The sequence below is a fragment of the Pinus tabuliformis genome, chromosome 4_2 (assembly GCF_031772625.1).
Source record: "Pinus tabuliformis cultivar Carrire ecotype Pingquan chromosome 4_2, CPIR1, whole genome shotgun sequence".
Classification (NCBI taxonomy): Eukaryota; Viridiplantae; Streptophyta; class Pinopsida; order Pinales; family Pinaceae; genus Pinus; species Pinus tabuliformis.
Genome location: NC_142304.1, coordinates 1,000,310,412 through 1,000,382,500, shown reverse-complemented (window position 1 = coordinate 1,000,382,500; position 72,089 = coordinate 1,000,310,412). Strand labels below are relative to the sequence as shown.

Genomic DNA, 72,089 nt, shown 5'->3' with positions numbered 1-72,089 from the left:
ACGTGGGAGCACAAGTCCGTACTGGCACTTATCGCCTCAAAGTGGAGGAATCACCCAACCATCAGTGAGAACAACAGTTACCAGGCTTTACGACGCCGCAATACGTCTCTAGCCTAGACTTCTAAATTTTGTGCATTAAGTTCCAAAGCGTTGTTAGATTCATTGAATTTATTTGATAGTTGATCTTGTTTATGAAGTTTTCCTTTCAGGTTCACTGCGAGATGTAGATGTAATTCCTAAGATGCAATCTAAGATGATAAACAAACTTTTTATCTTCTTTGTGCAACGAAAATCCTAGCTACTAAGGAAAGAAAGACAGAATCTTTTCACAAAGAGCAAAGAGAACACTCTAAATGCACTTTCCTAAATCAAACCAATCAGACTGTCTATATGCAAATGCACATGCATGTATTTGTTTTCGACTTTCTTAGTATATGAATGCTAAAAGAAAGTTGATGCACAAATCTGAATTTATTTTCAAGCGACAAATATCAACAAGTTTCCTTTCGAAATAAAAAATGGAGATGATCACAACACCTTACGATATTCAAATGAATACTTGTTCTTGCACTAGAAAATTACAAATTCAGACCAAAAACAATAGTAACAGGATAATCGACCATCAACAGCAATCAAACTCTTTCCTACGATTGAAATCGACACTTGCGACAGTTTCAAATCAAAGGACGACAGTACGATTATGCTACTTTTGCAAAGGAGAACTAAAAATGACTCAACAAACACACAAAAACATCTACAGTTCTTTTGTACAAAGGAGGTAGAATAACAACAAGGAAAAGGGGTTTCAAACAAACATATACTGATCACAGGCAGCAAAATTCAGGAATAGAACTAGAAAGAATGAATCACAGAAACCAAAACTGCACAGAGCCTAGTCTTATCAGTGCACCTGTAACACAGAGAATTTGAAATGCAGTGCACCTGTAACACAGAGAATTTGAAATGCAGCACACCTTGTCCACTCGGGAAGTGCGCTGAAGTTCAGATTCTCTGAATAGTACCTACACTGGGCCAGAAAGGAGATTTTGTTTGGGTTCCGGGTCACAGTTTGCAGTTCAGTTCTTTGGTTTTGGCCGAACAAAAAGCAATCAGTAATGAAACAATCAAGGGTAGATCTAAGGAGGATCTAAGAGCTATCACAAGGGCAATCAGATAGTTTGTGAATCAGTTGTTTAAATCATAAATAGATCCAGTAAATGGATTGAAGTAGCATTTATCTACTTTGCATTTTTTATGGCAAATGCAGTTCGAATGCTACCTCTAAGTTTATGAAACAGACAACAAAGAATGATAAACAAACAAACCAATTCTTCCCCAGTGGAGTCGCCATTTTGTTACAGGGAAAAGTGTCTATATAGAACTGCTCTATCCCACTAAGGTGTGACAACTGCCTTAGAAACAAACAGAGAAAAGCTACTTTCGTTTTTCCTTTATGAATTATAGATAGAGAGGAACAGAAAGACCAACCTCTGTCTTGTGCTAATCTCCTGATTTGATTCCTCTCTTCTTTGATAGTCTTTAGCTACCTGCTCCCTTGCACGCCCAACTTCACAAAGTACCTGTAAGATCATAGTAGCATAGCACTATACAAAGACATGGATCTATAATCATAAACAATCTAGGATCAGATGTAAATTGACCATACAAATGTAGCAAACATCAATGACACAAGAGCATGGAGGAAAACTTGAATAGCTTTTATTGATAAACAAGAAAGAGCCAAGAGGAGTTACAACCAGTTGTTCTAACCCAGCATCAACCTCTCAGCAAGGAAGCCCCTCTTCACCTCATACAAAGCTTAGATCACCCAACAATCTGATGTTTGTCTCAAGAAACCAACAACAATTCCTTACAATATGCAAAATTCCAGCCTCCGGATCTCTGGGATGAGGGATCCATATATAGATATCTGTAATGGAGATGAGTCAGATTATGATTTGATTAGTGTCTTCCCTCTGATAGTTCTTGCTTCCACTTGGAGATTGATGATCTCTTACTCATCCTTGGTCGAATTCAGAGAGGCAAGTGTCACAGGAGAAGATTCTGGAATCTTCCATTGCCTCTCCACCTCGCGGAATGACACTGCCATTTGTCATTTCTCGCCCATCGCGCCCCATAGAAGGGATTTTTGAAATGCAACTCACCCACACAGTGTATTTAGGTGAGATGCAACACACTTGGCCAGTGGAGCAGCTGGAATGATCCTATTTTGACCAATTCTGAGCAGTTTTTCATGGAGAACTTCTGGGAGAAGCTGTAATCTGTTGACCTTGTTCCTTTAGGGGTTAGAACAACACTTTTAGGGACTTAGGAGCCCTTGGTTTATGGACATTTCATGCTTGGGGTTGTAGTGCCCAAAAATGTCTATAACAGAAAGGGATGGTGGCAATGGGATGAACACAACCAAGGCTCAAAAGGCTGATAGAATGGAAAAAAACAAGGGTTAAAAATTGAAAATGGGTTCATTTTTATACAAGCTTGAACCATAGGGAACTATGCTTGGATTCAGTTTTATGTTTACACAAGCTTGAAACGAAAAATTATGCTTGAGATTCAGTTTCCTTTTTATACAAGCTTAAAATGAAAAACTATGCTTGAGAATGGTTTGCATACCCCAAGCATAATGAAAGGGAGAGTCTCCTGTAACCAGCTGGAAGTCACTGCGATGAAGCAGGATGGTTATCCAACACCTTTTTAGCTTCATCTATATAGAAAAATGTGAATGGGGTGATTCCCTTCACATAGCCTATAGGGAAACTTATCTTTACCTCTAGGTGCATGCCCCCCAAGCTTCATTACATTCACCTAAGTAGACTACTCATGGATATCAAGTGGATGGAATGAAGGCTCTTTTATGAGATCAAGTGAAAGACTTGACTAGGATTTTACGAGATCTAATCAAAGACTCGACTTGGAACTTTGCTCCAGGGGTCCTTGTTTCATTTTTTAATGAGCTTGAGACAAGACAAGGAACTCTGCTCATACCTCAGTGGAGTCGCTAATTTGTTTTTGGGAAAATTAGTGTCTTTTCAAACGACTAACCCTCTAGGTTTGGTAGCTAACCTAGAAACAACAGTTAAAGCAATTCACTATCTTTCCTATGAGTGATAGATAAGAAAGAGACTATGAGGGACCAACCTATAACTTTTGCTTGAATCCTCACTTGATCTCCCTCTCCTTTGGTTGATCCTGTAACTACTCCCTGTACTTAACATGCTTGGAGAGTACCTACACAACTACAAAAACAAAGACCTGCAAAGCATAATGATCCATCACAGCATAAACATCATAGAATCAGAAATATGATATACAAAAGAATGCATTTATAGTTAACACAATCAATTGGGAAAAATCTTGAAGAACTTTATTGATATCAAGGAGAATTACAGCCCATAAGAAGTTTGATCCAGCACTGTCCTCCTAGCTTCAAGCCTTCTTCACCTCATGAATCAGCAAGAACACACCAACAATATCACAATGCTCTCACCTCAATACTGAAACTAGCAGCACCTCCTTACAACTTAGAATAATTCAGTCCCTCTGATCTCTTGGATGAGAGATCATTTTATAGATGATTGCAAGAGGGTGAGTCATCAATGGGGATTATGAATTCCATTCCATTTGTTGAAATTAGTTCCACAAGAGAGGGGAATTGGAGATGGTTTCCTAGTTCCCTTGGTCATCCTTGGGCAAGTTCAGAAAGGCAAGTGGTAGAGGAGAAGTTTCTAGAAGATTCCATGAGCAACCAACTCACAAACTGTCCCAGAATTTTGTCCATCCTTGCCCATCACACTTATTAAAGGGCCAAACTATGATGCATCTCACTTAGATAGTGTAGCAGGTGAGATGCATCTCACCCTAACACAGAGCTTTCAGATATGGTTCAGTTTAGGCACTTTCTAGATGATTTTTGAGATGGAACTTTTTGGGAATGAGGCATTCAGATGAATAAGCTTCTTTAGGGTATTAAAAAACTCTTTTAGGGGTTTATGATCCCTAATATCATCGACATATGAGTTTGGGGTTGATGTGCCCAAATATGTCTATAACAAGAGGCATATTGCAACAATTCAGGAGTGATTTAGTCACTGTGTTTTTCAAAAGTCTTGTTTTTCTCGAGAATTCCAAATCAAACCCAGAGACATGAAAAAAAAACCTTGAAAACAACCAAATGACTATAAATAAATGAAATGCATGCCAAGCAAACAAAATAGTTAATGAAATGTATGTGTTTTTATCATGGAAACAGGGGCATTTTGAGCATGCCCTGATTTGCAAAGCATATAGAGGTGTGGACAAAAGAAGTATCCAAACTTTTATTAAAATATTTAATCGTAGATGTATAAATCTTATTAATAGGTAGGGAATTGAATACCTAAATTTCAGAATGATAACTCTCGAGAAACAATTATCTATCCATCTCTGCACAATGATGTTTCTCATATTGAGAAAATTGGCTAACGTGCAGATTTCCTTCAAATTGAAACTCTAGGAATGCATACGATTCATCAAACAGTTGATCATGCAAGGAAGGAAGTACTGAATTTATGAAATGAGTGGTCATAGAGTAGTTTGTAAAGGAAAAAGATCTGATGTAGTATTGATTCCAATAAACCATCAAATCAGTTTCCATTAATCTCGGAAAACTACTCTGAAAAAACATATAAACAAGGGCACTGTTATGTTCCTATACTAATAGGAGTCATAATTTTTTAATGAATGAAGTCAAATTTGTAATGTGTACATACATTTTCTTTTTGCAAATGTTTTCCATATTCAAAAAATCAAAAAATTAAAAAATGTAAAGAGGGTATGTCCTGAAAGAAAAATCAAAGGACAAAAAGAATAAAAAAGGTCAAAAAAGATGAAAAAATGAACCCCAAGAAAAAAGAAAAAGAACCATGAAAAGTGTGCAAGTCAAAATGGCACTACCATTTACTTTGATGTAGAATAAGAAGATTGTGTGCAGCTTGTTACCTTTGCCACAATCCATGGATAGTCAAAATGTTTAAACTTGGCTATTTCATGTTTTCAATTTCATGCTTATAGATAGAGAAATAAAATTTGACCAGACAATGTAATCTTGGCAGATAAGTAGATAGGTAGAGTTAATAAGAGGAGCTCAACTATTTAATCTGAGCCCTTGGATGTAATAAGGTTAGACTTAGATAGATCACTTTTGTAAAAAGAAAAGAAAAGGTTTCATAAGGGTTTGTCAGCTTAAGTTCACCCTAATAAAGATTAGAAAAAATGGTAGGATGACTAGATGGGTAAGTAGTTGAATGGTTGCAGAATTGTGATGATTGATTAGAAAAGATCATATCATTTACCTTCATCATCAAATTTCTAAAGTATGGATGATAATTGAGCATTTACCAAACTACACAAAGTCAATTGATTAACCTCCCTCATTCAGTACATTTTTCACTTAACTAATTTCCAAGGAAAGTCTTAAAGTACCTAAAACCTTAAGTTAAAGGGGTTCAGAGAATTTCTCTAGCTTCTGGAGGGACCAGACCTTCGGCCCAGTAACTTATAGGTCCTAAGCACTAAAGGCCCCTCACAAGCATTCACCCCCTCCATAATTGACTCATTTTCCCTGAAAAACCCTTTTCCTAAGGTAAAAGCAACATTTTCCTAGGGAAAGTAATCACCCCATGTAAAGCCCCATTTTCCATAAAAACCCAAAAAAACACTTAGCCTAAGTTATAGTGTTTCCATGTGAAAAGTAAATAAATTTAAAAACATGTTATACTTAGTGCAAATCCATTTTTCTGCCTTTTTTCCATATTAACTTCTACTTTTATTTATATATTATATCCCGAAAATACCCCTTTCCCATATATTTTATTAAACCCCTTTAATTTTAATATCCCATTTCTGAAGTTTGAAACATAAAATTTATTAACAAGTGATTAATGGGTTAATTAAGTCGATCAACGACTAAGTAATAACTAAGACCCATCGTTGAATAAAAGAGATTAATTAATAAATTAGTGGTTAATTAATAATCTATCCCTGCCAATGAAATCACTCCAGATGTCATCAAACCTCCATAATCCTTCATTAATTAAATCCTACCATATTAAAACTCCGTCAGGCCCCTCCATTTAAACTTCATATCAAATCATCACCCCGATCACCGTATGATCTGATCCCTTTTCATCCAATGGTTGATGTTCATATCGGGCAGCCTCCTAAGGCCGACCTCTACCCACCTGATATGGGTAGTTTCACTATTCACCCCACTTCTACGTGGTGCCCGATGAATGGCATCGAGCAGCCTCCCCCCAAAATCGCTTAAGCCCAAAAGTAGTGCGATATGATCCTGCTTATCACCTCCCGCTAAATGACAAAATGTCGCATCCTTGTCTACCCGCCAAAATAGTTGACTTTGTGAATAAAACTAAAAAACTCATCCTGTTTAGCTTTACCAAGAAAAAGACCACTCAGACCTTCATGCAACCACTAGAGCATGTACAACTATCAACCCACATCCAACTGCCAACCTGCTGAAACTCCAGACCACCTTTCAGTCACGTGTGCTTCCTGCAAATCATGTATAGTTGATCATCACTCCATTCAAAGCCGAAACTAAGTATTTACCCAAATTCGCTGAGAAGCCCTGTTTTATTCCCAAACCTTGACTCAAATTCTTCAAATTACTAAGTAATTCAGTAAGAATAGTTGAACAGTGACTCAAGAATACTCTGAATTAGACCAATTTTCCCCAATTCCACTGAAAACCCTTCGCCCCCGTCCTTGAATCCACAAAAACCAAGGATGGTTGCTCCCATTGCATTAAACATCCTACTAATTTCTACTCCCCATAGGGATTTAGACCATCTCCCATTGGTAGATAAATATTTTCAAATTAAGGATACCTCTGTCCAAGAATCCCCTTTGAAACTATACTGCAAGTACAAAGACCAGTACCTGAACTATGTAGACCACATAGGACTTTGGGAATCAGGTCTACCCAAGTATCGATTCCCCAGAGTTCATATCTTCCCAGAGATTATTCATTATTGCCATATGAACTATAATCCTAGCCAAAGAGCAGCGATGACTCCTGAACAATCTATATTATTTACCATCACTGCTGAGTCCATAAATGAAATGTTGCAGTTACAACCAAGCCAAAGCTTGAACCCTCTTTCTGTTGGACATTTTCTTAATAGATTCCCTACACTCACCTCAATAAAACTTGCTCGGTTATTCTAGACCTTCATTAGGGAAGAGCAATACATTCCAAAGGATCCTCCACCATACATATCTCAATATTCTCTAATCTTGGCTGAGACATCATAGACATGATATCCAGTGTGTTAGGCCAGACTACAAGTTAATTTTTTGATGAAATTATTATAGCCTTTATGTCCATCTACTCTCCTGGGCAGCCCCTAGCCATCATGTTTGACTATGCTAAGTTCATTTCTGATAAAATGCATGATCAATTCATGAGGATGGATAATGAAAGAGTGTTCAAATATTCATCATTTTTATATCATCTTTTCCTGTATTATCAAGCTGACAAATTCCCAATCACACTCCAAAAGCTTGATACCATAGGAAACCCTAGATCAGTGGTCTTCTGGACTTCATTAATCCACCTACATGACTCTCAATATTCTTATACTTATTTCATAGATCTCTTTGTGCACCCAATGGAAACTATGTTATTAGGAAGCCCTCCCCCCAGAATCAGTGCAGATATCAGGAGGGTCCTATAGTTGTCCAAACAATATAGAGTGGGAGATTGGTACTTGTACCAAAAACTACACTGAAATCAGAATATATGGATGTGAGTTGGCTCCCTACAAACTGCCCAGATACCTCCCCATGAGATTGTTTGCTTTGGAGTACTACAGGAAAAAATTAATTCAGATGAGGTGCATTTTGTGAAGGCCAAGAAGAAAGCTCAACGTAGAATAAAAGATCAGCTTGGCCCCTTCTTATGTAACAGTAGGGAAGCGGGAAAGGAAGCATAAGAAATCCTCCAAAGGCTAAAACTGAAACAAAGTTTTATCTGGAATTATGACCCTTTAGAGTTCATTTGCAATAGGAGACAAAAGAACAAATTATCTCCTTATATCCACCATACAATTCCTGAAATTGAACAGTATGAAAATCAACTAGAATGGGTGGAAAACACTTTGGTAGACCGAGATAGCACAGAAGTTGTTGTCAATAATGTATTGAGTGATTTAGAACAAAGACTTGATGAAGATTAATTTGTGCAGGTGCCAGGAGAATCTCAATCTAAAATGCAATCACAGGGAAACTGTTGGCAAACAGCAGAAGAAGGACCTCAAGAACAAGAGAAATCATAACAGCCAGAGATATTAGAAGAACTTGCTCAGCTAGAACATATCATGAGAAACCCACCTATTTTATAGACTCCTTTAAATGAGGAAATAAATCCTAAGAGAGATAGAGAGGAGGCCACTCCTTCTAGCTAACTTGTTGCCCAGACTTATGTCAATAGGAAAAGGTTGAATCTAGTTTCAGATCAAAATTTTACTGAAGAAACAGCTGGAACTGTAGGTGCAGAAAGAGTAGAAAGCAGGAAAACCACTCCCTCAGGAGGCACACAAGAACCTTCCACCTCACAAGCTCAAATTTTGGAGAGACAACAGAGTGTGGAAGTATCCTCCTTCAGGGCTCCTACTAGCCAGAGCCAAGACATCAAAGATAAATATAAAGAAATAAAGGCCAGGAACGAAAGATTGAAGGCCCAAAGCTATGCCCATTCCCTAAAAATGGCTCCTACTAATCAGACAAGGCTAATGTCAATGTTTGATGTGAAAGAGGGTAAAATGCAGATGAATTTCATGAAGCCAGCTACATAGCAGCCCAGGTAAATTGCAGATTACTTCAAAACAGAATTTGAAGTATTGGCAAAGGATATCCATCCTATTGACCAAATAGAATTACACAAGCAGACTGGGGAAAAGGTCTAATCCACCTTGACCAACAAGGAAATTGCATCTCACCAACTCCAAAATTCACTGAATAACATATCAGCACAATTCGAGTTAGAGAAGGCCTCTTCACAGGCCAAGGATACCAGAATAAAGTCCTTAGAGGACTTAGTCATAGAACTAGGGCATGATCCCAAGGATGTGCAAGCTATATAAAAGCTTATTGAAAAGAAAAATGATGACACAGCTGCACTAAACAAGAAACTCAAAATTCCCCTTCTGCATCATCCTCAGACAACTGAAGTATTGGAAACTCAGAAGGAGGAAGAGCTTATGGACTTAGTCCTTAAGCTGAATGAATAACTAAAAGAAACAAAAAGAGAGGTGGATAACATGATATAGTCTAGAAAGAGTGAGTTGGCCACCACTCCTCAGATTGTAATTCCTACTTTCTCTGCAGCAGTACCCTCCACGTTTGCTACTTCACTAGCACCCACAGTTCCACCAGCTACAGCTTTGCCAGTTACAGGTACATCAACAAGCACAGGGACATCCACAGAAAAGATAGCTGAATTAGTAAAATCAATGGAGGAAATGAGCATCCAAGCTACTGAGCTTAAGAAGCTTAGAGAAAAAGTTTCAAGTTTAGAGACTGATTGCAAACTTGCACAAATATAGTAGAAGGAAGAAGTTTAGAAGAATCAAAGAATGGGAGAAAGGATAAAAGTCCTTGAAAAGGACTTGACATTGCAACAACCACTTGGAGACATGAAGGAAATTCTTTGGGCCAACATCATTGACTCCATCAATAATGTTTGGCCACCTATTAAAGTAATTTTTGAACAAACTGAACTAATAAAAGTGGCAACAGAAGCAAATTCATAAAATAAGAGAAGAGCTGGGAGACAAACCAGAAGAAGCCAACTAGTTGATAGAACTTTTGAATAGTAAAAATAGGCATCAACTTGATGAACTAGAAATAGATGATAGAACAGGGACCTATTATCACCCCAAGAAACTCTCCTAGGTTGTATATCAGAGATGCTCGAGAACATTACAAACTCAACAAATATGTTGGAATGGTGGATAAATGGAAGGAATGATGCATATTCAAGCCAGATAACCACTTCTACTATGCTTAACCCCAGACATGGGTGAACACCCCCAGACTACAAGGATTTAGACCACAAATCACTCACAGTTTAAAGAGTAGGTGAAGATGGAGAATATTGACCACACCAATAGATGCACAAGACCATGTGATGGTCAGTTGCAACTAGTTAAAAAGGTATGCAAATCTGTTTTTTAATGCACAGACAGGATGATAGCTCTCTGTCACTAAGAAAACAGAAACCTGAACAATACATTTATTGAAATAAACAATACTTTGACACAAAGGTGGGATGACAACCCCTCTAATGCCAAACATCAAGAATTCAAGAAAAATGCATAACAGACACAACCTAGAACAAAGAATAAGTGGAAAGTGAGAAATTAACAGAAAAAGAAGCTTGTATTAGCTGAAAATGAAGACTAGACGCTGCAGGTATCACAGTAGTTACAGTCTCCAGAAGTTGAATCTTACATCAGAATAACATTCATCAACCCTCATTAAATCTCTTTTTTGGGTATATATAGAGTTTCTTTACAAAAATGTTCTGTTGTTCCATGCATGGAGGGGTCATAATGGACCACCAACCGCTTTAACTATCTAATATGGGTCTCTGCTACGATCTGACTATGTCTGTGAATGAATTTGACCTTCTCGGCTGTTCTGTTGTCCTTCTTGAGCCGGTAGAGTGTAATATGAAACAAGCTCCATAACGGATAAATGATGTGACCAGCTCGAGGCATGTCCTTTTCCTTCTCGGCCATCTTGCTTGTTAAATGCGGTGGTTGAAGATTAACTGCACAGAGTGCTGAATACTGGCCACCTTCGTCCTTTCGGAAGCATGAAATGGTTGAGTGGTGCTTTCAATGCCCATGATTGGTTCTCGGCCTCTATCTCCCAAAAGTTATTTCCCGTCCTTTTTTTATGTGATAGAAAGGGTTTTTGGGCCTCTGTTATCTTCTAAATACAAATGGGTACTGCTTTCTGCTATAACAGAGAAATGATGCAACTGTGAGAAATCCCACCAAATCTGCTTCTTTTGGACTCCAAAAGTCCTCAAGTATGGTTTAATTTTCTATCAGGTCTTCCCTTGGGTCACTGTTGCCTATCACAGACAGCATGTTCCCTTCATTCCCTTGTTCCTGGAAATACTTGAAAAACACGAGAAAAAACATGAAAGAGGCCTCCCTCTGGACTTCAAATATTTAAACAATTTCATTCCAGAAACCCATCAGGTTTGGGACTTATCATATCGTAAGGCTCCAAGGCTCCCTTTGGTTTCCGCCAATAGTAATCCGGCAATGTGATATAGCGATGCGATCTGGTCGCAATCGCTGATCACTCAATGCCTTAGCCCCCTTATATAAATAACATAGCTCCTCGCTGATGTGACCCGTCGATGCAATGTGGGCTATTGATCTATGCACGCGATCGATGGTTCACATTTAATCACTGATCGCGATCACAATGCCTCTCCTATCCACAACAATTGACATTGCCTATGTTGATTGCAATCCACTGATTAGATTTGGACCGTTGACTGGCCAGATCTAATGGATACTATGCCACCATCATTTAAGCCTGCGCCTGTGGGTTTTTTCATGGTTTTTTAGTGTTTCTGCCTCCCAATAGTGCATTGCCAACCCTCCAAGGGCTCTCCTCTTGCAACTATTTCAATTGGTGGATGACCTTTGACCAAAATTGGAGATTTCAACAGCATGCATGGATCCCTTGGCATGATTTTAAGCAGATTTGCAGACTTTGGGAGTGTTTTTGGATCCATTTTTATCCTTTTGTATAGCATTGCTAACACTGGCTACTTCTGGGGATGAGATCCTCCCTGTGAGGTCTCAAGAACTTGCAGATCAATGCCTTCCTGACGGAAAACAAATTAGCAAAATTCCTATTGTTACATTGGGCATGGAGTTTGACTGATCCTACACTACAATTGATAAAACAAAATATTTACAATTTTTAAGGCCAAAAGACCTTAAACTAGATAAATTTTGAGAAAACGCCCATTAACTAGGACATTAAAAACTGCTTCTCTCCCCATACTTTTTAGTATGAAGGTGTTGTTCCCTTGAATCTGTGAAATAATAAAAGGGTTTGTCTAGAAAGCATCAAACTTTCCATGGTTTCCTTTCTTTTCCTTCATTGCATCCCATTTCAGGACCAAGTCTCCAACCTAAAAATTATTTGCTTTTGTCTTCCTGTCAAAAACATCCTTGATCTTTTTCTGATGTGTTGTAGCCTTTTCAACCAACTGTTCTCTAATCTTATGTAAGTCTGCCAAATCAGTGATCCTTCTTGCCATGTCTTCTTCCTCATCCTGCTCTTCTTGAAGGAATTTGCCATAAGGAGGGTAACTTGAATCAGAAATACTGCCTCTGTGCCATACACCAGCTTGAATGGAGAATTCCCTGTGGATGTTTTGATGGTCACTCTGTCGGCCCAAAGTGCATATTTGAGCTTGGAATCCCAATTCTTCTTGTTATCCTCCAACAGCTTCTTAATTATCCTTATTAGACTCTTGTTGGAAGATTCTGCTAGACCATTTCCTTGAGGGTAATATGAGGTGGAATGAACCAGTTTAATGCCCATTGAATTACACATTTCCACCAATTCTTTTGCTCTGAAGGCTGTTGCATTATCTATGACTAGTTTGTGTGGACAACCAAATCTGTTGAAGATATTTTCTGCCAAAAAATTCATGACCACATTTTGATCAGTTTTCCTGGTAGGAATTGCTTCAATCCACTTAGTGAAATAATCAGTGGCTACTAATATCCATCTATGCTAGCCACTGGAATGTGGATTGATATCTCCAATAAAATCCAAGCCCCACTGCTGAAAATGTCCTTTTTCCTGTATGGGTTTTAGAGGCAGGGGGTTCAACTGCTGCTTTCCTTCAAATCTTTGGCACCTGTCACAAGATTTAACAAATGAAAATACATCAGAAAATAAAGTGGGCCAATAGTAACCATCTCTGAGGATTTAATGGGATGTAGTCTTCCAATAATGGTGCCCTCCACACATGCTGGAATTAAATTACTACATGACTTCTTTTGACTATTCTTCGTCTAGACACCTTAACAGCACTCCAGATGGATCCCTCCAGTAGAGCAGATTTTGATTGATGCAATATTTAGCTGCTCTAAGTTTTAAAGTTCTAGCTTGAATTTGACTAAATCCTGAAGGGATTTCTAGCCTCAGCAAGAAATTAATTATTACAGCATACCAATTACAAGAAGCTAGATTCTTGGCCACTAACTGCTTCCTCTGTGGTTCAGCTGTTTTATCCCTTTTTCTTGACCATTTTCTACAATTGTGCATAGGAAATCAAAATCCAAAGATCTGCAATTTTCTTCAGCCAATAATTTAGCAAGACCCTGACCTAACTAGTTTAGTGGGCTTCAATTCTATATTAAATTCTATCATCTTTGCAATCCACTTTGCCATTCTTCCATCAGCATCAGGTTCTGTTAAGACATCTTTTACTGCAACAGAGGGTACATATGCAATTATCTTGGAATGCAGAATATAAACTCTAAAATATTTCAAGGATTTGATAAGAGAATATGCATGTTTTTCAATAATATCATACCTCAATTCAACATCCCTCAAGTTCTTGCAGAAAAATGCTATTGGATGCTCTGAACCTTCTTCATTTGCCTGCAATAAAACAACTGCAATGGTGTCTTCAGAGGCAAATGAAAATATATGGAACTCCTTGCTGTAATCTGGGCTGCTTAGTGTGGGACCTTCCATAATGGATTTCTTGATGGAATTAAATGATTTTCTTACTGCATCAGTCCATCTTACCTCTGACCCTTTCTTCAACATGGAGGTCACGTGCTTAACCAATTCTGCAAAATTTGCAATAAACCTCCCGACAAAATTAATTTTACCTAGAAAGGATTGGATATCCTTCTTTGATCTTGGACAGACAAAGTCTATATTGCTTTTACTCTTTTTGGGTCAATCCGAACACCTTCAGTGGACACAACATGTCCTAACAACTTGCCTTCTTCTAAATAAAATTGAGATTTTTTGGGATTGATTGAAATTCCAAACCTCCTGCACTTCAGAAACACTTTTTCCAAATGCTGCAAATGATTTTGATGGCTACTGGAGTAAACTGTTATATCATCAAGGTAGATAAGGACAAATTTATCCTTCTCCCCACAAATTCTATATCCATGGCTCTCTGAAAGGTTGTTCCAGCATTAATCAACTCAAAAGGCATTTTGGCATACACAAAAGTGCCCCAAGGAGTGGTGAATGCAGTATTTTCTTGATCATCTGGATGCACATCAATCTGATTAAAGCCTAAAAAACCATCCAAGAAAGACATTACTTTGGCTCCTGATACCTTTTGCAGCCAATGCTCCATCTTTGGTAAGGGATAATTATCTTTCTTTGAGCATTTGTTTAGATTTCTGAAATCAACACACAGTCTGATTTCTCCACTCTTCTTCCTCACCACCACTAGATTGGCCACCCATTTTGAATATCTGAGAGGGACTATGATCTTAGCCGCCAACAATTTTTTGATTTCTTTTTCAATCAATGGAAGAAGCATAGGATTTATTGGTCTCAGCTTCTGTCTGAAAGGGATGGTGTCTTTCTCCAGAGGGATTTTGTGCTGGATTATGTTTTTATCATACGTTTTCAGATCACTATACTCCCATGCAAACACATTAGCAAACTGCCTCATTAATTTGCAGTATTCAGCACTTTGATCAGCTGACAAATGAGTGGATAAATTTACATATCTAGGCTGATCTGGACTTCCTATATCATGTTTACAGACTACAGATTTGTCTTCTTTTTGGGCTGCCTTGTAAGGCACATCATTTTGGTCAAACAGTCTCTCAAGAGGAATTAGACCCTTAGGAATATGATTGCTGGGAAGCTGAACAATATTGTCTTTACCAATTTTATTTCTAAGCTGGGACTTGGGGTTTTCTAACAAGGTCTCATTATCTTGGTCAATTTTCATTTCTAAAAACTCGTCAATGACTTGAAAAAATCTATTTATCTCATAATCATCATCAAAAACTTTCCAATGCTGGACATTATCAGGCAAGGATGGTCTATACTTCACTTGGACTTCATACACTAGTCTGGGAGGCATTGGAGGGATAAATAGACTAGCAGATACAACAAGGGAATCAGCAAGCTGATTTTGGGCTCTAGGAATGTATGAAATATAGAAATAATCAAAATAATCTTTGATTCTCCATACCTCATCTCTGTATGCTTTCAGCCTTGGGTGCTTTGCCTGAAATGTTTTATTTACTTGCTGAATAATCAAATCAGCATCTCCAAACACCTTTGTGCATTTGATTCCTCTGTCTTTTGCTGCGTTGAGGCCCAATAACAGAGCTTCATATTCTGTTATATTATTGGTGACTTGGAAGGCCAGCTTAAAAGAAAGCTCTGTCCTTTCTTGTTTCGGAGATACTAGCACCACCCCTGCTCCTGCATTCTCCCTAGAGCATGCTCCATCAAAGAACATCTCCCAAACTTGATTTCCTTGCTCTTCCTCGGCTTGAACTATTGGTTTCTTGAGCTGCATTGAGGCCTTCTGAGATTCTTATATTTGGAGGATACATGCTCCAAAATCAGTGTCCACTGCATATATGGGATGATTTGTAGGATTCTTCTCATTACTAATGATGTATGCCAACTATGCTTCTCTGTACAATCTCTTGCTTTCTCCTCCAAAAAATCGAATAGTTGCATAAGATAGATCATTTTGTAATGTCCCACCTAGTCTCTTAATCCATCCTCTGGACAGTAGCATGCCAAATTTAGGAGGGACATCTGCCACCACAATATCCATCATCATACTCTTCATGGGCACCTGGGTTAGGGTAATGGCTAAATATTTGATCAATCCTAGACACTTTACTTTCCTTGAATCAAATGAGAATAGATCATGGTATGATCTGGTGATATCAAGGCCTAACTCTTCCATGACAGCTTTTGGCATCAGATTGTGGCTGGCCCCTGTATTTAGCAAGCAGTTGTGAAGGATTTTATCATGGATGATTAAGGAGACATAAAAAGATGGAAAATGATTATCAGTGGGTTCAATCATGGGGCTCAGCACAATGGCGGGCTTATCATCTTGCAAATTAATAGAGTCAGTGGAGGTTTGTTTGTTTTCTAGCTCAAGGGCTTCAAGGATAGGCTTTCTAAACATTTCACTGTTTACCAACTCTACCATAGGCACATATATTTTTAACTTCTGGACTTCTGACTCGAAGCTAAAAGAGGAAGGTAACTTATTAGAACCTCTTACCTCTTGAACTGGGGCTTTGAGGATGACTGGGTCAGCTGCTGGTCTTCTCTGCCTGATATTCTGTGACTCTATTTGGATAGCAGCTCTTTGGGCAGGATTCTCCTTGACACTATTTGCTTGTGATCTTAGATTATACCTTTGTTGTTCACCAGTCTGTAGAACAGCCTCTGTGTCCCATTCTATACTCATTTGGTCCTACAGCAATGACTCTTCGTATGCAGCTATTGTTAAAAAGGAAGCACTGCCTTTATCTTCCATGCAATGAATATCATCCTCATCTTCGAATTGTTCCTCCTCCATGACTACATTTTGGAAAGGAGCTTTAACTTTCTATTCTTCTTTTGACTCTTCACCCCTCTAAATAATTTGTAACTGTTCATTTTCTCTTCTGAATGGATTTGTATTCCTTGGAGCAAATGTGTTTTGCTACCTTGTTTTTCCTGAATTCTTCTCAACCTCTAGCTTAGATATCTTAGCAGCTAATGACTCCATCATTTTAGTCATTTTATCAAATTTGGGGTTGGAAGATGATGCAAATGAAGTAGAAGGTTGACCTCTCTGCCTCCTTCTGTCAGTTTGATTTTTTAGCTTTTCTGCAGCCATAATATTAGATTCCACCTCTAGTGCTGCATCCTACATATCAGCTAGAGTGGCACATCTCCTTTCTCTCAATAACAAGAAGAAATCAGAGTCAAAAGCATTGGCATAAGTGAGTTTGGCAGAGGTGCGGGTAGACTTTAACTTAGCTGGTATCTTACTATACATTCGATTGAATCTTTTATTAAAATCGGGAAAAGATTCCCCATTTGTTGGCATTATGATACAAGTGTTGTCCTTGATGGCAACTCACTCACAAGCAGGTACAAGTGATGGCAACTTAATCAGAGGACAGATCTTAGTACAGCAGGACAAGAAAGAGATATACGCAGGTTCATTAAGGAAAATCCGCGTATACACGCAGGTTGGTTTCAGTAAAAGCGCGTACATGTGAAAACGTACCTTTGGTCCGTGGCGGTTAGTCCTTGGAAGTTGTGCCTATGGTTTTGGACCATGGTGTCTCGACAGACGTGTCGATCCCTAGTTTTGAAGTTGATGGTATTGTGTTACTATGGTTTTGGACCGTGGTATTGTGAAGGGCCTAAGGCTATATAAGGAGAAGATCATTAGGCAAAGTGGTGTAAGCAAGGTGTGTCTGACGAAGTGAGAAGATCTGGTATTGCTGGTTATCTGTTCGGGACGCTTGGCAAGGGTCGGATCTGACAGCGAAGGTATAAGTAATTATTTCTAGATCTGCACGCGGGTTGCCTTTGGAGAAAGCGCGTATACACGCGGTTTTGGTATAGCGAAGTAGCGTATGCATAATAAGATTTGATATTTCAGGTTGCTGTTGATTCTGGTGGTTGTTGCAGAGTTCTGGGCTCTGGTTTGTGTTCTGTGTTCTTGATGACAGGGTTTCAGTGATTCAGTATTGGGTGATCTAGAGAATTATGATGCAAGTATAAGTTGATGATTGTATTGCAACAGTGTTTGTTTTGTACTCATGGATCCAGTCTGAAAATTGATGAAACGTGGTCCCTGTAAGAAAGAGGGTTGTAGCCTTCTGTAGGTTCAGCACCTACGTACTAGTAAATGGATCAGCTAGTACAAGAGCTGAGGGGGTTGTAGCTCCCTTCCTGAAGTAGTTGGAAAACGAGAGAGGGTTGTAGCCCTCTGCAGGTTGTAGCCTGCGTACTAGTAAAGGACTGCACCAGTACATTGTAAAAGAAGTTTCTTATTAAAGAAGAAAGAGACGAATTGCAGCAGGTGGTTTTCACCCACATTGGGTTTCCACCTTATATCATGGTGTTCATGTGTGTGGCTTTTATGTGATGATATGTTCTATTATACTGCACCTGTTTACTGTCAATGTGGTTAATAATGTTCTGATGCATTTACTGAAGATAAGCTAACTGAATCATAAGATTTCTGGATATACGCTAGTTTCTTTAGACACAGTAGCGTGTACACGCGGGTTCACTTAACTGAAGTAGCGTATATGTTTCTGAGCATGAAATTTGAAAAGTTTTATTGATTTGATAATACTGATTCACCCCCCCCCTCCTCTCAGTATTATTTCCAACAATTGGTATCGGAGCAGGTTCTTCAGAGGAAGCTTGATCGCTTGAAGGAAAAGATCCATTAGAATGGCTAATCTAGAAAGAGAGGCACACATCAGGCCACTAGTCTTTGACAGGAACAATTTTACCCACTGGAAGATAAGAACCACTGCATATCTACAATCACTTGGAGCAGAAGTTTGGGGAATCGTAGAAGGAGGATACAAATTCCCATCAGCAACTCCTACAGATCCAGCAGAGAAAAAGCAATATGAGCTCAATGCCAAAGCTATTACTGTCCTATTGAGTAGTTTGACACAATCAGAATTTATGAAGATCATGCATTTCAAATCAGCTAAGGAAATATGGGACAAAATCGTTACAAGTTATGAAGGAGATGATCAGGTAAAAAGAGCAAAGCTTCAAACTCTCAGAATCCGGTATGAAACCCTTAAGATGCATAGTAATGAAAGCATAGCTAATTATTTCCTGCGTATGGATGAGATTGTAAATTGTATGAGGGATGTGGGTGAAGAATTTGAGGAAGTTGTCTTAGTTGAAAAGGTTTTGAGATCTCTGTCCGCTAAATTTGATTCTAAAGTATCTGCCATAGAAGAAAAGGAGAATGTGCAGAAAATCACCATGTCACAGCTTCACGAGATCTTAACTTCTTTTGAAATACGACAAGAGGTACCATCAGAAGTCGCATTCGAAGAATCAGAGGAAGAAGATGAGGTAAATTTTGTCAAGAATCTTGAATGGGGAACTGGACGGTTCAAAGGTAAGCTACCTTTCAAATGTTTTCTATGTGGTAGAGTTGGTCACTATGCTACTAGATGCCCTCATAACAAAGGAAAGATATCTGAAGAAGATGGTAGAAGCTATTATACCCATATTAAAAGTTCATTCAATGATAGTGAAGATATTAGAAGTCTCAAGGCACATGAAAAGAAGAATGCTTCATCCAATAATAGTGAAGATATTAGAAGTCTCATGGCACATGAACAAAAGAATGCAGAAACTGAAGAAGTTACCAAATTAAATGAACAATTGGAGACAGAAACTAGGGTAAGGGAGCAATTGCAGGATATAGTAAAGGATCAGAGCATAACTATTCAGAGACTTGAATCAAAGATCCTCTCTCTAAAAGAAGATCTTAAAAAATCAAGAGAACAGAACAGAGAAGCTCTTGAAGATCAAGAACAAGAAGTGATCAAACTAAAGCGACAAGTGGAAGAAGGAAGAAAAGCTGAAGAAGACCTAAGGAATCAGTATCTGGAAAAGGAAGAACAACATCAAGTTGAGGTAAATATCTTGAAAGGTAAATTAGAAGAAAAGGATAAGCTTTTACGATTTCAAGATAGTACTAAAGTCTTGGACGATATTCTTAATAGTCAAAGGTCTCCTGCTATCAAAACTGGTCTTGGTTTTCATGAATATGTTGAAGGAGAATCTAGTTCACAAGGTGAGGCAAGAAACTCTAATGAGAAATCTGAAATGCTGAACAAGGAACAACCAAGGAAAGAAATTCCTCAAGGAAGATCCTTTACTCCTAACTATGGAAGTGATAGACAATTATTTCCTCCTCTGAATAATGTTGAATGTTATGTATGTCATAATCTTGGACATGTTGCAGCCAGATGTAGAAGTAGAATGGTCCAAGACCATTACAAAAGATCATCGCATCCCAGGTATTTCAGAGGATATTGCTTTGCCTGCAATGAATATGGACACAAGGCAATTGATTGCAATAGAAGGAACGTGAAATATGTAAGATGTTATACATGCAACAAATATGGGCATAAAGCAAGGGAATGCAGGAGCAGATTTCAAAATTCAAAACAAGAGGACCATACATCATCATAGTTCCAGGAATTGAAGAAGACAAAATTAGAGACAGAAAGGTGTGGCATAACTCAGTCAGCTGACCCAACAGACACAGGGGAATCTGAAAGTGATGAATTTCAGTATTCCATCTTTCATACGCTGATATAATGAAGACAAGTCGCATATATACGCGAGTTACAGGCTGCAAAGTCGTGTATATGTAGAAAGGGCAGCAGAACAGACCCAGGAAATGTTTCAGTCATGGTTGGCTCAGGGGGAGCATAAAGGGAAGTAGAACAAACTCAGGAAATGGTCATGGTTGGCTCACGCTCAGGGGGAGCATATACTTCAAATAATTCATTGTTGGCATTATGGTTAGAAGTTTCTGATGAAACTAAATGATACATCTTGTTGTTTGATCAAAGGAATGGTATTGCAGGCTTATGCGTATGGTACAGATCATATATGATAAATGATAGTTATTGGTGGTCTTAGAACCTGCATCTGCTCAGGGGGAGCATGGATGGATTGATACAACTTGGCATATACAAAGGGGAGCCAAATCAGAAACTTCAGCATGTACTCAGGGGGAGTATGGACAGCAGAAGGTATACCAAAGAAGAGAATATCTTGGTCTGCCCTTTGCCCTTGATGTCAAAGGGGGAGAGTGACTTGGTGTGGTGGTTGCCATCAAGTCCAAAGGGGGAGATTGTTGGCATTATGATACAAGTGTTGTCCTTGATGGCAACTCACTCAGAAGCAAGTACAAGTGATGGCAACTTAATCATAGGACAGATCTTAGTACAGCAGGACAAGAAAGAGATATACGCAGGTTCATTAAGGAAAATCCGCGTATACACGCAGGTTGGTTTCAGTAAAAGTGCGTACATGTGAAAACGTACCTTTGGTCCGTGGCGGTTAGTCCTTGGAAGTTGTGCCTATGGTTTTGGACCATGGTGTCTCGACAGACGTGTCGATCCCTAGTTTTGAAGTTGATGGTATTGTGTTACTATGGTTTTGGACCGTGGTATTGTGAAGGGCCTAAGGCTATATAAGGAGAAGATCATTAGGCAAAGAGGTGTAAGCATGGTGTGTCTGATGAAGTGAGAAGATCTGGTATTGCTGGTTATCTGTTCGGGATGCTTGGCAAGGGTCGGATCTGACAGCGAAGGTATAAGTAATTATTTCTAGATCTGCACGCGGGTTGCCTTTGGAGAAAGCGCGTATACACGCAGTTTTGGTATAGCGAAGTAGCATATGCATAATAAGGTTTGATATTTCAGGTTGCTGTTGATTCTGGTGGTTGTTGCAGAGTTCTGGGCTCTGGTTTGTGTTTTGTGTTCTTGATGACAGGGTTTCAGTGATTCAGTATTGGGTGATCTAGAGAATTATGATGCAAGTATAAGTTTATGATTGTATTGCAACAGTGTTTGTTTTGTACTCATGGATCATGTTATCTCAAAATCAGACCCTGATATGCTGCTGGTCAAGTTGATTCTAAGTAACTATTTCAAACCTACTTTAGGCTGAGGCTTAGCCTCCTCAACCTGATAGGGCTCTCTATAGATGGGTTAATGATTTTGATTAAGATAAGATGGCTAACTCTTGTAGAACAACTATGACAAATATGAATGCTGGAAACATATTAAACAACTATCCATTGGGCCTATGGAGTCAACAACACCTCAACATAACAGTGAACTCAACCTTACATAGAAGTCAGGGCACTCAGCATTTAGATATTCAGAACATAATTCATATAGGACCACAGTTTATAAATGCATACAGGAAATCAGAGCACATTCAGTGAGTTCTGAGTGATTATACATCTATACCACTGTAAACAAAACTAAGGAAAGGACATATCACACATTCTGAATATAAGAAATCCTTCATGAATCCTGAGAAGTAAAATCAAAGTTATATTACTGAAATGAGTCTATACATAAGCCAAATACAAGCTGTGTTATAAAGTTTTCCAACCCTCATTACATTGTTGTTTCAGCTATATATAGAATTCTTATTCTAACTGATCGAGATTCCTCCTCCAGCATGAGGGGAATTCGATAACTACCTCTAATGACACCTATTAACCTTTTAACTAACTAATAAATATAACTAACTACTAATTGACAGCTCTGGAATCCTAAAACAATTAGGATTCTAATTCTACTAGATCTTCTAGACATCTAAATCAAATGGGACTCTAATTCCATAACAGCCTTGGTCTACAATCATTTTTGTTCTCTGACATCTGGTTCCCTTCTGGCGGTGGCTGTGATGGACCTTTAATGCTTCATGTTTGATCTTCAATGACACATCTTTTCCATTGCCCTGAAACATAGGAAACTGCCCCTGTTTGTCGGTCCTTGGTTTGCCTCAACATGTCCGGATCCAACGAAGTATATCCTTTATCTTTTAATTACCCTAAAATGGAGCAGACTGCCACGTCCTTGATGTGTTGTCCACCGTTTTCATGTACCTGTGTGATGACAAAACCTTTCAAAAAGATTTGCCGCTTTGTCAATCATAATTGATCAACTGAATTGTAACATGCAGCTACAGCAGTTTCGTAGCGCGCTACGAAACTACTGTGTAATTTCAAAAACACAGTCTTAGACTCTACTCTGTCTGTATACCTTATCTTCGATTTCATTGCCTGAAACAATTTTTAGTCGCTTCCCCGCCATTGAGTATATCAAATGCGAAAATGATCTTAGGGAATAAAGGGAATAATTTGGCACTCTTTTCTTGATCTTTCAAAAAACTACTCCCCGATGGTTTTTTTAAACTCTCAGACCATCTCTAACAACTTAATATTTCCAGTGGAATTTGCAGCCACCATTATTTTTGATTTCCCTCTCCAGCATACACTTGAAACAAATTGACCACTATCATCTTCCATTTCTTGACTAGATATAGGGTCTGCAAATCCAAATCTATGTGATCCCATAGGCATAGGCAGAGATTTGTAGTAGGCAAAAAAAGAATTTGTCTCTGAACCACATGCAATATATCCATCCACGACAGAAAGCTCCACAAAATTATTCTCATTGGTGTGACCAGTATAGGTCAGAGTACAAGCGTTATTGGATACCCCAGAAGGATTGGCTTTTGTAAGATCCCACAACTTGAGTGTGTTATCTGTAGATGCAGAAAAAATTGTGCTGGAATCTATGAACTTTACATAGCTAACTACCTTCCCATGACCTGCCAAAGTGCACCATGGAATTTTGTATTGCGCAAGTCATAACAATAGATCTTGTAATCAACAGAACCAAACGTTATCATATTTGCAGAATCAGGTGGAAACTGCACACAACAAACATTTGCCACCGTCTTGAAATACAGCTCATATCCAATCCAAGCCACAGAAACAATGACAGCCACTGCCAATGCATTTATAAATTTCCTGTAAATTTCCAACTTGGCTAGCCGCCTCCTTGCCTGGAGCTTCTCCAGTGTTTTAGACAGAGAAGTGAAAATCCAGAGTATCAAAAATGCATCCAAAATAGCAATTGGAAGGACAAGGAACATCCTTGTCTTCCCCGACAAATCATCAATTGTTCCAACATTCTCCACCACATCAAGCAATTCAGAAGCCAGGAAATATGTCGCACCAAGAAGAAGCACCTTTGAAGTAAGACCACCAAGAGTAGGCCTAACCACACCATAACCCATTGAAACAACCAAAGGGAGAAGACAAGCCATAGTTTTCTTCACTGCCCCAAATGTAACGGCCCAGAATGTAATTCCCATGGGCGTGACTCCAGTTGCATTAAAATTTGCATACTCGAAGTACCACAGTGTCATTTCAAACATACCAAGGGCAATAACAAGGGTAATACAATTCTGAAGCTGTAGTACATCCTTCCAAAACCTGATATACTGGGAAAACCAAATGAGTCCAAGTAATAGGTATACTAGCGACATAAAGCCATAAAAGGTCATTAGGGGTGCCATCCTGCCTGGTAAATAACCTGTGGGATTTTTCCAAATAGTCTTTCCATCCAGCAACAGCTCCTTTAGGGCTGGTTCACAAAATATAAAATACAAGTTATACATTCCAGTCTTAGGAATTGTTACTGATTGTGCTGACAAAGTGTGGGAAATTTCATCTCCACTAAATTCAATATCTAATACGTAAGGCCATTTGGGATCTCCTGCAGATTGGCGCCGAATGACTTCGCCTTGTTTGCACCCCTCTATCTTGGCAAGGTCGGGAGTACAACAGATAGCCTTTTGGCCACCAAATAGTGAACCACCAATATCATCTCGATCAGATGCCTCAAAGATGATAGCCTGGACCAGTCCAGTACTGTGTTCCATGCCTGAATGCTGAGCAGCAGCTTCCGTTGTCCTCCGCAAAGTAATATTTTCAAACTTGATGTAAGATTTTCCATTGTTGGGGCCGGATCCAGACTTCTGATCAGAGTCAATCGAGGCTCTCATGCCCTCGTTGCCTCCATAGAGCAGGTAAGCGTTTCCACTCTCCTTGAAGGAAGCGTCCTTGTATTCGTGCACTGACCCTTCAACTCCCACATTCACTGCAATTACCAGCAAAAGCACCACGAACAGCCAAGCTGAAGCCATCTTCACTGCGAAGGAACGAGTACCTTCACACATCCAAAACCTTCAACCTACCACTGAATTACATCGACTCTTGTTCTCCGTGTGTCCTGGTGCCATTAAGTTATCCTTTTTGTTTACAAGGAATAGTTTCAGACTGCCCCAAATTCAAGGAATAGAAGCAAAACCTAGAAGAACATTTCCCCGATTGCTCTGAGACTATTTTGAGAAGCCTGATTGAACAACCAAAACTGCAGAGTAAAATACAACTGCAAACATGCACTGGTACCAAGACACCTCACGACCTAATGATGAGGATAAGCGGTCGGATATGATAGACGAAGTATATAGGCTGACAACTATTGATAGATTTTGCTGGATATTACAGCTGTGAAATATTTGCTATGGATTCAAACAAATCCCCAATTTCGTAGCGCAACCAGTGCAAAATATGAATTATGCGCTACGAAATCACCTAAAACATGTTGCGCTACGAAACTGATAAAGGGATTTATGTGTTGTGAAACCACTTTAAAATGATTACAGGCGCTACGAAATCACCTAGACAATTTCAGCTTTGAAACGAGTTTGGACATATGATATTCATGTGAGATGCGAGACCAATGATAGACTAAGGCAGAGAATTGACCCCTTTGTACATACCAACAATACTCTTCACAAGACTCCTATTCAAACTATTTAGACTCTAAAACCAGATGAAAAGACTAGACCTGAAATTGACACCAACCCTTTGACAAACAATCGAACTGATGTGAACAATTTAAATTTTTTTCTTGAGTGATAACAGTGGCTCCACTTGGGATAGTGTGCTCCTGTAGTACACTAAGAACTCGTATGTCCAGTGCCTTATCCATTTATGACAAACAGAAATTTGCTTGACAAGCATCCCTTTCAAGATTCTTGGGCCTTCACCTCGGGCTTAAGCTTGATGATCACTGTGGGAAAAAGAGATCTACCACTACTGAAAAATGCTCAGTCAACCTTGAGCTTATTTGCATTTTCCTACCTACCTACCCTAACAATTCAAACTTCTTTCAGCTCAATCAATGTGAAATTTCCAATGCAGCCAATCATTTGTCTTATCTGATATTTGAGTTTTTTTACTGCATCGGAGTTCAGAGCCACTATGATATTGTGATGACCGCTGCCATTGAAATTGCCTCTGATCTTCATAGAAAAACTGAAACACTGGAGAGTAAAACTCTTCCATGTAGTCAGCTATAGGATCCCAGAATACATGATTAGCTTGATGATTCTTGTAACTTTCTGGTTGTGCAAACTGATCTTCAACAACAGTGTGCAGTTCCTCAATCGTGAAAGAGAAAGGAAGCAACACTCTCTCCTTGTGTTCTGCCATAGAAAGCTTCTGAAAATAATGATCATGATTATGAAGACTATATGCCTGAATTTGACCTTGTAAACCTTCAATGTCTTCCTCAATGTCCTTAACAACTTCATCCAAAAATTTCATCTTATCCTCTGCCTTACACTCAAATGATTTTAGATACGAGGACAAGGACAAAGAAAAATTTTCATTTGTTTCTCCATTACTATGATCATTATTCCATTGTTTGAAACCTTGAATTGAAGGAGATTTTGCCACCAACTCTTATCTATCTATCCATTCCTCCAAAAACATAAATCAAAAGTCTTCAAATGACTTAATGGATTTGGCAGGAAAGCTTTCAATCCAGTGTTTGCATTTCCCTTGAAATGAATCATAGAACAACATAATGCAAACATCTTCATTTTTAACTCTAAGAAGCTCGATAAAATCACAGAACTCAGATAGATGCTTCAAAGTTAAACTCAAATCTTCTCCGTTGAATTTTGGACCATTCCTTAGAAAATATGCATCCTTGGGAAAATGATTTGGGAAACCATGAATTCCTGAAAAATTATGCATGCATACCTTGAAATAAGAATGGTAGCATCTGGGTCCTTCATAACTCCAGTGGAATCACCATGAATGTATGAATTTTGAATTCTTCAACAATGGAGTCGCCAAGGTAGATTGCAGCCTCGAAAATTCTTCTGAGCTCCTGCTACCTTCAGAAGTTCAGTCTCTTGATTTCGGGAATGATTAATCTTCAGGCTCCCGGCAGACGCACCAAAATGTTATCTCAAAATCAGACCCTGATAGGATGCTGGTCAGGTTGATTCTAAGTAACTATTTCAAACCTACTTTAGGCTGAGGCTTAGCCTCCTCAACCTGAGAGGGCTCTCTCTAGATGGGTTAATGATTTTGATTAAGATAAGATGGCTAAATCTTGTAGAACAACTATGACAAATATGAATGCTGGAAACATATTAAACAACTATCCATTGGGCCTATGGAGTCAACAATTCCTCAACATAACAGTGAACTCAACCTTACATAGAAGTCAGGGCACTCAGCATTTAGATATTCAGAACATAATTCATATAGGACCACAGTTTATAAATGCATACAGGAAATCAGAGCACATTCAGTGAGTTCTGAGTGATTATACATCTATACCACTGTAAACAAAACTAAGGAAAGGACATATCAAATTTAAGGAAAGGACATATCACACATTCTGAATATAAGAAATCCTTCATGAATCCTGAGAAGTAAAATCAAATTTATATTAATGAAATGAGTCTATACATAAGCCAAATACAAGCTGTGTTATAAAGTTTTCCAACCCTCATTACATTGTTGTTTCAGCTATATATAGAATTCTTATTCTAACTGATCGAGATTCCTCCTCCAGCATGAGGGGAATTCGATAACTACCTCTAATGACACATATTAACCTTTTAACTAACTAATAAACATAACTGACTACTAATTGACAGCTCTGGAATCCTAAAACAATTAGGATTCTAATTCTACTAGATCTTCTAGACATCTAAATCAAATGGGACTCTAATTCCATAACAGCCTTGGTCTACAATCATTTTTGTTCTCTGGCATCTGGTTCCCTTCTGGCGGTGGTTGTGATGGACCTTTAATGCTTCATGTTTGATATTCAATGACACATCTTTTCCATTGCCCTGAAACATAGGAAACTGCCCCTGTTTGTCGGTCCTTGGTTTGCCTCAACATGTCCGGATCCAATGAAGTATATCCTTTATCTTTTAATTACCCCAAAATGGAGCAGACTGCCACGTCCTTGATGTGCTGTGCACCGTTTTCATGTACCTGTGTGATGACAAAACCTTTCAAAAAGATTTGCCGCTTTGTCAATCATAATTGATCAACTGAATTGTAACATACAACTACAACAGTTTCGTAGCGCGCTACGAAACTGCTGTGTAATTTCAAAAACACAGTCTTAGACTTTACTCTGTCTGTATACCTTATCTTCGATTTCATTGCCTGAAACAATTTTCAATCGCTTCCCTGCCATTGAGTATATCAAATGCGAAAATGATCTTAGGGAATAAAGGGAATAATTTGGCACTCTTTTCTTGATCTTTCAAAAAACTACACCCCGATGGTTTCTTTAAACTCTCAGACCATCTCTAACAACTTAATATTGCCAGTGGAATTTGCAGCCACCATTATTTTTGATTTCCCTCTCCAGCATACACTTGAAACAAATTGACCACTATCATCTTCCATTTCTTGACTAGATATAGGGTCTGCAAATCCAAATCTATGTGATCCCATAGGCATAGGCAGAGATTTGTAGTAGGCAAAAACAGAATTTGTCTCTGAACCACATGCAATATATCCATCCACGACAGAAAGCTCCAAAAAATTATTCTCATTGGTGTGACCAGTATAGGTCATAGTACAAGCGTTATTGGATACCCCAGAAGGATTGGCTTTTGTAAGATCCCACAACTTGAGTGTGTTATCTGTAGATGCAGAAACAATTGTGCTGGAATCTATGAACTTTACATAGCTAACTGCCTTCCCATGACCTGCCAAAGTGCACCATGGAATTTTTGTATTGCGCAAATCATAACAATAGATCTTGTAATCAGCAGAACCAAACGTTATCATATTTGCAGAATCAGGTGGAAACTGCACACAGCAAACATTTGCCACCGTCTTGAAATACAGCTCTTATCCAATCCAAGCCACAGAAACAATGATAGCCACTGCCAATGCATTTATAAATTTCCTGTAAATTTCCAACTTGGCTAGCCGCCTCCTTGCCTGGAGCTTCTCCAGTGTTTTAGACAGAGAAGTGAAAATCCAGAGTATCAAAAATGCATCCAAAATAGCAATTGGAAGGACAAGGAACATCCTTGTCTTCCCCGACAAATCATCAATTGTTCCAACATTCTCCACCACATCAAGCAATTCAGAAGCCAGGAAATATGTCGCACCAAGAAGAAGCACCTTTGAAGTAAGACCACCAAGAGTAGGCCTAACCACACCATAACCCATTGAAACAACCAAAAGGAGAAGACGGGCCACAGTTTTCTTCACTGCCCCAAATGTAACGGCCCAGAATGTAATTCCCATGGGCGTGACTCCAGTTGCATTAAAATTTGCATACTCGAAGTACCACAGTGTCATTTCAAACATACCAAGGGAAATAACAAGGGTAATACAATTCTGAAGCTGTAGTACATCCTTCCAAAACCTGATATACTGGGAAAACCAAATGAGTCCAAGTAATAGGTATACTAGCGACATAAAGCCATAAAAGGTCATTAGGGGTGCCATCCTGCCTGGTAAATAACCTGTGGGATTTTTCCAAATAGTCTTTCCATCCAGCAACAGCTCCTTTAGGGCTGGTTCACAAAATATAAAATACAAGTTATACATTCCAGTCTTAGGAATTGTTACTGATTGTGCTGACAAAGTGTGGGAAATTTCATCTCCACTAAATTCAATATCTAATACATAAGGCCATTTGGGATCTCCTGCAGATTGGCGCCGAATGACTTCGCCTTGTTTGCACCCCTCTATCTTGGCAAGGTCGGGAGTACAGCAGATAGCCTTTTGGCCACCAAATAGTGAACCACCAATATCATCTCGATCAGATGCCTCAAAGATGATAGCCTGGACCAGTCCATTACTGTGTTACATGCCTGAATGCTGAGCAGCAACTTCCATTGTCCTCCGCAAAGTAATATTTTCAAACTTGATGTAAGATTTTCCATTGTTGGGGCCGGATCCAGACTTCTGATCAGAGTCAATCGAGGCTCTCATGCCCTCGTTGCCTCCATAGAGAAGGTAAGCATTTCCACTCTCCTTGAAAGAAGCATCCTTGTATTCGTGCACTGACCCTTCAACTCCCACATTCACTGCAATTACCAGCAAAAGCACCACGAACACCCAAGCTGAAGCCATCTTCACTGCGAAGGAACGAGTACCTTCACACATCCAAAACCTTCAACCTACCACTAAATTACATCGACTCTTGTTCTCCGTGTGTCCTGGTGCCATTAAGTTATCCTTTTTGTTTACAAGGAATAGTTTCAGACTGCCCCAATTTCAAGGAATAGAAGCAAAACCTAGAAGAACATTTCCCCGATTGCTCTGAGACTATTTTGAGAAGCCTGATTGAACGACCAAAACCGCAGAGTAAAATACAACTGCAAACACGTACTGGTACCAAGACACCTCACGACCTAATGATGAGGATAAGCGGTCGGATATGATATACGAAGTATATAGGCTGACAACTGTTGATAGATTTTGCTGGATATGACAGCTGTGAAATATTTGCTATGGATTCAAACAAATCCCCAATTTCGTAGCGCAGCCAGTGCAAAATATGAATTATGCGCTACGAAATCACCTAAAACATGTTGTGCTACGAAACTGATAAAGGGATTTATGTGCTGTGAAACCACTTTAAAATGATTACAGGCGCTACGAAATCGCCTAGACAATTTCAGCTTTGAAACGAGTTTGGACATATGATATTCATGTGAGGTGCGAGACCAATGATAGACTAAGACAGAGAATTGACCCCTTTGTACATACCAACAATACTCTTCACAAGACTCCTATTCAAACTATTTAGACTCTAAAACCATATGAAAAGACTAGACCCGAAATTGACACCAACCCTTTGACAAACAATTGAACTGATGTGAACAATTTAAAATTTTTTCTTGAGTGATAACAGATCCAATCTGAAAATTGATGAAACGTGGTCCCTGTAAGAAAGAAGGTTGTAGCCTTCTGTAGGGTCAGCACCTACATACTAGTAAATGGATCGGCTAGTACAAGAGCAGAGGGGGTTGTAGCTCCCTTCCTGAAGTAGTTGGAAAACGAGAGAGGGTTGTAGCCCTCTGCAGGTTGTAGCCTGCGTACTGGTAAAGGACTGCACAAGTACATTGTAAAAGAAGTTTCTTATTAAAGAAGAAAGAGACGAATTGCAGCAGGTGGTTTTCACCCACATTGGGTTTCCACCTTATATCATGGTGTTCATGTGTGTGGATTTTATGTGATGATCTGTTCTGTTATACTGCACCTGTTTACTGTCAATGTGGTTAATAATGTTCTGATGCATTTACTGAAGATAAGCTAACTGAATCATAAGATTTCTGGATATACGCTAGTTGCTTTAGACACAGTAGCGTGTACACGCGGGTTCACTTAACTGAACTAGCGTATATGTTTCTGAGCATGAAATTTGAAAAGTTTTATTGATCTGATAATACTGATTCACCCCCCCCCCCTCTCAGTATTATTTCCAACACCATTTTCCCTCTTCAGGTTACCAAACTCAGTATGATAATACAACAAGTCCTTTTTATCTCCCTAGTGCTTCAAAATGCATCATCTAAAGCTTCAATATCAGCAATAGATCTAGGGGCTAGTTCTCTGAACCACTTTCTAGCCTCTCCATCAAGGCTCTAGACAAAAACTCTCATCCACACATCGTTTTCACTTATATCTAAGTTATCAACATAACTATAGAAAGCTTTAAGGTGTTCTTCTGCTGTTACTCCCTCTGTACTAGTGAATTTGGGCATATACTTTTGATATTCTCCCACAAGCATGGGATTCAACGGAACAGGCAAGACCAAAGGTCCATATCTAGCAGCAACAATTCTTTCTATCCTCCTGGGTGCTTTATGTCCTGCCATGACTGGGATATGTGGGAAAACACTGGTAGATTGACTAGTATGAAACAATGAAATGGATGACAGAGACAATGGGATGTTATGGACTGTATGGGAAACTTTCTTTGGACTAAGATTCAAAGGGGAACTAACTGAACAAGGGGCTGTATAAATCTCTAAAGAAATTTCCTTACTAACGGTGCTGGGCTCTAAATCTTCAAACTGTATATCTTTAGCTATAACTTTATCTTTCAGAGATGCATGAATTTTCTTAGGCTTACCTGATCCTGATGCCCCTTTCTGTGATGTTTTCTTCGATTTAACAATCTTCTCAGGGTCAGGCACTGGGTCAGCTGGTGATTTCTGAGGATTTCTTCGAGTATGTCTCACAAACTGAGCCAGAACTGCAATGTGGAGTCGCCACTAAGTAGGTCCTCCAGTAGAGTCGCCAGATAGATGATTACAACCAGAAATGTGCCCAGACTTTGTCTATCATCAAAATCTGGAACTGTGTCATCTCCTAGGGAAGCTAAGCTTCAATCTCCTCTCCCCAGCGCCAATTAATGTTATCACCCCAAGAAACTCTCCTAGGTTGTATATCAGAGATGCTCGAGAACATTACAAACTCAACAAAAATGTTGGAAAATGGTGGATGAATGGAAGGAATGATGCATATTCAAGCCAGATAACCACTTCTACTACGCTTAACCCGAGACATGGGTGAACACCCCCAGACTACAAGGCTTTAGACCACCAATCACTCACAGTTTAAAGAGTAGGTGAAGATGGAGAATACTAACCACACTAGCAGATGCACAAGACCATGTGATGGCCGGTTGAAACCAGTTAAAAAGGTCTGCAAATCTATTTCTTAATGCACAGGTAGGATGACAACTCTCTGTCACTAAGCAAACAAAGGCCTGAACAATACATTTACTGAAATAAACAAGACTTTAACACAAAGGTGGGATGACAACCCCTCTAATGCCAAACATCAAGAATTCAAGACAAATGCATAATAGGCACAACCTAGAACAAAGAAGAAGTGGAAAGTGAGAAATTAACAACAAAAGAAGCTTGCATTAGCTGAAAATGAAGACCAGACGCTGCAGGTATCACAATAGTTACAGTCTCCAGAAGTTGAATCTTACATCCAAATAACATTCATCAACCCTCATTACATCTCTTTTTTGGGTATATATAGAGTTTCTTTACAAAAATGTTCTGTTGTTCCATGCGTGGAGGGGTAATAATGGACCACCAACCACTTTAACTATCAAATATGGGTCTCTACTGTGATCTGACTGTGTCTGAGAATGAATTTGACCTTCTCGAATGTTTTGTTGTCCTTCTTGAGCCGGTAGAGTGTAATATGAAATAAGCTCCATAACTGATAAATGTTGTGACCAGCTCGAGGCATGTCCTTTTCCTTCTCGTCCTTCCTGCTTGTTGAATGCAGTGCTTGAATATTAACTGCGCAGAGTGCTAAATATTGGCCACCTTCATCCTTTCGAAAGCATGAAATGGTTGAGCGGTGCAGTCGATGCCCATGATTGCTTCTTGGCCTCTGTCTCCCGGAAGTTATTTCCCGTCCTTTGTTTATGTGATAGAAAGGGCCTTCAGGCCTATATTATCTTCTAAATACAAATGGGTACTACTTTATGCTATAATAGAGATATGATGCAACTATGAGAAATCCCACCAAATCGACTTCTTTTGGACTCCAAAAGTCCTCAAGTATGGTTTAATTGTCTATCGGGTCTGCCCTTGGGTCGTTGTCACCTATCACAGACGACATGTTCCCTTCGTTCCCTTGTTCCTAAAAATACTTGAAAAACACGGGAAAAAACATGAAAAAGGCCTCCCTCCGGACTTCAAATATTTAAACAATTTCATTCCGGAAACCCATCAGGTCTGGGTCTTATTGTATAGCAAGGCTCCAAGGCTCCCTTTGGTTTTCACCAATAGCAATCCAGTGATGCGATAAAGCGATGTGATCCGATCGGAATCACTAATCGCTCAATGCTTTAGCCCCCTTATATAAATAACATATCTCCTCACCGATGCGACCCGCCGATGCGATGTGGGCTGTTGATCTATGCACGTGATTGACGGTTCACATTTAATCGTTAATCGCGATCGCAATGCCTCTCCTTTCCACGCCGATTGACACTGCCTACCTATGCCGATTGTGATCCGCCGATTAGATCTAGACCATTGACTAGCCAGATCTAACGGCTGTTGTGCCACCATCATTTAAGCCTATGCATGTCAGTTTTTTCATGGTTTTGTAGTGTTTTCGCCTCTCGATAGTGCATTGCCGACCCTCCAAGGGCTCTCCTCTTGCAACTATTTCGATCGGTGGATGACCTTTGACCAAAATTGGAGATTTCAACAACATGCATGGATCCCTTGGCATGATTTTAAGCAGATTTGCAGACTTTGGGAGTGTTTTTGGATCCATTTTTATCCTTTTGTATAGTAGCGCTAACAGGACCATTATAGAAATTAAGAAGATTCTCACCAAAAGGAACTTGACGCTCATTCTGGAGAAAAGGTGCCAAAGCATCCAAGTTGATATTGACAGTTTTATGACAAAGTATGGCAATTTGAGGGAAAAAGGACTCCCCAGTCCCATGGTAATACATGACAAGCTGATGACCCAAGATGATTATATTGAAAGACTAAACAAGCTAGCCAACAACCAAGCTATTACTGCAGGGGTAAAATCTTTCCCCACTGGGAAGGTATTATATGATAGTCTGGAAAATCTGTTTTTCATAGAGCATGAGGTAAAGCACTTGTTTGTCAATATGCCAAATTTTTCCAAGTATACTAAAGATGACGAGATATATAGAAATATTATAAGGATGAAATTACCTTATAGTGAATGGTGGATGAGACTAACAGATTTACTATAAAGTTACTACAGTGAATCTATGTGGCCACTAGTTAAAATAGGTAAAATAGAGTCAAAGTCTAACAGGTAAAGAGTATCAATAGGTAGAATACATAAAGTGATTCCAGAACATAAGTATCAACTGAAAGAGCCAAATCCGAGTTACAATATCCAGAACAATCATAATAAAAGGGACAACAAGAAAACAATTCTTCGTCTGTCTCTATCTTCATGCTGAAGATATTTTTGATTTCCTAGAATAATTCTCATATTGTTAAGAGATATTTTGTAACAATTTTTGTATAAATACTTCAAAAATTGAAGTAATTAGGGTGGATTAAAATACATTTCTGTAGACATTTTATATCGAGCTAAGGAGCTATTGTATTCAAGACTGGACTAGTTTTGCTGGATCATGAAATAAAACTAAGGACATTTCACTAGATTCTTGTGCACAGTTGGAACCAAATAAGTATTATCTCTTCATGTTTAAATATTATTTTCTTGTCATGCCATAAATATTCACATGTGTCTCTTATGAAATCTAAAAAGTAAACAAGGAATGATATCTCAGAATTAGCTTAAATGCTCTTTGTTTTAACTGTTTACTTTCTATATGTTTTCTGCTAAACTATCTTGGTCTAGGAATTCTTAATTGCTCCCTTACTTCCATAGTTTTCCCCCCCTTTGGTCCATTGTAAAGGAGTCTTAGTTTCCCTTTTCTACTGATCATCCTTCTTTTCTTCATCTTAATCCCGGTTAAGGATTCTTCATTTCCCTTTGCCTTGGTTAGGACTATCTCATCCATTTGAACCTACAGATTTGCTTTTTCCTGTGCTAGCCTGCCCTCTGCACTCTTACTTTAATGATTAATCTGATCCGGTTAAGCCACTCCTTGATTGACTCCATAGCCCAATGGCTTGAATACATGTTCTTCCCATCTGTTTTCTTAATTCCACCACCCAATCCAAACAAAACATCATGATCACTAATAACTAGCTTGAAATCCTATCTAAAACAAAGTTAAATTATAAAGAGAGAGCCCTCTCTGGACTTATCTTGGCTAGAACCTGAGTCTAAAAGATTAGGTTTGTGGTTACCTCAGACTATTCCTTCTTCGATAACTTCTAGGGAAAACATCTGAGTGATAACATAGTGGCGACCATATTGGGGACTCAAACCCCCAGTCTTAATAAACCTTTGGGAATTTCAAATTTTTATTTTCAATCCTCTTAAAGGGTTTATTAGAAGTTATTTCAAAATATTCATAAAAAGGAAAATAATTAGAAAAAGATCGAAATCTGGATTCTGGGAGAACTCACTACATCAGGGCCAACCCTGATCCAAATCCTCCCACTGTATTTGACAATCCCAACCTTATTCCGAGAATAATCAGAAGACAAGAAAGTTTACTAAACCAAAGACCTTTATCTAGATCCAATTCCTGCCCTAGTGAGTGGTTATTCATAGAATAACTCCCTTTTGACGAGTATTTTGACCATTCCTTATTTAGAACCAAGTCTAATAGTGAACTTGAGGACACAGTTCTAAATCCAAAATTTACAGTATAACTTGAAGTCCAAAGGGAAAACTTGTCAATTGATCAGGACCTTCTGAATTCCTCTCAGTCATCCCTTACTACTGATATAATCCCTGAACTTTCTGAAACATCTTCAACTTCTTTTAGCTCACCATCATTTCCCCTCACTTCTGAAGTTCATTCCTCATCTTCGTTCATACCTTCACTTCCCCATCAGCCTATCACTACCCATCAAATACCCATTACCCCTATTACTCCAAATTCCCTTGTTGTCCCAAATCCTCCTATTACGCAACTCCTGTTCTCAATCCTTTCCAACTTAAAGCTATGTCACTCATATATGCCCCTCTTATGATGTCTTCTCCTCAAAGTACCTTACCAGCAGATTATCAAAGTAAAATTGTCTTATTCGATGGCACTGGATCTTACACAACACAACAACAAACAAAGAAAATGACAGATTATTTTGAACTACATGAAATTGACATAGGAGATGTTCAAATGAGAATTTTTTCCCAAACTCTAGCTGGAGAAGTGAGAGCATGGTTTAGATCTATGCCTCCTAATAGTATAGATAGTTTAGAAGTTTTTTATTAGAAATTTTTACATAGGTGGGAGAAGAAAAAGAACCCTCTGCAAATTCTTTCTGAATATGAAAACCTCAAGAGGGTACCAAACGAAACCGTTCAGGACTACCGTACTAGGTTTAACAATGTATATAATGCAATACCACTTGACCTTAGGCCTCCACTCGGCTTAGCCCTGATTAAGTTTCCATATGGATTTGACACAAATATGGCTTTTCAACTTAGAGAAAGGAATCCCCCTACACTAGAAGATATGCAAAGTGTACCTATTAGTGTAGAAGCTAATCTACTATCCAAAAGAGCTAGGGTTAGAAACGAAAGAAGAACACCCCTGAAAGATGAAACTTCACCCTTTGATCAAAAAATGGATGGTTTAGCTAAAGGAATGGAAATATTGATGGATAGGATAGAAGTCATTAAAAGGAAACCTCACTGGGATAGCCAACAGGCACCTCTAGTGAGCAATCCAAATTTTAGGAAGAACTAGAACCAAAACACTGGTAAAAATGGGCCTAATTAGAACATTAGACCTCCTTTTCAAGAGAATTAGGCTGAAACTTCCCAGCAAGAAGAACCTGAGCTAGACACCCAAATCAACTTAATGGGATTAGATGATGAAGAAACTATCTTTCTGACTCAGGATGATAAGGAATTATACATGCTTCAATAGTTACAGACCCAAACTGGAGAATCTTTTGACTACAAGCAAGGGTATGACTCTGCTATCTTTGAAGTGCATAAACAATACAATTTGAGGAGAAAAAGGAACACTGATGTTCCATACCAAAACAAGAAAGAAGTACCTAATCAAACTAAGAAAGTAAAAGCTGTAAATCAGAATCCTTCAGTTACAAAAACTCTACAAGTCCTTTCTAGATAAAATCAGAACCCTCCCAGTCCCACCATTGAAGATGTAACTAAAGACCAACCTTCTAATGAGAAACCTTCCACTTCAGTTCCCCTCAAGGAAACAGTGTAACAATCTCGAGAAATTATATTAGAATATCCAATTAAAAGGACTCCAAACCCTATTGCTAAGATTTCAAATGTTCAAATAGATAAATCCCCTTTGCCTTTCAATTTGGGAGCAGAGGTGGCCAAACTTAAAATCTCAGTCCATTTAACAGAACTGGTTAAACATGAGACTTACAGATCTCAAATAAGAAAATCTTTAAACTTCGTTGAAAATGAGGACTTTTTTAACCTATTTGGTGATCAAACTGAGTTAATTTTCGGTCCTGATGTTAATGGAAAACCAATGGAAGGAGGGATACCACCCTTCTACATTAGCCTTAACATCCACGATAAAATCCTACATAATGCCATGCTAGACTTTGGGGCTTCACACAATCTTATGCCTAAATCCGTTATGGAGAAGCTAAACTTGGATATCACCAGACCCTACAAAGACTTGTTCTCATTTGATTCAAGCCAAGTTAAGCGCATAGGACTTATAAAAGACCTATGTGTTTCCTCAGTATAGTACCCTGCAAAGTCCATTCTTATGGACATAGTTGTTGCTGATATACCACCTAAGTATGGTATGCTACTGTCTAGATCTTGGGGTGCCAAACTCTAGGGATCTTTGCAACTTGACATGTCGTATGCTACCATATCAGTCTTTGGACATCCTAAGAAATTATATAGAGAGACTTTGATGAAGTATGTAGTGAGTACCCGAGAGGCCTCAAAACATTCCTATATATTCAATGCATTCTGATATTGATTCTTTCATTCTTTACAATGTTGAATCTAACCAAGAAAATACTTTAGACAGCATCATGGCATAACCAAAAGAAATTACAGTAACAGAAGAAAATCCAAATTTTCAAATTCATGAGATTTCAGATAATAAAGATGACCTAGATACTTTAGTCAAAGAATATTTTATACCCCCAGACAGTAGGAATTATGAACATGAAATTCTATGGCATCTTGAATTCAATGTGTCAGTAAACAAAATAGGTGCAGGAGCAAGAGTATGGATTTACAACATAGAAAATGATCATTCAGAGGTTCATGCCTACAAATTGAACTTTAAATGCATAAACAACATGGCCAAATATGAAACACTTATGTTAGGTATGAAATTGGTCAAAAGGTTAGGAGCCATAAGAGTCTCTATTATGGGAGATTTAGATTTGGTAATAAAACAAATTAACGTTGTTTATATGACTAAGGATCCTAGGTTAGGATTTTATAGAGGAACAGTTCTAGAAATACTAAATACTTTTCTGGAAACCAAGCTTGTTGTTATTCCAAGAAAGCACAATATGCAAGCTCACAGTTTAGCGATGTTTTCTAGTACTTACAAGTTGCCATTTCAGCCCAACCATCAATACATTGTTGAGGTTAGGCACAAACCTACTATTCCTGACAACTTAAAGAACTGGCAAGTGTTCGATAATGATCAACAAATTAACAATTTTCTAACTTTAGATGATGAATTTGTAAATAACAAGATAGACACAGACATAACATTAGATTTTGATTACACTAATAAAGTAGAAATTAACAAAGTAAAAGATGAAAAGATAGATAATTTCCATCCCGCAAAATTTACAAAATCAGATATTCGAAACCTAAAACAAATGGAAATTGATGAAGCAGTCGATGAAGAATCTGAAGTCATCAATCTTAAAGACAATTTTTTTCCCAAAGGATTAACTCCTTTGGAAGACTTATTTGATTCAAACAATGTCCATAAAAAGCTGAAAATGGAACCTTTAAAATTAGACATTGAGGATTGTAACACAGGCTCTGAAGAAGATCCCAAAATGATAGAACTTTCAAAGTCTTTACCTCCCAATGAAAAAGTGAAATTCATAGCACTGCTAAAGGAATTCCAGGACGTTTTTTCTTGGAATTATGAGGACCTCAAGTCCTATGATACCAGCATAATACAACACACCATTCCCTTAAAATAGAACCATAAGCCTTTTAGACATAAGCTTAGAAGGATTAACCTCGTTCTATTGCCTTCCATTGAAAAAGAGATCAAAAGAATGTATGAAGCTAAAATCATTGCACCAATTAGATTTTCAGATTGGGTTTCTAATTTGGTACTTACAAGAAAGAAAACTGGAGAAATTAGACTCTGTGTTGACCTTAGGAATTTAAATAAAGTTTCACTCAAGGATAACTACCCTATTCCTAAAATGGATCACATATTACAGAGGGTAGTGTTGAGTGATAAAATGTGTTTTTTAAACTCCTAATTATCTTCACATTAATTATCAATTCAGGTACAATTTTTTATTTCAAGAGTGTACTCAGTCTGAGGTGGCTATTTACTCAAGAGTAATGTTTTTAAATTGCAGTACAGTGCTTCAAATACAAGAGTAAACGGATGCTTGAAATAAAATCTAATTTCAATGGCAAGACACTTAATATTCTGAAACTAGATCATTCACTCAAGAAACTACAACAATCATCAGTCAAGGATACAATAGTAATAACTCTTTCCTCTGTCAACTCATGCAAATGAAATAAAACAAGATCCTCAATCTGAGAACTTAGACAATGATAGTCCATGTCCTTTATAGCTATTAATATTACACTCCACACCAAAACAATTAACTGGAAATGACAATTCAATCAATAATGTTGCTAGTAGAAATGAAACAAACACACTTGCTGCAATAACATTGAAAAGGTTAAACCAAATCCTTGCATGAAAGAGATAAAAAAAATCCTATTTGAACAACAAAGCTAATTTACCAGAAATGAATAGCAAAGCTAAATTAATGGAAATGAATAGCAAAGCTAAATTAATGGAAATAAACAACAAAACTAAATGAACAACAATCTGTAATGAGCAACAGAGTTCGAAGTGAACAACGAAACTTTATAACTAGAATGAACAACATAACAATTTAAGCTATAAAGGATAATAATCTGGTTATGATGGAAGAAAATGGCAACGCGATTCAATTACAATTTTATGCCATAAAACGATTTCAGGGAAATGTAAAAAAACAGGAAATTGTAAAGCAACGCAATTCAAAGAAATGAAAAGTAAATAAAACCATCACATGACTGGAATTGTAAAGTAATGGTACAAATAGTGAGTGGATCCACTAGAGCCGAGCCCTTAGCCGCTGGTGAATACTACCGGATTACTTCAGGAGATGCAAAGAAACTGCAACTGTTTTTATATATTCATCATTGCATAAACGTTACAGCAAGTTTGTGCTCTGCTTCAACAACGAGAGTCGATGATCAAAATTACAATTTCAATAGTAATTCTTCTATTCCTCCTATCCTATCCTATCTATCTCTAATCTAATGATCCATCTAATTCTCTCTCTAATCACCCATCATGAATCCCAAATCCCCTTCTCTAATCTCTCTTCTGATTTAAATACATAGAGAGAAAAGAGATGTTACAACCGTAATGATTACAACATGATCCCCATTACAAAATTGGATTGCTCACAAAACATTGATCAACAAGATCATCTCTAAAATATTTTTCCATCAGTATTCAACAGCAACAAGTCGACTTTGGTATTGCAACTGAGATAATTTGGAAAACGGCCACAATAGCGAATCCGAGAAAAACATCTTCAGAGAACCTTCTGTTTCTCTTAGTACAAACCTAATTTGGGAAAACGGAACATTGCAAAACTAATTTGGTCCGTTCTAGACAAAACCCATGTTTCAGATTTTCCAGATTCTTCTCCATTTGCTCGAACCATTCAATACAAAGCTGTCACTTCTTATTCCAGTGAATTTCTGAGTTGGCACATTTAGTGATGAGCTGGAGATCAAATATTCAATCTGGGAAATATCTTGGAGGCTAAAATGGTGAGTGATGTTACAACCAATTTATTAATAAACCATCATTAGTAAAGTTATGCATAATGATCAATTTATTAAAAATAAAGGAGAAGAAATAATATTTATCCATAAGAGCATAAATAATTATAAGATGGAATTATATGATAAACCATGATAAATGACATGATAAATAAGAGTAGAAATGGATGAAATAGGTGTTAAAAAGTGATAATAATAATGACATATTAATGGCCCAACATACCCCCAAACTAAATATATTGCATGTCCTCATGCAACCCAAAATTGAATATATTGCATGTCCTCATGCAACCCAAAGACTCTGTGTTAACCAAGCAATAAAAAATTGTTCATCCCAACTCATGAAATGGATGGAACAATTGAATTCTTCCTCAAATAATGAATATTCAATTTTAGCAATGTTGATGAAGGCATAACGATTTTTACATTGACTTTCAGCTATATGTATATGAAGTTGCAATAAAATATGATATATGTAACAACAAACTTCATTAACTATTTTCTCAAAAGCTACAAATCAGATTTTGTTGAAATTTTGCAAGTAGATTTATAATATATGAATGCTTCTATGATAGAAAAATAAGATCGTTTTGATGCACGGATCATGAGATATAAACAACATGGATGTAGGATCGTGCATGACTTCCGAAATTTTATGAACTAATTTAACTTGAAATTATCTGTGTTTGTGTATTTTAATGATACGTCTGTGTTTTCCAGAAATCACAAGAATTGAGTTCATAGTTATAAAAATATATGGAAATCAATTTCTGCACTGTATAAAAATGAAATTATATGCCTTAAATGAGAAAGAAAGTAGAAAACATCCTTCATGTGTAGCAATTCTTCCCCCAAAATGAAGAATTAACATGCCCTCATGCAATGCTAGAAAAGAAATTAAGGTGGTCACTACCATCTGTTGAATTCTATGCTTGGTGTAAAACAATATGGAATAAGGGAGGTGTTGAGAATGGATAAGAATAACAATGGATGATAAAGAATATTAATGACATGGTCATAAGAAAGAAATGAATGAAAGCAACACTCCCCCAAACTGAAAGATGATATGCTGTTGAAAAATGGTAAAAATGTGGAATGAATGATAATAAATAATGCTCAATGGATTTTCATGAAATTCTCCTAAATTCGTAATAAATCATAAAATTATGTTATTTTACCTCAAGTTTTACCTCCAAAAAAGAAAAATGTGGAATGACATATATGGACTGGCATTTGTTGAAGCTGATGTAGGCTAAGCGGATATTGAAAGTGATGAAAAAGGTGGGAGCCATGCAGGCATATCATGTCTGAAGAATTGTTCACGTTCGTGAGTTGTTAGAGCTTCGTCTGTTAGTTGCAATCGTGTGATCATGTTGTGAATAGAGTTTCCCCCCCATACCGTTGTTCTCCTGTAAACAAATCACTATTTTGCATACAATGTTCTTGAATCCATAATGTTAGTTTTGAATAGCAACAGATAAGATGCATGCAAAAATTTCAATCAGAAAAACGTTTATATACATGTAATACTAATATTTTCTCAAATCAACAAGTTATGGCAAAATACAATAATTATATCGCATGCTATTCCATAATACATACATTCCCCCCTCCAATTGGAAAAGGGTGTTCATGACCATAAAGCATAGGAAAAGTGTTGTTCTAACAACAAGGAAAAGGAATGAACAATATGACAGTAAATGAAGTAGAGTACACATATCAATGATAGGACAGCAAGAGTTATGGTTATAATGAGAGCAGAATGTGTAAACATAGTTATAAATAAGAGATAAGATGTTTTGGATTGACCATAAGTTAAAAAAGAAAAGGACAAGAATATGCCAAAAAAATGCTTTGCTGATGGTATTCTAGCTAAAAATGATGCGATTGAACTGAAAACAATTTCTCATGCATAAAGGTTCAAAACAAGGAAATAAATTCTCTGATAAAAAGAGAAAATAAGAAAAGGGTATTATAGTAATAATTGACGATAAGATATAACTTCAATACCATAAGCAGAGCCTCTATTGCTAGAAGGCGTCCATAGCCTCGACAGGGTTGCTTTTTAACCCATATGAGCTAGGATCCTCAATTTATAAATGGAGAGTTCCATTGTTGTTCTACAGAAGAGATCAGTGCATTGGCGTGGTAACCAAATAACCACACTACCATTCACTGGGATGTAGAAAAGTGATAAGGTTAGCTCGTGATGAGATCTTCTGTTCCAAGGATAATTTAGCTATCCAATGGATCATAACCCTGGTGTGGTAGCCATAATGGGAATGTCACTTTGTTACAGCCTTATGAACATGGTAGGTTGGCTCATAATGAGACCCCCTATCCTCCATCTGTGAACAAAATTTTGTTGTTATTACACATTTCTATGATAGAAAGAGGGAGGTTCAGTGCTCCTTAAGAGAAATGATGGTGGAAGAAGTTGAACACGTTAATAGAAAAAAAATATACCCATGATCTCATTTATTATAGACAGAGAAGATTATAACCAGGAAGGGTGGAACCAGCATAGTATTAAGATGATCAATCAATATCATGTTCAACAGAAAACAATGCAATAAAGTAGTATATAAATAATTGTGTCCCTTTTGAAAAGAATCTATCATCAAACAGTTGTTCTGTTAAAGATCATAACGTAAATGATATTAACTCGCTTCAATAGAATTCATAATTCTTGTCCTCATAAAAGTAGAGTACTTCATGCCATGACGAGGAATCAATAAAATGTGGTTGAGATGAACTAGGAATAATCCCAAAAGAGGGAGGAAGGGCTGTTCTTGAAAATACTCCCAAAGTGTTGCTCCCTTGAAGGAACAGGAAAAACATTCGAAAAAGTGATGTTCCTTGTAGGAAACAGCAAATGAAATGCACACCAACAGTAAAAACACACACGAAAAAGTGTTGTTCCCTGTAGGGAACAATGGAAAAAATGCACATGAAAAAGTGTTGTTCCCTATAGGGAACAACAAAAAAAAAATACACCAAAAAAAAAAATGTTGTTCCTTAAAAGGAACAGCAAAAAAATGCATGCGAAAAAGTGTTGTTCCTTAAAAGGAACAACAAAAAATACACCCAAAAAAAGTGTTGTTCCTTAAAAGGAATAGAAAAAAAATGCATGTGGAAAAGTGTTGTTCCTTAAAAAGAATAGTAAAAAATACACCAAAAAAAAGTATTGTTCCTTAAAAGGAACAACAAAAAATACACCAAAAAAAATGTTGTTCCTTAAAAGGAACAACAAAAAAATGTATGTGAAAGAGTATTGTTCCTTAAAAGGAACAACAAAAAAACTCACCCAAAAAAGTGTTGTTCCTTAAGAGGAACAACAAAAAAAAGTGTATGTGAAACTGCTGTTCCTTAAGAGGGATGGCATTTGTTCCTTAAGAGGAACAACAACTGTTCCTTAAATGGAAAAACAACTATTCCTTAAGAGGAACAACAGCTGTTCATTAAGAGGAACAATAGTTATTCCTTAAATAGAATAGCAAAATGACAAACACGTGAAACTATTGTTCCTTAAATGGAACGGTTGTTGTTCCTTAAATGGAACAACAAAAAGAAAGAAAAGTTTATATACAAAATTCAAAAACAAATGAATTGTTCACTGGATTGATGTTAAGGATGGGTTACAATTTGAAGGAAGCAACACCTGAAACACAAAAATATAAGAGAAATTAGAAAATAAACAACACTTTATTTAAAAACAGTATGTAAATAAATAAATTAAGTTATAACAACTATGATGTTTTTTCTTAAGGCAAGGAAAAAATGATCTCTTTGAAAAATGTTTTAGCAGAAGAGACATGACATGAATCTTCAAATAGAAATCAATTCATTTCTTCTGTTATGAATCCATTGGGTAATGAATTGGATGGAATTCCCTTATTTCATTAAAATTTCTTTCAAGAATCGCTCGTTCATAAATTGACCACCTTTATTCTCTTAGGACCTGCAACAAACGAGTGTCTACCTGCAATAAAACATTAAATCATGGAGAAAGAGAGGTGGTCGGGCTCCCCTATTCCAAGAATTATGCAAAAATAACAAGTAATTACTCTATAAAGTAAATCCACGGAGAAAATAACAAAGTAAAATTTATTTGTGACCTGCGGGAGAGCAGTGGTCGTCCATACTAACCATAGTGTTTTAATCACAACGCCTTTGTTTTTTTTCCAATTTGAGTGATTCCAAATCCATATGAGAGCTAATTAAAATGCATATTTCCAATAAAAGTAGGGTTTAAAAATTCAATGATATGATATGTCAATTTTATTTAGAACAACCTGCATAAGAGAGTCATTTTTGATTACCCCACTTAGAACAACAGTGGATATTTTAAGCATAGATTTTTCATTTGATGTCAGATTCGAATGATCCAATTTGGAAATAAAATTATATTAATTTATTTATCTTCAATAGAAACGGGTTTTGAAGAAAAGAATAATTTATAGGTCAAATACTTTAAGGAACAATCGGAAAGACAGAGTTTTAAGAGTGCTAATTTACGATAGACAGCCAGTATTGTGATCATAAATTCCTCATACGATATCTAAAATGAGTGATTCCAATTGAATTGTAAACTAGATTAATAGGGGAATCTACCATAGAAACAGGTTTTAAAAATTCAGTCATTTAGACCTTAAAAAATGGATTGTCCCAACTATATTTTTCAGCTACCTGCTAGACACCTTGTCAATGGTTTGGTTCTAACTTTTTCGTTTCAAATCCAAATTGAGTTATTCAAATTGGGTTGGGAAGTAGACATCAAGGGATACTTATGATAGAAACAAGTTTTAAAAATATAGTCATTTAGGCCTCCAAAAACTGACTGCCCCAACTGTGTTTTCAGAAATTTTATCAAGCCCACATGCCAAAAAAATATGATATTCAAGATTTTTTTCCAAACTGGTCATAAAAATGAATATAAGTGTTTGTAGAACTGTTATTTCAATTATAATTCATCTACATACACAAATGAATTAAAAAATTTATCACCGATGTTGATTTCCACAGCGTGTTGCAACAAAAAACAACTATTTTTACATTAAAAAATGTGTTTATTTTATTTCCTTATTTATTTTATTTTCTACACTAACCTATTTTGATTTAAAAATTGAATATGATTACATATAAGAGTACTTATAGTGGAGCCATTTTCAAAATAAGGCTTCAAATATGTACATACCCAAATTTGAAAAATGTGTATTAATGAATATTAGGGTATGAGAAGCCAACTTCCCTTTAAAAAATGGTGTCAAAATTTGTTGAAGTATGGAGTGATGCTGCAAACAAATGATGGAGTGAAACCAATCTTCAATATATCCTTTACTTTGTTGATTTGAAATTCTTGAGCTTTTAAAATGGTTTTTTGATGCAAACTAGAAGAAACCTCATTTTTTCCATATATTATACAATTTTTGAATTTGAAACATTTTGAATCTCAAAATGAGTTTTCTCCAATGGTGCATGTGAGATAGAATGGGTGGGAAGGGTGGTTAAATTGTGCAGTTCAACACTGTAAGCAAGTTGTACTGGTTTATTATGGTGAGCGTGTGGAATGAGTTGAGCAGGAAATTGTGTGCGGAATGGAGCATTTTGATGATGTAGTTGATTGGGTTGAGTGGATGATTTTGATATACAAGAAAGATTTTGTGAAAGAGCTAGTGGAGAATATGGAGGACGTGTTTGTGCTACAAGATGAGGGAGAGTATTCATGCAATCATAAGATAAACCATACCAAACTTGTACACAAGTTTGGTGGTGGTTATATTGACATGGCTACCCTAACACATTAGTATTCCATAATGGATTATGCAAGTAAGAAAGTGGAGAGGAAGTTTTTTGAACCATACCTGTAGGCCATGATTTCCATGGTTTTGACCTTGTTGTAGCTTCCTCATCTCTTTGATATGCTACTTCCATCCTAGATAGGGAAGAAAAACTATCTATGGGATGCTACTTTGAGGGCAAAACACTTCATCAAATTCTTGATTTTTCTGAACCTGCAAAGCATCCAATTTTGAACTTAGAGAGCTAATAAAATCAACTTTAAAATTTTCAAATAAAACATTGATTTTAGCTCTTATGTCTCTTGTTCTTGTAGTAGATTTGAAAAAGAAAGAACAAACATCTCTAGAATTCTTACCAGCCTTAGAGATTCCTCTTGAATACCTTATGCACAATTTACAAACATCATCATATGACAACTAAAAAACATCCTCTTTTCCTATGAGATTTAAGAGTTCTAAAAATTCATCTTCGATTCCTTTAAGGAGTGTTTTTAAGATCTCTTTTTCTAAATACTTATGCTTTGATTTTTGAAGGTTATATTGAAATCACTCTACATAGTCCTCCAAGCTTTTATCTTCCCCTTGTATCATATCGAAAATATCTTCATTTGATTTGTAATAGTCTTGGTACTTCTTCAAGAATATGTTCTTCATGTCCTCCCATGTTTGGATGCAGTTCCGACCTAGGCTCATGAACCATTGGAGAGTTGCTCCTTTTAGAGTAAATGGAAACACTTTCAACCTTTGATCATTAGTACAATAATAATATCCTCTACAAAGTATTTCGAACTCAAATAAGAATGTATCTGGATCTTCATTTTTCAAGCCATGAAAATTTGGTAGAGAAGATGGCGGAATTATGTGCATTTGTGTCACTCCTCCTAGATCTTTGATAGGGGATTCAAAAGTAGAAATGTGAGCCATTTCTTACCATAATATAAGATGCTCTTCATGTGTTTATTTGAGGCTCCTCCAAATGTTCCTGTAAATTGGTTAGTGAAATGGGTAGTGCTTACATCACCACTTAAGTGAAATCATGAGATTCGTTTTTCAAAATTTCTATTTTTTTTCTTAGTCATTCACACAGAAAGTCAAACATTTATTTCTACCCTAACATCTTTAACAATTCTGCTGGAAAGAAGGCGGGGGAGCAGGGATTTTACATGCTTTGTACGCAGGTTTTTACCTTTTTTTTTTAATACCCAGTTGTAGAGCAATGGGAAGGTATGTTTTAATAAATGATTTAGTGATGTTTTAAGCAATAGTTGTAATCTTTCCTTTATTATAAAGTAGGGGAAATGCAACGAGAACGAGTCTAAAATGATCCAATCACTAACAGTTGTCTTCTCTACGCAGGAAAAGGTAAAAGCAGGAAGGCGCAATGCAAAACGAGGATTTGATGAGAAGATAACGGCTGTCCCTCCAATTCTAAATAAGGTTCAGACCAGGTCGAGTAAATCAAGGAAGATCAGTCCGAAACGGGATGAAGGACTGCCAGTTCGGAAATACAGGCTGAGTAAAGGAAAGCGTTAACAGTTTAGCGGATCCCTCAGGATCTTCGATCCTGAGGGATCGCTACGATCAATCGTTTTGTCGACCGATGAACTCCGCTGTTAATTGTATAAAAGGAGGGTAGCAGTGGAAACTAGGGATTACTTTTGTATCTTTGCTTTCTGTTCATGAATTTTATTATCAGTTGAACTCAGACTATTGAGTCTCTCTGAGACTTAGTTTTGTACTCTCATTGATGCGTTAATATAATATCTCGGTGTTAATTTCTCCGTGCGTCTGAAGTAGTTTACGGCAGTGAGCCATTGGAAGCTTTGGGCCCGGCTCCAACGGACACTGGCTGATTGTACCATTACAATTCTGCTTTGTGTGGTTTGTTTCTCATAATCTGTTATGGTTGCATGTTGTTTCATATTTATTCATCCGTAGCTTTCCTGTTATAAATCTCTGTAACAAGTTCATATCATACTTTCAGGATTCTTCGCATACTGTTGATCCGAATTGTTTGCATCAATTACAGAATTCATAAGTAGAATATTTCAGCTACAGGTGATTGGGGTTAATGGATTGTTGGTGACTATTGCAGATCGTGTACATATGATTGACGTTTCCTGTCTTTAATGATTTGCTGTTCCATTTGATATATATATGATTGACGTTTCCTGTCTTTAATGATTTGCTGTTCCATTTGATTAAGCTGCAAACTTGTATAAATGATTTCTTTCCTTTCTGTATGTAAGTGTGTGCCAAGGATTGGAAGTGTTGACCTCGCGAGACTTAGTTTCTTTATTGCCGTTCCATTTACTGTCGTTCCATTTATTGTCGTTCCTTTTATTGCTGTTCCATTTCTGAAGTTGCTGTTTCATTCTGTTTTCTTGCTGTTCCTTTCGCTTGCGTTTATTGAAGTGGCATGAGAGGAGGTTCAAGACTGTTGTGAGATACAGCAGACGCTATAATGCTCCCAGATCATGATCCATACTCCTTCATCAGTTTCTAGGGGGATAGGTTATTAATTCCATACCCTCGACCGACGAAGTTGCTGCATGTGTGATTTCTTTATGCAAAAGTAATTTAGCATTAGCATCCGTTTACTCTTGTATTCTTTAGATCTATACTACGAAGCATTATCCTGACAAATAGCCTCAAATTAAGATGCCCTTTACAATAACAAAACGCTCCCGGATTGACTTGTAATGTGAGATAACTAGAGGTGAAAAAGACCCTTGTTACAGCTTCACATTTTGGCGCCGTTGCCGGGGAAGGGGCATAGCCATTTGTTTTTTAACAGGGTAGTGTGTGAATCTGTTAGGGGAGAATTGGATTTTAAAAATGGAAGGTAAGAACCTGTGTGCGGAGCATGTAAAAGCCCTGCTCCACCGTCCGCTTTCCTAGCAGAATTGATTTAGTAATTTAACTGGAGTGCATGACTAAGCAGAAAAAGCCAGAAAAGAATCAAAAGCCTCCATCCAAAACTGAAAAAGCCAAGGGGTCGGCGACCCTTGGACGAAAGACCTTTATAGATGAAATTTACAAGAAAGCCGGATCTCCGCCATCAGTAGGTTATAGGAAAGTAAGCTCTAAACAACCTGCTAGTTCCCTTCAGGCCTCAGAATCACCATCTGAAGCCTTTGCGGAGGTGCACAGTCAGACAGAGGAGAAGGACTTTCAAAAATTTGACAATTCGACTCCTGGACCAGTGCACGAAGGAAATTTTAGTAACCTTTGCGAAGGAGAAGGAGAAACAGGGGAAATCGAGGAACCTAGATCTCCTATTGAACCAAACCAGCCTTTAAATAGTCCGGATAAAGGAAGCGCTGCAAAAATCCTTGTTGAGGGAATTCATTCACCTCAGACCGTAGGGGCCATCATTATCCCTGATAAAGGGAGTGCTGTAAAAACAGTTCCTGCTAAGAGTATCCCTCTGCAACCAAGGAATACTCTATTGGAAATTCCTGAAGATTACTGGCATATATTTGATTCCATGGCGCATAATCAGCCAAATACCCAAACCTCTACTCTGCAATATCCCATAGTAGATTCCGCTGCGAATGCACCAATGAAGGCAATTCCGCTTCAACATATCCCGACGTTTCATGGACTCACATCAGAGGATCCTGATGTGTTTCTATTCGAATTTGATGTGTTATGCAGGGGATACGATTACACCACTGATCCCCAGAAGCTAAAACTGTTTCCCTCTACCTTGAAGGGAGCAGCTCTGAGATGGTTCATGGGTCTAGGTGGTGGAGTCATAAACAATTGGGACGAAATGAAAGCGGCCTTCTTAAAAAAATATCAGGATTACTGTAGATCAAGAGAACTAAAGGATGAAATCTTTCAAATGTCTGTCAGACCAAATGAAACTTTAGAAGAATATGTAGAACGTTTCCAATATAACTTGCAGAGATCTCCATATGCATCGTTACCTCTGCCCGATAACGTGTTGAAAACTGCATTGATTAGAGGTATGAAGGAGCAATGGATTGAAACGTTGAATATTATGGGAAAAGGAGACATTTATCAGGAAAATTTTGCTGACATCATTGATCTGTGCATCAGGAGCTCAAGAGGCAGCACACGGATAAAACCAGCAGAATATGATCGCTTCACTAGAGACAATCGGACATCAACAGAAGGAGTATCACGAGTGGAACTTGGAAATCTGTTAGAGAATTTTAAAACTGATATCATGGGAACATTAACTACACAGCTTGATATTGTGCAGGCTAAACAGAAGCAAGCAGAGGCGGAACAGAATCTGGCAATTTTCTGCCCACGGTGCAGGAAGAAACATAGTCAGAAAGAATGCTCGCTCGAGACAGTTCAAATATGTGCTATTTGTACCAAGGACCATCCGACTAAAAGCTGTCCCTCGCTCCCTGGTTTAAAGGCGGTGTACAAAGAAGCAGAAGAGGAACCAGAATCAGCATACTTTATTAACCAGCGTCGTCAATGGCAACCTAGACAACCTGGTATGTTTCAAGATCCCTCCTCTTCTTTTCAATCTCCGCAATTTAATGCTCAGCAACAGAATATGTGGCAAAATCAGTCTCAGCACCCGTTTTCAAATTGGCCACCTCAAATGTTTCCTACTCCGAATCGTTGGATGAACCAAGCTGGTTGGCCAAACTTTCCTTATCCTCCGCCATATTGGCCAAATAATTCATATCCTCCGCAGTGGACCCCTTCCACTTCGCAAAGTTCACCCTGGCAGAGCAACTGGCCAAGATCGACATATCAAACACCAGGATCAATTCCACTCCCTCAACCAACTCTGCCAGCCTTGCAACAAAATCCCCAGCCCAACCTAAGACCGCAGCTCCCAGCCCAACCCAACCCGAACCCAAATAATCGACCAGTTCAATCTCTTCAAATTATAGAATCTTCCAAGATTGAATCTGCTTTGCAGGAGTGCAATGATCTTCAGTTGAGATCTGGGCGAATAATAGAAACTGAGGGACATAGAACCGCTCATATTGAAAACCAATTACCGATAGAATAGCCGTCACAACAAGAAGAAGTAAGTAAAGACCAAGTTCATCAACAAGTACTTACATCTTCTCCACCTTTCCCAGAACGACTGGCCATTCCAAGACAAATGCAATATCCGGATTTTGATATTCTGGGAGAACTCCAAAACTTGTATATAAGAATTCCATTCCTTCAGGCTATACAGGATATCCCCATATATGCAAAAACCATAAAGGACCTGTGTAGCAGAAAAACAAAAAGAAATATAACCCCTAACCCTAGAGTCCAGGTAGTCGGCACCTTATCCGACCTCTTATCAGGAAAAGAAACACCAATTAAATATGAGGATCCTGGAAACCCAATTATCACTGTTCAAGTCTGTGGGCAGACCCTGACCAACGTTTTAGTAGATCTAGGGGCTGCGATTAACATCCTGACAACATCAACCTGCCAGAAGCTTGGAATCACATCGGTAGAGCCTACTTCCACTTTACTAGAACTAGCTGACCGATCAGTAATAAGACCAGAAGGCACCTTGTATGATGTCATGGTTTCAGTGGACTCTTGGGAATACCCGACTGATTTTCTGGTGATTAATCCAAAAACCCGACTAGATGGACATCCGCTAATTCTAGGTAGACCATGGCTCGCTACTGCTGACACCTACATTGGATGCCGGCAGGGAAACATGACCATAACCAGAGGACCGGATATCAAAAATTTAATCTTGTACCCACCAGCCCAGCCAAGCATCACACCTCATATATCGATGACAAATCTGCGCCCTGCCTCATATATTACTGATAATATTAGACCACCATTAACAGTTCAGGAAGCGCTAGATTTTAAAGATCAAACGGAAGATGATGCCATCAATAAATTCATTAATCAAACAGAGTCCACATCATATACACAATGCTTTATGATAAAAGCGGCATTTGATAACGAATTAGAGGAAGATCCTCTAAAAGATGACAATGACCCAAATATACCTGTAACCTCTGTTGCTAACAGCAAAGTAATACAAATTGAACCGGGCAAAACTTTAAACATTAACGCTAATCTGACACCTGAACAAGAGACCAAACTCATCCAGCTCCTACGAAAGTATCAGGAGGCATTTGCTTGGGACTATCCCGATATGAAAGGGATTGATCCGCAGCTATGTACACATCGTATCTATATCGAGAAAGATGCAAGACCAGTTCGCCAACCACAGAGAAGACTCAATCCCCATTTAAAAGATGTTGTAAAAGATGAGCTACAGAAATTATTAGACGTTAATTTTATTTATCCTATTTCTGACAGCAAATGGGTCTCCCCACTTGTGGTAGTACCTAAAAAGAACGGGAAATGGAGGATCTATGTTGATTACAGAGAATTAAACAAAGCTACACAAAAAGATCACTTCCCTCTCCCTTTCATAGACCAGGTAATGGACACCTTAGCAGGCAAGAAATTTTTTTCTTTCTTGGATGGCTTCAGCGGATATAACCAGATTCAGATTGCCCCTGAAGACCAGGACAAGACTACCTTTACTTGCCCCTGGGGAATGTTCGCCTACCGAGTCTTACCCTTTGGATTATGTAATGCTCTGGCTACATTCCAACGGGCTGTTCTTAGCATCTTCGCAGATTTAATTAATGATGGATTGGAAGTCTATATGGAAGATTTTACACCATATGGAGATGACTTTGATCGAGCCCTGGACACTCTCGAAAAAGTTCTAGAGCGTTGCATTGCTACCAGGCTTTGCTTGAGTCACGAAAAATGTTACATGATGATGACAGAAGGACTCATTCTGGGACATCACATCTCAGCAGCTGGAATTCAGGTAGACCCGGCTAAAATTCAAATACTCATGCTTATCCCAACCCCCACTAATCAAACAGAGGTACGCAGTTTTCTTGGTTTTTCTGGGTATTATAGACGATTTATACAACATTACTCACGTATTGCCGCACCTCTACATGCATTAACTGGAAATGTTGATTTTTTGTGGACAGAAAAATGTGATCGAGCCTTCACAAAATTAAAGAAGTTGCTATCTACAGCTCCAGTTCTCAGAGGACCTAATTGGAACTTACCATTCCAAATTTCAACCGACGCCTCAGACATAGCAATCGGTGCAGTGTTGGGCCAAGAAGAAGAAAAAAGACCATATGCTATCTATTACATCAGCAAAAATTTGGCTCCGGCTGAATTAAATTACACTGTCACCGAAAAAGAATTTTTAGCTGTGATACATGCTATTAATAAATTTAGACACTATATTACAGGCTATCCCGTTATTTTGTATACAGACCATTCTGCTATTAGGTATTTAGCAAATAAGCCTGTTACAAATGGAAGAATAACCAGGTGGTTGATCTTGTTGCAGGAATTCGACATTACAATCAGAGATCGACCAGGGAAGGAGAACCCTGTAGCTGATTTTCTTTCACGAATACCAAAATCAGTTGAAACAGCAGCAGTTGAGGACCAATTCCCAGATGAACACTTATTTGCAGTCGCTGTTCAGACTCCCTGGTACGCTGATGTGGCTAATTATCTTGCAGTAGGTAAGCTTCCAAAACATATAACTCCCAATGAACGGAAACAAATCATTGCGAAAAGCAATCGATTTTCATGGGTTGGGGGCTATCTGTTTCACACAGGCGCAGATATGGAAATCAGAAGATGCATTCGAGAAGACGAAATCTTAGATATCTTGAAAGCCTGCCATGACGGGCCATGTGGAGGACATTTCGCTGAACAAAGGAACAACACTTGTGAGTTTTGCTGTTCCTTTTCAAAAGGAACAGCACTTGTGAGTTTTGCTGTTCCTTTACAAAAGGAACAACACTTGTGAGTTTTGTTGTTCCTTTTCAAAAGGAACAGCACTTGTGTGTTTTGCTATTCCTTTTCAAAAGGAACAACACTTGTGAGTTTTGCCGTTCCTTTTCAAAAGGAACAACACTTGTGAGTTTTGCCGTTCCTTTTCAAAAGGAACAGCACTTGTGTGTTTTGCTGTTCCTTTTCAAAAGGAACAGCACTTGCGTGTTTTGTTGTTCCTTTTCAAAAGGAACAGCACTTGTGTGTTTTGCTGTTCCTTTTCAAAAGGAACAGCACTTGCGTGTTTTGTTGTTCCTTTTCAAAAGGAACAGCACTTGTGTGTTTTGCTGTTCCTTTTCAAAAGGAACATCACTTGTGTGTTTTGCTGTTCCTTTTCAAAAGGAACGACACCCTTGAGTTTTGCTGTTCCTTTCCAAAAGGAACAACACTTTTTGAATTTTTGCTGTTCCTTTCCAAAAGGAACAACACTTTTGAATTTTTGCTGTTCCTTTTCAAAAGGAACAGCACTTTTGAATTTTTTTATTCCTTTTTAAGGAGCAACATTTGTGTGTTTTTTTCAATCCTTTTTTAGCAAGCAGCATTTGAGTGCTTTTGTTATCTTAGGACATTGCATCAAAAGAACCCTCCCACCCTCCCTTGTAAGAAAGAAATAGTATGCCCTCATCCTTTCTATAAGAAGAAAACATTGTCCCGAGGCCATAAGTAGCAGCTATATATTTATGCAACAAATATAAAAGGCATGATATATCAAGATCAGCACATCATAAATCGCTATCTATAACAGCCCTAGTATTGATGCAACAAAGGAGGGAACCATACACTCATCATTCTTTCAGCCATAAGTCTCACCTCCTCCGCCATGTTGGAAAACTTCATCATGTTACGTTCCTACAATTTTTCTTATTATTACTTGGAAATAAGAATAGAAAATTTATATTTTCCTATTGGGATAACAAGACTTCTTCCGCCATTCCCACTCTTAAGGAGGGCTGAACCACCCTTATGTGTAACTATACAAGAGCAAAAGTCTATCTCAAAAGAAAAAGCAGCAGAACCAAAAGAAATTATTTGTCAAATGCAGGATAGGGGGTTTCATTAAAGAACCAGCCTACTATGATCATAAGATTGGAAGCGAAGTGGCGTTCCCATCATGGCCACCACACCAGGGATATGGTCCAACAGGTTTATTATATAAACAAACCTTGGAACAGGGGGTCTCATCACGAGCCAGCCTGCCCACGTTTCGCGCCTCTCTGGTGAATGGCGTCATGGTTATCTGGTTACCAAGCCAACATGATGGCCTGCATGTTGACAAGAATTGCTCTTCAAAACTACACAAAGGACTATGGTTCCGGGGTGAAATAAACAACTCTGCCACGGTTATAAACACCAGTCGGCAGCAGAGCTCTGTTAATGGTATCGGAGTCAAAACATATACACCAATTTGGATCTTATTAAATCTTTCTTTCTATCCTCGTAATAATTATATCTTACACCTTAATGGATACGTCACATGAACATTTATCATTACCAATTATGGCAAAGGTATTGACTATGACTATCTCAGACTTTCCATGAGTGCTAGACGTCCTATCCTTATGTTCTGCATCACATCACGAAGGCTTATGTTAAACGCGATCTATCTGTCGCATCGATCTCGGTATTTCTTTGTCTAATCTGAAACATGGCAAAATTTTAAAAGCTGTTCCATTATGACTCGGTGATGGGATGACCGCCTTCTTCTATTTGACGGCTGAGGCAGCCTATCATTTCGCGCGGGGGGGAGGTGACTTCATTACTCCGCCGGCCACGTGTTAACACATCATTCGGAAATGATATGATACGGAGGTACGATATGCGTTAACGGCATGACAATGCTATTTTTTGAAAAAGTTGTTATTTATGATCAATTATTCATGCATGCTCTGTGTCTTTTCTTTTTGCCGCAATTACGTTCTTTGCATCGCTGTTCCATCTAGACCCTGAAACAGAACCATGGGGGGAAAGTCTATCAGAAGCGAGCCGAGTGAGCTCATAGTCTTTGAAGCCGCTCGGAAGATCTTAGAAAAAGCAGGGTGGTTAACCTATTTTGGCCGCCTGCGCAAATCAAACGAAATAGTGGCCATGGAATTCCTGCAGAATTTGCAGGAAGAACACTCAGTGGTAGGTGGGAAGCAGATAGCAGTCACGAAGGAAATAATCGCGGAAGTAACCGGATTACTAGACTTAGGTCCAATATGGACGACAAAGAAGGAAAGACTGCAAAAGATCGTAGAACTCTTCCAAGATGAAGGGAAGGAGCTGACAGTAAAGGGAAAAGGAGTGCTGCCGGCAACACTGGGAGAACCTTGGAGCGAACTGGCAAAGGTAGTACAGAGCTACATCACCTACGAAGGACGAAAAGATGTGGTAAGGCCGCGTCACCTTAAGCTCTTAGCTGTGTTAAAAGGAAAATGTGCTGTGAATCTCCCTGCATTGTTAAATTCATTGTTGCATGATACCTCTCGGAGCCTGAAAAAGGCACACCATGAAGACGCAGTGGTTAGCCACCACGGGCTGATCCGCCTGATAGTGACATACAGTCTCGCTCGGCAGCAGACTAGCTGGTGGGAACTTATTACAGCAATTGAAGGGGAAGTAGCATCACCATCCCCAAAGACGAAGCACCCCGCTAGCACCTCCGAAACACCTAAAAAACCCAGAGAATCACCAAAACCTAAGCAACCCTCGGGCACAACCGCGCAAGCGAAGAAACGCATAAAGCTAGGGAAACAAAAATGCACCCCCGAAGCAACTAGACATGCAGAAAAACGTAAGGAATTGGCCGCAGAAAGACCTGCTACCTTAAAGCGAAGGCATTCCTCTGGCACAGAAGAACAGGTTGAAAAACGCAGAAAGGTGGAGGCGGAGGAACAGATGGTCAGCACACCTGAACAGCCCGGGAGGCCTAGAAAGTCAGTTCGGTTGGCAAAGATAAGAGGTAGGCTGGAAAAAATCCAGCCAAACATAGGCCAGCCGATTGAAATAATAGAGGACCCTCCAGCGCCAGAACAAATACCTGGGGAAAACCTGGAACAAACAGAGAATGAAGTAGGAGCTGAAGAAGGAGATAGGGATGACGACTCTGCGGCCGAGACCAGCTATCCAGAGGGAGCTGCTGACCAGCCAATTCGGGAGAAGGAGATGGAACAATTGGGGGGTAGCCATCCACAAAACCCTGTGGAGGAAGAAGAGATGGCCACCATCTTGGCCAGCCTTAGAGGTTATCCTTCACCCTCCAGTCCGGCAGAGCCTCCCGAAGGACCATTTGAGGAAGAGACGCGTGACGAATTGCATGATGGAATGGTAGGGGAAGAAAACCCCCCTGTCATCGACAAAGAAAATGTGAATACCAATCAAGAACAAGCCGTTCCTAAAACACCAGAAGGAAATCCACCCGCTGATGGCGGGGTGGATGAAAATGTTTGTCGGGAACAGGACGTTCCCCGAATGATGGAAGAAACCCTCAATGAAAGAGGAGCAGAACTGAGGGCCGCCCATGTGCCCACAGCCGAGGCAAAAGAAATTAAGAAGTTGAGAAGAAAACAGCAGAAATTGCTGACCATTATAGCCCAGCTTCGGCGGAAAATTCGAAGTCTGAAAGCCAGTTTGAGAATAAAGAGGACTGTGAGAAGAAAAAGAAGGGAAAATACAGCTGGGTCCTCTCAGAGAGGAAGACAGAGCACCTATAGGCATCTAGTAGGTCGATATTCTGCTAGCAAACCTGCAGCTGTTCCAATTAATACTGAGGAACAAAATGTTGTTCCATCTGGAACAGAGCACCAGAATGCCGTTCCTATTGACATAGAGGAGTAGGTTGATATTCCAAACAGCCCATTAGAGCCAACTGTCGTTCCAATTAAAACTGAGCCGCAAGACGACATCCCAGTTACAGAAGGACCACCGTACCCCTTTATACATGTCAAGAAGGAAGGGGAAAATAGAGCAGTTCACACTGAGACACCACCTTCAGGGAAAATTAAGCGACGGAATGTAAAGGTCCAGGCGAAACTTCCTGCCTCCAGGGAATTATGGGAAAGGGATCCAAAAACCAAGGCCTTGCGCCGCGAGATAAGACAGGCCCAGCAAGAGGCTGAACAGCTACGGGAACAAATGATCCCTCGAGAGAAATATGAGGAGCTGCAACAGGAAGTTGAGCAGAGGATTCCTCGAGAAAAATACGAAGAATTGCAGCAGAGGGCTGAGCAGTTAGAGGAACAAAGGATCCCTCTGGAAAAACATGAAGAACTGCAACAGTAGCTGAGAAACATGAGTGAATCGGAGAGTCGGGCTTTTGAAGGAGGGCAGAAGGAGCAGGAAAAGGTTGCTAAGGTAACACGTCGACTAGATGCTGTTATTAAACAATTGGACACTGTATGTTCGTTGTATGATGATGTTTTGACTTGCAGGGCCCCCGCGAAGAATTATGCCTTATTCCTCCTTGAAAGATACTTAAGATTGAAAATAAAAGCTGTCAGGGCAGGTGCCCCCATTCAGATTAACACTGTTAATGATTTTATTGATTGTTGCAAACATTATGGGGTTAAGGTCCAACGATTATTATGCGAATTTTATTTGCACAATATGGTGCTTGAGCAGGAAACTGATCTAAACCCTGGCCCCTTTGTGGGGGATATATAGCTGCAAGCCTTTGTTTCATTTTGGGTCAACCAGTTAAAATGGCTCAGGGCTTACAATGCCTTTCAGAGGCAGGAGCACAGCCTAGATCTATGGGTCAGGGCTGAGCCTCAAGATCCAGTTCGCCTATGGCAATCACATAAAAGCCTTATGAGAAACCCTGGCGTTATAAAACTACTAGGACTCATGCATGAGGAGTTGATCCGAAATAGCTTAGAATACTTCCTGGTTATTAAAGATTCCACCTTGGAGGCTGCCAAATTCCGTTATCGGATTTCCACCCCAAGCATCCAGCTCAGGGAGCCCTTCAGATATGAGAACTTTGAGCTGGCTGCTGAACGATTGCCTTTTTATGGCCAGTGCATTCTGCAAGCTGGACCATCATGGTTAGGATATCGGTTCCGTAGCCCAATTATCTGGCACCCTGCACCAGGGTACCAGGCCTTGTATGATATCCCTACAGATCAGTTGCATTACTTCTTTGATAATCTGGTTGCCTATCATGGTTGCAGACCCCCTCATGAAGTACCCTCTCCAGCCTATTCTCTTACTGCTCTCCATGTTAATTATAACGGTTTCATGAGGCCATGAAACAGAGTAAGTCGGGGGGTGTGTAGAGCATTTCGAAGGTATGTTTTAATAAATGATTTAGTGATGTTTTAAGCAATAGTTGTAATCTTTTCTTTATTATAAAGTAGGGGAAATGCAACGAGAACGAGTCTAAAATGATCCAATCACTAACAGTTGTCTTCTCTACGCAGGAAAAGGTAAAAGCAGGAAGGCGCAATGCAAAACGAGGATTTGATGAGAAGATAATGGCTGTCCCTCCAATTCTAAATAAGGTTCAGACCAGGTCGAGTAAATCAAGGAAGATCAGTCCGGAACGGGATGAAGGACTGCCAGTTCGGAAATACAGGCCGAGTAAAGGAAAGCGTTAACAGTTTAGCGGATCCCTCAGGATCTTCGATCCTGAGGGATCGCTACGATCAGTCGTTTTGTCGACCGATGAACTCCGCTGTTAATTGTATAAAAGGAGGGTAGCAGTGGAAACTAGGGATTACTTTTGTATCTTTGCTTTCTGTTCATGAATTTTATTATCAGTTGAACTCAGACTATTGAGTCTCTCTGAGACTTAGTTTTGTACTCTCATTGATGCGTTAATATAATATCTCGGTGTTAATTTCTCCGTGCGTCTGAAGTAGTTTACGACAGTGCGCCATTGGAAGCTTTGGGCCCGGCTCCAACGGACACTGGCTGATTGTAGCATTACAATTCTGCTTTGTGTGGTTTGTTTCTCATAATCTGTTGTGGTTGCATGTTGTTTCATATTTATTCATCCGTAGCTTTCCTGTTATAAATCTCTGTAACAAGTTCATATCATACTTTCAGGATTCTTCGCATACTGTTGATCCGAATTGTTTGCATCAATTACAGAATTCATAAGTAGAATATTTCAGCTACAGGTGATTGGGGTTAATGGATTGTTGGTGACTATTGTAGATCGTGTACATATGATTGACATTTCCTGTCTTTAATGATTTGATGTTCCATTTGATATATATATGATTGACGTTTCTTGTCTTTAATGATTTGCTGTTCCATTTGATTAAGCTGCAAACTTGTATAAACGATTTCTTTCCTTTCTGTATGTAAGTGTGTGCCAAGGATTGGAAGTGTTGACCTCGCGAGACTTAGTTTCTTTATTGCCGTTCCATTTACTGTCGTTCCTTTTATTGCTGTTCCATTTCTGAAGTTGCTGTTTCATTCTATTTTCTTGCTGTTCCTTTCGCTTGCGTTTATTGAAGTGGCATGAGAGGAGGTTCAAGACTGTTGTGAGATACAACAGACGCTATAATGCTCCCAGATCATGATCCATACTCCTTCATCAGTTTCTAGGGGGATAGGTTATTAATTCCATACCCTCGACCGACGAAGTTGCTGCGTGTGTGATTTCTTTATGCAAAAGTAATTTAGCATTAGCATCCGTTTACTCTTGTATTCTTTAGATCTATACTACGAAGCATTATCCTGACAAATAGCCTCAAATTAAGATGCCCTTTACAATAACAAAACGCTCTCGGATTGACTTGTAATGTGAGATAACTAGAGGTGAAAAAGACCCTTGTTACAGCTTCACACCAGTTCTCTCCTAACAGGCACTCATCAGATGCACACTACTCCTTAGAAATGGCTACACTCTCCCTAGCAACAACGCCAAAATGTTGAGTGATAAAAGGTGTCCTTTTAACTCCTAATTATCTTCACATTAATTATCAATCCAGGTACGATTTTTTATTTCAAGAGTGTACTCAGTCTGAGGCGGCTATTTACTCAAGAGTAATGTTTCTAAATTGCAGTATAGTGCTTCAAATACAATAGTAAATGGATGCTTGAAATAAAATCTAATTGCAATGGCAACAAACTTAATATTCTGAAACTAGATCATTCACTCAAGAAACTACAACAATCATCAGTCAAAGATGCAGTAGTAATAACTCTTTCCTCTGTCAACTCATGCAAATGAAATAAAACAAGATCCTCAATCTGAGAACTTAGACAGTGATAGTGCATGTCATTTACAGTTGTTGGTCTTACACTCCACACCAAAACAATAAACTGGAAATGACAATTCAATCAATAATGCTGCTAGTAGAAATGAAACAAACACACTTGCTGCAATAACATTTAAAAGGTGAAACAAAATCCTTGCATGAAAGAGATAACAGTGAAGCCTATTTGAACAGTAAAGCTAATTTACTGGAAATGAACAACAACACTAAATTAATGGAAATGAACAACAAAGCTAAATTAATGGAAATGAACAACAAAACTAAATGAACAACAATCTGTGATGAACGACAGAGTCCGAAGTGAACAATGAAGCTTTATAACTAGAATGAACAGCATAACAATTTAAGCTGCAAAGCATAATAATCTTGTTATGATGGAAGAAAATGGCAACATGATTCAATTACAATTTTATGCCATAAAACGATTTCAGGGAAATGTAAAGAAACAGGAAATTGTAAAGTAATGCAATTCAAGGAAATGAAAAGTAAATCAAACCATCGCATGACTGGAATTGTAAACTAATGGTACAAATAGTGAGTGGATCCACCAGGGCTGGGCCCTTAGCCACTGGTGAATACCGTCGGATTACTTCAGGAGATGCGAAGGAACTGCAACTGTTTTTATATATTCATCATTGCATAAACGTTACAGCAAGTTCGTGCTCTGCTTCAACAGCGAGAGTCAATGATCAAAGTTACAATTTCAATAGTAATTCTTCCATTCCTCCTATCCTATCCTATCTATCTCTAATCTAATGATCCATCTAATTCTCTCTCTAATCACCCATCATGAATCTTGAATCCCCTTCTCTGATCTCTGTTCTGATTTAAATACACAGAGAGAAAAGAGAAGTTGCAACTGTAATGATTACAATATGATTCCCATTACAAAATTGGATTTCTCACAACAAATTGATCAACAAGATCATATCTGAAATATCTTTCCATCAGTATTCAACAGCAACAGGTCGAATTTGGTATTGCAACTGAGATAATTTGGAAAACGGCCACACCAACGAATATGAGAAAAATGTCTTCAGAGAACCTTCCGTTTCTCTTAATACAGACCAAATTTTGGGAAACGGATTCCAGCAAACTAATTTGGTCTGTTCTAGACAAAACCCATGTTTCGAATTTTCCAAATTCTTCTCTATTTACCCAAACCATTCAATACAAAACTGTCACTTCTTATTCCAACAAATTTCTGAGTTGGCACATTTAGTGATGAGCCGGAGATCAGATCTTCAATTTGGAAAATATTTTGGAGGCTAAAATGGTGAGTGATGTTACAACCAATTTATTAATAAACTATCATTGGTAAAATCATGCATAATGATCAATTTATTAAAAATAAGGGAGAAGAAATAATATTTTTTCCATAAGAGCATAAATAATTATAAGATGGAATTATATGATAAACCATGATAAATGACATGATAAAGAAGAGGGAGAATGATGGCGGGATCGATGGAGCAAGGGTTTACTCTGTGCAAGAACGCTTTCCTGGGTGCGGCCGCTTTGCCCCTACCTGTTGTCGGCTTGAAGGGCAACCATGGCGGCCATGATTCATGGCAGCAATGGAGGATTCTTTACTACACAAATGCATCGTCCATGCTTGGTCTTTCTGGCTTATTCTTAGCACATGGGCTCTCGGTGGTATACCCTCACAGGCAAACTGAAATGCTATGGACGCCCTGTTTCTTGTTGAATCAGACGGGATTGGGGGCTCAAAGGCCGCAGTGGGTTTCCCTCCACTTTTTGATTCACGCATAGGAAGTGGGACAAGGGGAGTATGTGCCCAATAGTGATTCAGGGCCTGAGAGGGGGCTTTTGTCCGCCCAAGGTATGCAGCAGGGGGTAGAGCTGGGAATTCCTGGAGGTATTACGGGCCCGGGGGTGGACGCTGGACGGACTCTCTTCCTAATCGGTACACCTGCTGTCATGGGTATTGATACTCACTTCCTGTTGGTTGTTGTGAACCTCGCATATACAGAGGAGGTGATTTTTTGTCTTTGCTTGGAACGGATATTTTACAGGATAACCATGAAGCAACAGACCTGCACATTGATCTTGGCAATGGAGGAGTGGACTCAAAATCTCTTGTATGCCAACATCTGCTCAGTGCGGCCCTCGGTGGCCTTTGCCCTTTCCTTAGACGTGCGCCCTGGGGTTTACAAGCGTGAGGAAGGCACTAGATTCTAGGCAGATCATGGTACCGAAATAGAGCGGAGCTCTACATCGACAGCCTGGCTATCAACTGGTCAGAGAAAACTCAGCAAAATAGCAAGGGGACTGACCACAGAGGCTTCTTTAGAGCGGGGAGCAGAGACGGGGAATAACACAAATGAGACGCATAAAAATAGGGGAGCGAAGGAAATGACACAGATCACATACAATCCACAGAAGCTCACCCACAAAGCGGCTGAACACTACCAGGACGAAAACAAGATTCAAATTTTTATAAAATCTACTGGGGAAGGTCACTGATGCATGAGACTCTATAAGGGCTCAAACATACAAGAGCTTAAAAAAGAAATACAACATCAACTTGGAATACCATCAAATTAACAGAACCTGATTTGTACAGGACGTTGTCTTCAGGACCATCATACTATTCAGGAATATGGGATCTGTCAAGATACAACCATATTTCTTAATCTAAGGCTGCGCGGTGGATGCAAAGGTTCCGGTTCAAAGACGCCAGCTTCATTTCGTGACGCAGTCAAGGGTAAAGAAAAAATGCATAACAAACCAGTGATACTAACAGAGCTACCAGGCCCATATATAGTAGATCAAAAGCTGGAATCCCCAAGGCTCCAAGTCACAATGCCAGAGGTAACAGCTCTACACTCTACCCTCACTAAAACTACTATAATATGTAGATTCAATGGCTTCTGGCCTAAATCTGATGCTTTACATCAGTGGATTTATTCCAATTGGACACCAGACTGCGATATACATCTATGCTCAAAAGGCTTCTTCATTGTTAGCTTCCATACAGAAGAAGAAAGGGATAGTATCATTACTGAGGGGCCTTGGTTTTGGGGTAATTCTAGTCTTTTTGTTACCCCTTGGTTCGCTGATTTTGATGCAAACACTATGAAAATCTCAACAATGCCGGTTTGGGTGCGGCTTCATAATCTCCCACTACATTTCTAGCATCACTTAGTTTTAGCAGCCATTGGGAATACCTTAGGGAAATTCATAAAAATGGATGAGGACAGATTATGCAGAGGAATCTTCTCCTTCGCCAGAATTTGCGTTGAAGTGGATATGAGTCAGGGGCTGCCTGAACATATCTCACTAAACTTCAACAACACTCAGTGGCTTCAGTCCCTTGACTATGAAAATACCGCATTCAGATGTCGTAGCTGCAGGCAAACAGGACACCTCCAATACTCCTGCCCCCTGGTTAAAAAGAATCCCAAAGGAAAAAAGAACAGGAAAAAAAAGCCCAATGGATGGCAGCACACGGATCCGCTGGAAGAAGAGGACATACTCTCAGAACAGGCAGTCAACCAAGAGGAATCGGACACAAATATGGAACAGCAGGGTACACAAAATGATATCTCCCCAGACCCTCATCGGGAAACGCCCCAAAATCAATCCCAATAAAATCCTCAGCTGGATGTAGGTGGCATCAAAAGAACTCATGGTTCGGATGGCTCTGAATCCAACAAGGAATCACCAGTGAACAATCTGGTATCCATGCAGGCTATCATTGTTCCCTCTCCTGACACACAGGGTTGGCGTAGAGTGGAGAAGAAAAAGGGCCGCAAAGTTTAGGCTTGCGGTTTATTTGTATTTTATTTTTGTATCCGTCCTTCTCATGGACGGCTTTATGCATATGCTACTAGCATCTACAACATGTAATTTTCTTCATTTTATGAATAAAATTACGAACTCTATTTTCCCTGGAAAAAAAAAAAAGACATGATAAAGAAGAGTAGAAATGGATGAAATAGGTTAAAAAGTGATACTAATAATGACATATTAATGGCCCAAAGGGTAGTAGGTGCAACCATAATCTCACTGCTAGATGGATTTTCTGGTTATAACCAGATCCTAGTCCACCTAGATGATCAGGCAAAAATTGCATTCACTACTCCATGGGGCACTTTCATGTATGTGAAAAGGCCTTTTGGGTTAAAAAACGCAGGGGAAACATTTCAAAGAGAAATGGACATAGCCTTTCCTAAAGAAATCCATGACTTCTTGATAATATACCTAGATGATATCACAATATTCTCTAAATCAGATCAACAACACCTGGATCATCTCAGGCAGGTTTTCACCAAGTGTAGGAAGTATGGTATTTCTCTGAATCCTAAAAAATCTTTATTTGGGTTGGAAGAGGGAAAATTACTAGGCCACATTATCTCCAAAGATGGTATCCAGATTGACCCAACAAGAATTGAAGCCATTTTGCAGATACCACATCCTAGGAACATCAGAGAACTACAAGCATTTTTAGATAAAATGAACTTTTTGTGAAGATTTATCTCTAACTTAGTTGAACTAATTAGATTAGTAAACAACATGTTAAGTAAAGATTCAAATATTAAATGGTCTCTAGAGGCTAAAAGGTCTTATAAAGATGTAAAGAGATCCTTAACACAAACACCAGTTCTCATTAGTCTAATGTTTGATAGGGATTTCATCATTTCTTCTTTCGCCTTAGGTTGCAGTCCTACTGCAGAAAAATGATCAGGCTTTTGAACAACCAATAGCCTTCTTTAGTAAAGCCCTGAGAGATGCACCTTTAAAGTATAATATAATGGAAAAGCAAGCTTTTTATCTAGTTAAAGCTATTAAAGATTTCAGAGTTTATATCTTGTATTCTCATATAGTAGCTTATGCTCCCAATGCTGTAGTCAAAGACATCCTAACATAGGATGGACTAGATGGAAAGAGAGGGAAGTGGATAGCTACCATATTAGAATATGACTTAGAAACAAAATTGATCAAAGGCCAAGGTTTAGCCAAGATCATGGCTAAATCGAACTGTCAGGTCCTAGACATAAATTTCATTACAGAATTGGATAATGAAGAGGAGATGGCGACTCCACAGATCAGGCATGCCTTTATTGACTCACCATGGTATGCTGACATTATATACATTCTACAAAATCTTCAAGCTCCTCCAGAGTTGTCCAAAACTAAAAGTAGGTTCTTAAAAATGAAATCTTTGAAGTTTTGCATAATTGACAATGCTTTGTTTTGGAAAAATCATGAAGGCATCCTTCTTAATTTTTTGTTAAAGGAAGAATTTGAAAAAATGTTACAGGAGTTTCATGCAGGTGACTGTGGGGGACATATTTACTGGAAGAAAATAGCTGATAAGATCTTAAGAGCTGGTTTTTACTGGCCCACTCTATTTTCTAATGTAAAGAAATTTGTAACCTCATGCCACAAATGTAAGATTTTTGAAGGAAAAAGAAAACTACTGCCATTACCTTTGAAACCTATATCTACTAAAACACCATTTCAACAGTGGGGTCCTAACTTCATTGGTGAAATTCATGCCCCTTCCTCTGCCCAACATGGATGGATCTTGAATGCCACATATTATTTTACAAAGTGGATAGAAGCCATACCCTCAAGACAAGCTACTAATATTGTCATAATAGGTTTCTTTGAGGCTAACATTCTGTCTAGATTTGGTTGTCCAAACAAAATCATCGCAGGCAATGCAGTAGCTTTTAAGTCAAAGAGGATGATTAATTTTTGCAACAAATATCACATAACCCTGGGTCACTCCACAGCCTACTATCCCCATGGAAATGGACTAGCAGAGTCTTCCAACAAAAGTTTAGTGAATATCATCAAACAATTGTTGGAAGATAACAAGAAAACCTAGAACAAAAAGCTAGTAAATTCATTGTGGGCAGCTAGGCTTACCACAAACAAATACATTGGAGCGAGTCCTTATTAGCTAGTCTATGGAATGGAAGTTGTTTTCCAATCTTCCTTGGGAACACCAGTGATGAAATTGATCCAAAAAGCATGTTAGAGTCGGTCTTTACATCCCTCTGTCAGAGATCATTTCTCCTTTTGCATTTCATTTTTAGGTGTCTCGCTTGATTCACTCAGTTGCATTCCGCTAGGAGCATGCCATAAATCTGATGGAAGGGTCTTGTCATTCATTACGCCTCATTGCGTTATCATTGCTGGCTCAAGTTTTTCCATTAAAATCAAGTTTTAAAATCACTTACAGCCATGTTTTAGTCTTTTGATCAACAGAGTCATTTCAGTCACTAGGTCTAGGGTTTCATAAATTGCGTCTTCAAAGTGTCCAATAATTCCAGCAAGCCAGAGGGAGGTTTTATTTCAAAAAATTTTGTCATCATATGCTCGACTATGACTTTTCTTCGAAACTCTGTTTTGAAGAAAATTCGTCATTTCATTTTTGTAATAAATTGCCATGTAATTTTCAGAATTTTTCAGTTGTTGAAATCCCCGGGTGCAACCCTAGTCTTCCTTTGTCAAAACATGCCATTATCCCTACAAAATCGCCAAAAGATTCATTATTCAAGTCAAAAATCAGAAGGACATTTGAAAAGACAAGTTTTATTAAATGCAAAAAGTGCCAAAGTTAAAAACATTACAAAATGGGTTATTGAGAAGCAAAAATGTAATCCATCTCTATATAAGATATTTCTCAAGTTATTGATCCATTTGCATCAAGAGACATTTAGAAATCCAAGAGAGAATTAGATCTTGAAGTTTGGAAGGCCGACTGTGTGTTGGAATACTGAGCGCGACGCATTGGGATAGGTCACGACGCACCCACAGAGTGCAGCACATAGGGCGAACATACACTGTGTATTTTTCAAAGGGCGCGGTGCATCCAGGCTGTGCAGTGTACTGGGTTTGTGCACGGCACACATAACCTCCAACACAAAAAACTCATCGAGCTTCAATGAAAATAAAGCCCATTACTCCATGAAGCATTTTCATTGCTTGAAACATCACTTGTTGTGCAAATAGGTCAAAGGATTTTGATTTGAAGGTTAGAGGAGAAAACTTTGTGATTGAAGGGTTGTGCGGCACATTGGAGGAGGTTGCGGCACACACAGGCTGTGCGGTGCATCAGGCGAAATTTCGCAGTGTAAAATTACACTGTCGTGGCGCATCCAGGAGGCGCGACACATTGGGTTGGTGCGCGACACATAGAGCCGATAGGCCAGATTCATATTCCTGCTGTCATCAAAACTCAAACCATGCCATTACTTTGGATCCAAGTAAGTGTGTGAGCCTTAGCGATTGCTTTAAAATGGTGTTTGCTATGATTTGAAGAGAAGAATATAAGGTTTGAATGGCAAAAACATAACCCTTATCCTTTTGTTGAAGTTTCTCTTTAGGGTTTCAAATGGTGTTTTTAAAATAATAAAAAAAATCATTTTCATGCTGAATACTCATTGTCACAACATTATACAATCCCTCTCATTTTCCCCTACATTCTAAAAGAATTCATATCACTTGTCTCCCATTTTTTTTTCCTATCATTACCCCTTTCTCCATATCACTTTCAAAATCCCTAAATTCCCTCATCCCTCAAAGTGACTGTTGCATATTTTAAATTTCACTTGGCAAGCTCCATCATCCACTTTTCCCATTGTTCCATATTCTCCCTCACAATCCCTCATCTTTCCTGTGGCACATTGGCATTGAAAACACATCGCTTATTTCTCTTTGCCAAACCAAACACCCACTCAACATACACATTGCAGCACCATGACAGAGACAGATTCATCATATGAGCAAGAATATGAGAAAGGCAGTGACTCAACCATTGAGCTTAATGTGCCAAGAAGGCCTTGAAAAGCTAGCAGACATGTCAGAGAAGAGCCTACTTCCCTAGCTCAATTGTAGGCTTGCCCGCTTGCAATGACATGCTTTCAACAAATGTCATGATTTCAGCAAATTTCATGCTTTCAGTATTGTTAGATGATTGCTTAGATCCAGAATCATCAGGAGTTAGTTCGGTTGTTTGTTTTACATTTGCATGATAGTCATGTTACTCTTGCTAGAGTAAGCTTTACCTTGACACCAGAAAGCATCTCTCAGGCCACCGGGATACCGAATATTGGGGAAGAGTGGAACAAAGGGCAGCAGCTGGATAGATCATATTATGAACCTTACATCAGGCCTAGCTATTTGAAGAAGCTCAGGAGAGTATTCCCATTTTAGTTTCTAAAGGAATCTTATGCGCCTTTTATGAGACTCATTATCAGATACTTCAGTTGTGAAGGTCGCTTTTCACGCCTCTATGCATACCATATTAGGTTATTGATGCATTTCACGAGAGTGAGGTTCATGAACATTCCATATTTCATGTGCCAAAACATCAAGAGGATGACCACTCTTGTGCGGAAGAAGATTCTGGAACAGTAGTACAACAACATTTACCACTATGCGCTCATCAAGATCATTGTTGTGCATTAGCTTGGTTTGCAGGGTATCACATGGGATGATTTTATTTCCCGTGATTTTTTCAAAGCTTCACAGGGGTTTTTAGAAGTTGGGCATGAGATAGGTGGATCTTCTCATCAGTATGAGCGCCATGAGACTGTTAGTGTGCCGGTATTCATCACATATCAGAGGGGCACTAGACATTTGTTTGTAGCAGTAAAGCGAGTGTTATCTCCACCCAGGGTGGAAGGAGCCTCACTTCCTCCATCAGAACCACAGGTACAAGACAAAGGCAAGAGGCCAATGCAGGATGAGGGGCCATCAGGTGAACGAGAGACAGATTTCATTATCATTCATGATGATGATACAAATACAGGCCCACAAAGTGCACATCTTAGAGAGATCATCCATGAGCAACAAACAGAGATCAAAGCCTTATCCGTTGACTTGGAGAGGGCTAAGTGGACTATGAAATACTTGGAGTAGAGGAACAAATAGCTTGAAGATCAGCAAGCAATCATGGAGTTACAAAACATCCGCGAGAATCGCCAAGCTGCATAAAGGAGGAGGGTTGAGCTCACTTCATTAGAGCAAGAGATTAATGAGGATTGGGAATCTTGGCTCGAAAGAATCAACATCCACTTGGAGAGACTACTGGACAAGGCCAATAGAGATAAAGCATTGTTGAGGCACATGGTTTTCCATTACAAGGCGCGACATATGAGTTCCAAGGCACGAATAAGGAATCTGAAGGAAAAATTGAAGAAAGTGACAAAGAAGCAAAAGAGGCAAAGGGAACATGATCATCTTCAGATCTTGGCCAAAGCTTATTTGGCTGAGCATGGCACTTGATGAGGCACCTTCAGCCCAAATTTCAAGGAATTTGGAGAAAATGTTGTCAATTTTGAATTTTTTGGCTTTAAAAACAGGTTTTTCTGCCCTACGCGTAGCGCCACTTGGCGTGCGCTTATAATTGGGAGATCTCCAGGAGGAAAACTTTACATTTTTGGATTTTTCATAAAAATTTATGCATTCTCATGGATTACCTAAGGATTTCATCAAGTTTTGAGTTGC

The 72,089-nt window shown here is 38.7% G+C and overlaps 1 protein-coding gene and 2 pseudogenes across 1 annotated transcript; all 3 read right to left on the bottom strand.

Moving 5' to 3' along the window:
* Positions 1–23,076: 23,076 nt before the first annotated feature.
* LOC149173019 (protein SUPPRESSOR OF PHYA-105 1 pseudogene) lies at positions 23,077–28,225 on the bottom strand (annotated as a pseudogene).
* A 15-nt stretch (positions 28,226–28,240) lies between these two features.
* Positions 28,241–28,908, bottom strand: LOC149173018 (protein SUPPRESSOR OF PHYA-105 1-like). Its single transcript, XM_089424485.1, has one exon. It carries the CDS (start codon positions 28,859–28,861, stop codon positions 28,364–28,366), a length of 498 nt encoding a protein of 165 aa, XP_089280611.1. The 5' UTR covers positions 28,862–28,908; the 3' UTR covers positions 28,241–28,363.
* A 5-nt stretch (positions 28,909–28,913) lies between these two features.
* Positions 28,914–30,196, bottom strand: LOC149173017 (uncharacterized protein C26H5.07c-like; annotated as a pseudogene).
* Between the last annotated feature and the right edge of the window lie 41,893 nt (positions 30,197–72,089).

What these genes read in the sequence shown, in the direction of transcription:
- LOC149173018 (XM_089424485.1), bottom strand. Translation starts at nt 28,861, where the DNA reads ATGATAACGTTTGGTTCTGCTGATTACAAGATCTATTGTTATGATTTG.